This window comes from Xyrauchen texanus, chromosome 32 (assembly GCF_025860055.1).
Source record: "Xyrauchen texanus isolate HMW12.3.18 chromosome 32, RBS_HiC_50CHRs, whole genome shotgun sequence".
NCBI classification, from domain to species: domain Eukaryota; kingdom Metazoa; phylum Chordata; class Actinopteri; order Cypriniformes; family Catostomidae; genus Xyrauchen; species Xyrauchen texanus.
In genome coordinates, this window is record NC_068307.1 from 40,322,784 (window position 1) to 40,394,226 (window position 71,443).

At 39.2% G+C, this 71,443-nt stretch overlaps 1 protein-coding gene and 1 long non-coding RNA gene across 2 annotated transcripts; both read left to right on the top strand.

Moving 5' to 3' along the window:
• Positions 1-8,328: 8,328 nt before the first annotated feature.
• smug1 (single-strand-selective monofunctional uracil-DNA glycosylase 1) lies at positions 8,329-31,112 on the top strand. The gene is made up of 3 exons (XM_052101461.1): positions 8,329-8,386; positions 22,921-23,227; positions 30,102-31,112. The coding sequence occupies exons 1-3, from the start codon at positions 8,361-8,363 to the stop codon at positions 30,627-30,629; spliced, it is 861 nt and encodes a 286-aa protein (XP_051957421.1). The 5' UTR covers positions 8,329-8,360; the 3' UTR covers positions 30,630-31,112.
• Positions 31,113-46,797: 15,685 nt separating this feature from the next.
• LOC127625963 (uncharacterized) lies at positions 46,798-61,991 on the top strand. Its single transcript, XR_007968389.1, has 3 exons — positions 46,798-46,869; positions 52,226-52,322; positions 61,813-61,991. It is a non-coding gene; the product is annotated as an uncharacterized LOC127625963 (long non-coding RNA).
• Positions 61,992-71,443: the final 9,452 nt, after the last annotated feature.

Here is a 71,443-nt window from a genome sequence, read left to right on the forward strand (position 1 = left end):
GTCATCCTTAAAATGTACAGAACAAACGCTTAAGTTAACACTGCCGTGACTGGGACGTCCGCAAAAAATAAACTGCATCCATTTTTCCCTGACGCCTGGATCTTTCGGCAGCTTATTCAGAGGTTTTGTTTGACCACAGCCAGGAACAGCACATCTGTGTGGCATCGTAATTTTCCTGTGCATAAGTAGTCTCTGTCAGAGCTCGCTGTCCATCGACTGAACACTTGTGAGGCGACGGCGATACTGAAATGAGCGTAGTTGTCTTGGCGCTTAAAGCGTAGTTATCTTGTGCTGGAGGCGGTCATATGCAAACGCTGGTACGTCACTTCTAACCGTCACGTCACTTCTAACCATGAATCCAGAACGAGCTGTATTTTGAGCTTGATTAAATAAATGATTCGTTTAGAATGGGGAGGACGTCTTAAAATATTAAACTTGCAGGACGTTTTAATGATACAAAGACCTCTTATATACCAAAAGATCAAGGCAAATTTGGTTTCTCATGTCATGACCCCTTTAAGCACCATTTATCCTTCGAGTCTACATCGATTTGCTATCAGATTACCCAAATTATTTAATTAATACACCAGCAGTTTGAGCACAATATTGGAGATGTACTTGCGTGTAGTTGTGTTTCCTTGCATTCTTTGTGTTGCTTGGTTCTTGGCTTTTGTTCGTTCTGTCCATGTTTTGGACCTCTGTAAGATCGGAGTTATTGTCTGTATTAATGGTGAGGTTGGCTTTGAAGCAAGGCCTTCTAATGGGGGTGTAAACCATAGAGAATGTCAAGCTTTCTCGTTACGTCGAGTCCCGAGCTTCCTTGGACCTCACGTGGCATGGACCTGGACGAGATCCCGAGAAAACCATGCGGGAAAAGTCTGTGCAAAGTCTGAGAGACGACCGAAGAGAAGAGAGGAAGGAAGACTGTGTTGTTCCTGTTTGGAAACATTTGAACGGAAATTGGCCGCATAACCAAAGGTGTCCTGCGACAATCAGAAGTGACTTTTCAGAGTCACGTGGCAGAGTTTCCACTCGGAAAAAATGGTGCCGGTCAAAGTGACCGGCAGAGGTTTCGTTTTACGGACATTTTGATGATATGCCGGTCAAATATATCGCCTCTTAATTAGTCAAGTTGAGGAAAACTGGAGGCAGTCTATGTAACTTAAAAAATGACATAATCAGGCCGTATAGAATGCAACATATTATTATTAGCTTAACTTACAAATAGACGAAAAAAAAAACATGAACGTCCGATTGGCGTCAATCAACGCCAATTGTTTTTTACTGTGGTTTCACACACATTCACTTTTTGAAACATTGAGGCACGGATGTACCTAATACAAATAAATAAAACATCTCCAGTTAACTAGCAGATCATTCATTTAGTCCGTTATTAAATAAGAGATCTAGCGCTAAAATCTGTTGTTTTTGAAATCAAGCTGAGCGCCGTGTCCGCTGCTATCAGTTGCATGGACGACGCCTGCGCGAGTTGCGCAATCTTCACTAGGACGCTGCGTTTCAATCTATCGCCGTTGCGGAGACTCTCTATTAATTCCGGTGAAATCACAAAATAAAATGCACACAAACGTGTCCCTGCTTGATATAGACTGTAACCATGCACTGATGAACTTAGGCTATTCAGTTTTGATGATAGAGAAAAAAACTGCACGAATCGCGCGGATTAGAAGCACTGATCTATCTATAATGAGATGTTCCTGATTCACCATCGTCTGGCCTCTGAAAAAGCTTTTAAAGCTAGTCTGCCTGGGCCTGGCCATATTTGAAACGTCTCACTCAATCGTTCGTTGTTTAGGTCTATATTGCAGCCGTTTTAGGCGTGCGCTTTATTTGAAATGCAGCATGCAATGTTGTTTCATAACTTTCAAACGATAGAGCCTGTTCCTTTATAACATAGCAAGAGATCGGTGTATTTTTGCTTTATACATTTTAGGCTTATTCTCAAATTCAGATTGTGTTAGGGGGACGGGATTATTAGGCAATTTTAATCGGACAATTTGACCGGAGAGATTTAATTTTGTCGGACATTTCATTTTTTTTACCGGCCAATGTCCGGTAATTACCGGACAACGGAAACCCTGTCACATGGTCAACTGGGCTGTCTTTTCTGTCAGTTGATTTATGGTCCTTTGTTTCAGATTCTTACAAATCTCCCGCTCAAAAATAGTGCATATTTAAATACACAAAACATGAAAATCCCTGGTTACAAAATCATACTGGTTAATTAATTGGTTATACAACATGGATGAAACATTACACACATTTTAAAGAGGTATATCAGGCTATAATCATTCATTTGTCAGTTATACAAGTTACCACAGTTCAAAGCAATTTTCAGAATTACCTAGCAAGACTAGGTTTTGTATAATTCGTGAATTTAAATGCATTCTGTTAATTTTAGAAGGCTAAATCTGTAAAGTACTGTGACTGTGTAAAATGTTCCTAGATTAAGATGAAATGTCTTAGTATTCGAGTCGTGCAAATCTGATGGTCTTTTGGAAACCTTTCAAGGAAGAGTCTGCTTTATCACTGTGTGGAAGTTCAGAAGGTCGTGCTGAGGAATTTTCTGACCAATGACCATTTTTGCTTTAAATTAGGTTGTTTAGAGTGTCTTGACCATTTTATTGTCCAAAGACAGGCCTTCAGTAGGAAGTTGAGGCTAGATCTGTTACTTTATGATGCTGAGGAATTCCAGGATTAAAAGGGTAAATCCTAGATTCAAATCATGTTGTTTAAATTCTTCTGCATGTATAATCCAGTACAAGTGATATAAACGTTTTAGTAAAAGTGGACACGACCGCTTCAAACGTTTTAGTGTAGCTTTGTGACAGTGAATTGAAATGACTCCACAGAATTCTTCTGGACTGGTTTGGTTCCAATCTTTCAGACAGCCTAGCACTAGTTCAAATAACTGCAAAAAGGTAATTTTGTTGATGGTGGCCATGTTTTTCTAAATATGCCAGTGTCCTCATAAATTTTAACATAAAAAAGTCGCAGCATGCAAAATTTCATGTCGATCAGACTTTTTAGATTTGTAATAATTATAGCGCCATCAAGTGGTAGAGATGTACGATCCTGCCAAGTTTGGGATCTGTGCAACTTATGGTCTCTGACGCCTAGACACTTTTAAGGCAGAAAAAGAATCACAAATAATAAATATAGCTGCAAGCGGCAATCATCTGGGTCCAAGCACAAGTGATGAAATAACCAAAATAATCATAATTGACAGAAATTATCTAGTGGAAGCCAAATAATACAAATTGACTATATAAAAGCTGCTGAAAGCTGTTGTCAATGGCAGCCATGTTTTTCAAAATATGTGACTGTCCTCATAGATCTTGATGACACTTTGGACAAATAAAGATCATGCAAAATTTCAAGGTGATCAGACAATTTGTTCCATAGTTAGAGCTATTGAGGCAGAGGTGCGCAATTTTTGTGTGTGTCCTCAGAATGACCTCGAACATACATGTACCAAATTTGGTGATATGTCATTCCATTCAAGAGTTATAACAATTTTAGTAAAAGTGGCATAATGTTTGATGATGAATCAATTTAAAAATACCTTTGATAAACTTTCATATTGGGACATATGAAATCTATCTGCTGTATCTGTATCTATCTGCACTAGTTTGGTTGCAATCAGGCGAATGGCCTAGGACGAGTTCATTTAGAATTTTTTTCAAACAATCCAAAATAGCAGGAAAACAAAGGGGCAGAGCAAAAATGTGTAGGTCGCAAAACCCTTCGTCATGACACAAGGAATCACAGGAAGAAAGAATTTGTTTCTAGCCCTTACGGTTTGCTCTGCCTGATCAGTTTTATGGCTGAATAATAATAATAACTCAAGCTGCAAGCAGCAATTGACAGGGTTCAAGCGGTTTAAGGCCGTCTAAGCACATGCGTAAAAAGGTATTATGTTTTATTTAGCAAGCATGTAACCACCTAGATCATAGATGGAAAAGACAATTTAGAGCCAAAACAGACAATTTACTATGGATATATATGGCTTTTAAAGCTTTTTAACAATTATAGCACCACCTATTGTCTAATCTCCATAAAGGTTTGTATGCTTCTGTAGAATCATATGTTATATGTTTATAAGTTTTTACTTCGTTTAGGATATATAGTCTTTTGAGTATATTTTGCCATGCCCATTTTCTAATGAAACTGTTATAGCTATCCAAATTTTTGGATAACTATTGACCTAGAGAGTCCAGAGAATTGTACTGCATTAGATTTATTGAGTTTGAGCTAAAAACCTAGGACTATTTCGCAAAAGTATTTTTTTTTTCACATAATCGTGAATATTTAATGAACGATTTGAAGGGCCACGCCCATTTTCTAATGAACCTGTTATAGCTATCCAAAGGGTAAAGTTCCCAATGTTTTGATTACTATTGACCTAGAGAGTCCAGAGAATTGTACTGCATTAGATTTATTGAGTTTGAGCTAAAAATCTAGGACTATTTCACAAAAGTAGTTTTCTTTTTTACATAATCGTGAATATTTAATGAATGATTTGACTGACAGCAGTGCTTCTTGAGGCAAGGTTGTTCAGAATGAGGAGATCTAACATATGATATGCATATTGTGTCTATATGTGAAAGTCAGCATGATTTCTGAGGCTTAAAACTTGTTAGCGCCACTCTGTGTCCGATTTCTTTCAAATTTCTCACAGACCTCTAGGGTTAAAACAAGCCCACCGAGTTTTGTGCCGATCGGCCTCCGTTAGCCTTGTCTAATAGGTACTCAAAATTCATTGGCCATGTTTTTTGAGATAAGCCAATGGCCAACACTGCATGCCGATTTTCAACTCAACGGTTGCGTAGTTACAGCCAATTTCATATTTTTTTTGATATTATAGCACCACCATGTGGCAAAACCACGGCAACTTTTCTGGATTGCCAAAGATTGACCTCTTACATAAGCATGCCAAGTTTGGTGAAGATATCTCGTAGGGTTTTAGTGCTAAGCACTTGAACCCCTAATAATAATACAAATCTTAACAATTACAATAGGGTTTCAGCGCTAAGTGCTCAAACCCCTAATAAAAATCGTAACAATTACAATAGGGTTTCAGCATTATGCACTTGAACTCCTAATAATAAAAATCGTAACAATTACAATAGGGTTTCAGCGCTAAGCGCTTGAACCCCTAATAATAAGCTTAAATAGTAGATCAGTAGGTTGGCTCTTTCAAGCCAACCTAATAAGCTTAAATACTACAACAATATGTTGGCTTTCTCAAGCCAACAGAATAATAACAATAAGTTTAAATAGTATAACTATTAAGCTGGTCAGAATTAGATTTCGATATGAGTGAGGTTGCCAGATTTCTATATGTGAAACCCCCCAATCAGATTTTGACACTTGTACAGATTGAAAATATTCTGACAGGGTGACGCTTTAGTCAAGCAACCTGGCAAACTTGAGCGTGAGAGCTCTCTCTACACTGCGAAAAGACACCAGTTTTCTGAAAGCAATGAGGTATGTCGGAGTTTAGCGATGGGTTGATTTTTTTTTCCTAGTGTTCACATGAAAGTTAAACAACTGAAGGTAATGAAAGTTTTCAAAAGTTTTGCACACTTTCAAAACTGTCCAAGAGAACAGTAAAAGGAAATCTTTTGTCTTGAAAGAAAAAGAGCACAGAATGTCAGATAATGCTATGAAAAGTGTACAGTTACAACGTGTACATGTTTTTAACTCATATAATTTCAGGGTTTTGCCCATGAAACGCTTTTTAGTGTAGAACAATTGTTTTTTTCTTTTTTGTGACAGTGAGCGAGCCATGAAAAACATTTACATGATCATAATGGGGATTCTTTTCACAAGATTCATCATAAAATACAATTACATACACAGGGTAACGTGCATATTATGGCCACCATGTGTCTTAAAGGTCAATGAAGTGATGCTCATTTTTGTCCAGATCTATTAAATGAAAAATACAAAATTACAATTCACAAAAACTATTTACTTGAATACATCTTTCAATTTCTGAGTTTAAAATCATATGGATATTTTTTCTGGGGCTTAAAGTAAAAGATGTCATGTGGTGTCCGAGTTTCATTAAAAGCTGAAATTCCTGAAGAAAGAAATGCTGGCATGACTAGCACAGAATAATCTTTTATTGTTATTTCTTTAAAAAGTATGCAGTGAAAAAAATTGTGTTTTAAAATATGATAAAAACAAAACAAAAACAACAACAACAAAAACGCTTTTGTCCAACATTTGTTTCGTTCGTCTGTTATGTTGACTATAAAAACCATAAAACAGAGCAGAAACTTTTAGCCCCTCAAGACTGAGTGTGAAGTTTTAAAAAACATATGATTTTTATTTTTACATTTTTATGAAAAGGCACATTTTGATCGTCATGTGGTGTAACCCTGAGAAAACATGATATTTTTGACTCAAAAATTCATAATATTTATATTTAAAATTATAATTATAATAATTGTTTGAAAACTTTTTGGAAATTCGTTATTAAGTTCTTTATACTATCATGTATTCAAGGTGCAAGAAGTATTATTATACTTTTAGCTTGATCGTTTACCACATGACAATTTTAAAGTTACATTTTCTTTTTTTGAAAATTTTATAAGGTTTTTAAAAAATGTATGAAACGAAATTGGACACAAAGATCACATTTCTGAGAACTTGACTCATGTACATGTTTGAACTAGATTTTTAAAAGATTTCTCATTTTAACACTAAGAAAACGCTGGAGTTTACTTAGTATGGACTGTTTTTCTTTGGTCCCTCTATCAATAGTTTGTCTCAGTCTGCATTTGTTGAGTTTGAGAACCTCATGAGGGAAGAGAAACAAATGACAACTACACCGTGTCAGTTCCTTCTCTTGTCATTTATTGTTCAAGCACATCTTTATATTTAATTCAGTAAAGCAGTATAAGCCAATAGAATTTAGCAAGAATAGTTTCTTCACCATATATGGGTTGACCTAGTTTAACATAGTGGGCTACACAATAGCAGAATAGTTTCTTCCATGAAAGAGATACAAGTAAGAAAGAGAATAACAAGTTGTTCAGCAGAATGAACATTTTGTTCAGCAGTTAGCCTTGACAAAAGTACAATGTCTCATAATCTTATCTCTCACAATCACCTTGAACAAACTTATTTGTCAATGACCTAATAGTATTATTAAAAAAAAAAAAAAAACTTTGACAACACCATCCCCCTTGAATTTTTATTTATTTATTTATTTTTATCATCCACTGTACGTGTAATATTTATTTAGAATTTAATTTAGTTATGACATCCATGTAAAACATTTTATATTGAGGTACACATCATTACATTTAAAATGGGAGATAATTTTATTTTTTAACTCAAAATAGGGCCCTGAACCTCGATACAAATATAAAGCCCTGCAGAGGATAGTGAGGACAGCTGAGAAGATCATTGGGGTCTCTCTTCCCTCCATCAAAGACATTTACAAAAAACACTGTATCCGCAAAGCAACCAGCATTGTGGACGACCCCACACACCCCTCACACAAACTCTTTACCCTCCTCCCCTCTGGCAAGAGGTACCGAAGCATTCGGGCCCTCACGGCCAGACTGTGTAACAGCTTCTTCCCCCAAGCCATCAGACTCCTCAATACTCAGAGACTGGTTTGACACACACGTGTCCTGAGTTGCACTTTAATTACTGTCACTTTATATCTGTCTGCTACCTCAATAACTGCTATGTGCATAGAACATTATCTCATAGTATGTTATGTTTACATTTTTAGAAACTGTCATCTTTTGCACTACTGAGTACTGGTCGGCGCTGCACAGTCTATTGTCCTGTTCATTGTCAGAAATTTGTTGTACTGTCCTGTACTTTTTGCACATGTTTGCACGTGCACTTTATATAGGTATATGTAGGTTTTTTTATATAGGTATTTTATTTCGTTGTGTTGTCTCATGTGGTCCTGTGTTGGTCCTTTGTTGTTTTTATGTAGCACCATGGTCCTGGAGGAACGTTGTCTCGTTTTGCTGTGTACTGTACTAACTGTATATGGTTGAAACGACAATAAAAACCACTTGACTTGACTTGACAAGTACTTTTATGGAACTTGGAATTTTATATAATTGATTAAAAACAAATAATGCCTTATTAATGGATCAAATATGTATAGTTGTTCAAATAAAATGTTTTATTATTTAGGTATGTAAATAAATTATGCCTAAACAGTGTATTTAAAATGTATGCTTTCTGTAAATGCTTGTGACAGAAATGTGGACGTTTCGGTAGAATCACCCCACTAAAAACTACAGATCCCAAAATGCAACGCAATCCGGTCGCTCTTTTGTTGACGGAAACCATCTGGAAGCATGCAATCGCAACCCGAAAATGAGAGGTAAACCACAAATAAATTATAAAATAATTTCTTATTAGCACTACTATAAAATGTTTGTTTGTTATTTTGCACCAATGTAACATTCTTCGTTTTGGATTCGATGTATTGCGTTTTCAGTGCTGCATCCAGGCCAGCATATTGACTGAGAGAAGGTAAAGGAATAGCTAAAGACGTCGTTGAATTATGCATATTCTTTTTTTTTTTTTTTTGCGTATTCAGGTGGAATAAAAAACAAATAAGTATATTTTACAGATGATACATGTTTTTATGTTCTCTTTAACTTATGTTATATCCGAAAAACGTACGAGTAGTTAGACATTGAAGTGGGACAGAATTTGGCTTCACAAAGACCATGTATAGCTGACGAATTCCATTGCAGTTGAGTACTATTGCTTGACGGTTTGAGATGTTTTCTCATAGTACTCTTGTAGTAGCCCCCTTACAAAAATGAGCTACTTTAAAACGGTAGTTTGCTGCCTGCAGTATTCCTATAATATGTGTAGCAAAAAGTGAAGTTTTTTGTGTGTATGGACTGCACAATAAAACATGCTTTATTAAATGGCAAATACAGGAGAGCTATGTTTCAGTAAACCATACTTGCAGTCAGCTGCCGTTCTGTGCAGTCTATTTCCCTTTCATATAATTGCAGTTAACAACCGTTCAAATATTTATCATGCACCAGAGAAACTAACGCGCAGACATCTTGAAAGTGTTGTATTTTAACTTGCGATCTAGCGTAGATATCACGGTTGGTGATGTTAAAGCGAAATTAGCTAGTGGAGTGGATTTACAGGTTATAGATTGGTCAATAGTTATTAGTGTTTTAAAGTGTTGTTGGATGCCATAACAACAGGAAGCAGAAACAGGAGATTTTAAAACGAGAAATTCATACATAAATATACAAGACTTTCACACTGTGGACGTACAGTGATATGCCTCTGTGCTCACGAAACTGCAAGAGACAAACCAAAGTGGAACTCAGACTACTAATTTAATGTCTTAATTGGCGTGACATGGCGTAACTGTCAAGATCATAAAACCCAATATAACTATATTTGACACTTATTCCCCATTTTAAAAAAAATATATTAAAAAATATTAACTGATAAACATTGTATTTAATCATAAGATTGAAGTGGTCTTTACACTTTTAGAGTAATAAGACTTACAGATTTAAAGTAATTAACATTAATGCAAGGATGGAGTGAAAATAAATAATATCACGGAGGAAAATAAGGATGGTGTGAAAGGAAATATATTAAATGGAGAGATCAAGTTTAAGAACCTAAAATTTAACACAGATGGGAACTGCTTAAATAAGTAATTATATAATATTAAATGATGATGATTCTTTCTGTTTGACAGAAATGTAATATGCTATGATCCTGCCCCACAAAGGCAAAAGGCAAAATAGAGTTATGAATGAAACAGGTCTCTTATGATCTGTCCGGTGATAAAGAAGTTTGTCTTGTTTGCTGAAATACAGAGTAACCATTGTGTGAAAATGCAGTAACTACAAAATCCACAATAATTCAAGCCTTTTTTCTCTGTTTCAATGTTAGTTAATGAGTATGGCCTTGTAGGGTAGTAAAGGGTATTGCTATTTTTTTACAAGTTAAACTATATGTGTAAAGTAATTTAGGGAATACAGGAATTTGGATGGATTGATGGATGGATGGATGGAAAGCAATGCCATGTAAGCACCAAAGGTTATTTTCATGGCAAACAGAGTAGGCTAGTTAAAAGCGCATTGACAAACAATAAACAACAAACTATCACAGCACTGTAAAATTATTATATAAAAGAGGTGTAAGACATGAGGATCACCTCTCACCAGTTATCAACAGGGAAAACAGAAGCACATGTCCTGCAAAACCCTGTATCCAGCTATGAATCATGATTATGTACAGTACTATGAGCAAATACTGGTTGCGGAATCAATGGGACCCAGCGCAACAGAGTGTGGCACAGGATAATGTGTGCGCTTGAGCGGTAGAAAGAAATACGGGACTCCCGGAAAATATAAATATCTAAATAACATGTTCCTCAAATGTATTTAATGTATTTATGGTACAGAGTGTTATTCATGCTATTTGTCTATTGCGCATGACCAACAAAATGTTTTTACAGGCGCAGGGTTGTTGGCTAATTCATACAAACGATTCCTTGTGCTCCATGTAGTGGAAAGTGCAATGGATGTTATTTTATTTATTAAAATAAAAAAAAATAAAAAACTTTAAATCAACCAAAGGTCAATCAGATATTTGGCAATGTAAGCGTGATAACAAATTTTTTTTTCTTCTCTCTCACTCTTTACAGTTTTTTCTTCCAGGTGGGAATTGTAAAAATATAAATAAAAAGCTTGATTCCAGAGCAGGACAGAATCTTAGGGGACCGGGACTGCAAAATTTGTGCAGACCACTACCTGCGGGCTTGCGGGTGGGAGCGAAATAGAAAACACTACACATTTCCTGTGCTGTTTTGTGATTGGTTGGACAGTCTGCAGCCCACCCTTAATGTTTGCAACACACAGCCCACCCCCATATTGCTTTTAACCAATGCACAAATTGGGGAATTTTGTTATTTTATTTTTTATTTAAAACCATGTTTCCAAAATGTTTGATTGGGTGGGCAAGACACACTTTTGGGTGGGCTCAGCCCACCCCTGCCCATGCCTACATCTGGCCCCGCCTCTGACCATGTTCTCATGCCATTTACCCATCGAGCTATTGTAAAGTGAGTAAATGTTTTTAGTGTTAATGTTTTAGAAGTTCTTATTCGCTCAGAGGTGAAAAAAAAATGCGTTCTATACAGCCGAGTAACAGTATACAGATTGCGAACATTCAGACACCCGCCACATCGCTGTGAGAGGTGTAAAGAAGTGCATTTCAATACGAGGACACTACATGTAAAACCTAAACTAATTAGAATGACATTAAAATACTTTATGCCTCATTCTAGGAGTAGAATTTACACTAGATCAGTAAAAGAAGCACTTTTAAGCACTTGATAATGATTTAAAGTAACATATATCCTGCAGTAGAACATTTTTAATTTAACACACTATACTCTGCCGTAATATGTGCCTGTTACACTCTGTTATGGTAATTTATGATGACACTGATACTGCTGCAAAGATGTTTTAATGTTAGTGTTAATGTGCAGAATAAAGACAAAAGAATGATGATAGGCTTACTTTGGGCAGATGTGTAAATGGCTTTAGCTGCAGATGGCACATGAGTTAATGGGAACTTGAGAGTATTTGTGTAGATTTGATTTTATTCCTTTTGTAAATGAATTAAACAAAACAAAATAATCGCTGACATGGTCTTGGGAAATGTCTCTACATGAACTGTTGTACAGATGTAGGTAAATTTGCACCAGCTCGCTAATAACTCTACACTACTGTGTGTTCTTTTTTTTGACTGAAAGAACAACATAAATAAAATGAGCTCCAGGTTATACCTAACAATGACATGGACCAATTGCAGTAAGAAGGTGTTAACCAGTCGGTTAGAAGTTTTCCTAAAAGTTTGCCCTGGCGAGCTGTTACAAACTATCGAAATGAAGGCAAAGCTCTGTCTTTTTGGCCAGATTTTGTTCTAATTGACTTCACTCCCTTTCGTTCTTCAATTTCGTATGAAGTATATTTGGCCTTTAAACCGGGTTGGGAGAAGGGATGCCACTTTATTTATACACAACACACACATGTTAAAGTGTACTTTTTATATTAGATTCCATTTACAAAAATTTTTATCACATTTAAGCCTTTTAAAAATGTGGGGTTTTTTTTTATTAAAATTTTTTGTTGACTCATAAACATATAACAAAGAAAAAACACAACATATATACATTAAGTCAACATTTAAAATTTAATCCCCACTATTACCCCTCCTGTGGTCACAAATAGAATACACACAGATAGTTTTTATTTAAAACTAAACCTCTCTCTCCACAGCCCCTCCCCTTGTGTCCCCCAAAAACACCAAATACCTCCCCCACTTCCTATCAAACAAATCTCGAACCCCCAGCTCTCTGATCGACATCTCAAAAGCCTCCACCCTCCCCATCTCCGCACACCACCACTAAAAAATGAGGGAGCCCCATCTGACTTCCATCCACTTAAAATAATCTGCCTGCCAATCATAATACTAGTCAGGACCCAATTTGTTATGTGTTTGTCCCCCAAATTTATGAAAATTATGGGCAAAACAAAATTCGAGTGCCCAAAACATCATATATGAAACTGAACCTTTAACCAAAAACTCTTAGATCTAAACACAGCCCCAAAAATAATTTGTTGTGTCTCCATCTTCTGATTGGCATCGCCAGCAGGTGGGTGTCTTTAAGACCAAGCCTATACAATCTAGAGGGTGTCCATTAGAATCTATGTAAAATGTTGAACTGCATAAGGTGAACCCTTGCATCTCTAGATGCAAACTTGATGTTTTTTAGAATCCTAGCCCACACTCCCTCCTTCAATACCAAGTTTAAATCTTTCATCCCATAATCTCTTAAGAGAAGTTGAAGTTCTGTCCCCCAGACTCTGAATTAGCAGGGAGTAATATACTTATGACTCATGACCTTTTCCAAAAGCAGTTATCACATCTCCCAGAGTATCTGCCGCTCTAGGGGGGTGTTACTCCCAAAAACAATACAGAGCAGGTGCAGCTGTAAATACTTATAGAATTGAGATCTGGGAATCCCAAAATCTCAATACTCCACTCTCATATAGGTGTAGCATATTTAGGGGTTTCAATTCAAGTTTGCTAACTGGTTAGTTTAGCGGTGTTGTGTTATGCTATTAGCTTAGCTGTACTGTGATTACAATATGGCGTCGGCAGGTTGCGCATGTGTGGTAAATTGCCACGTAAGGGTCCCTTTGGACTTCCCGTGAACTTTCGTTGCCATAAGAACCAACACCAGTGATTGGTGATCTGGGTCAACACTAATGAAAACAGTTTCATCGATGCATATGAACGTCAGTGCTTTCCACAATGCACAAATAAACAGTAATCAGTTAAAGTGGCCAAATTCTCACACCAATATATGTAACGAAATTGGTATGACAAATGTACACTGCACGGGTTAAAGTGTACATGTGTTAAAGTGTTATTTGTAAGGGAAACAGTATGTGTGAGCTAGGAATTAAATTAAAAGGTCCTATTTCTACATTACCATGCAAGGAAATTTATAATGGAATCAGTCACATTGGACAACCGTTATAATTTAGACTAGGTTATTTGTCTAAATAAAATTCTCCTCCATTAAAATCGTAATACAACGTCTCGTTGTATCAGCTCACAATTTCTACTGTAGGGAATTAGCTTTAATAAGAGAATTATGATTAATTCTCTTATTGGAGTATTATTATTCTCATGGCTTATTGACAATAATATTACACATATAGGTATTACTTTGAAGCAAAATCTTTTAGAAAGAGGGATGAGATTATTTATCGAAATGTACTTCAGTCAAAATATCATTAAAAGGGAAACATGCATAATGAATCATAACTCGTTATAAATAATTATGAACATTTGGATCAGTTAATAGAATTAACTTGAGGTAGCTGAATTAATATTACAATGAATTGATCTGTTTGTCTAGCGAACACTCAGTATTGATCATCTATCAATTCTCAGTAAGGATATTTTTTGTGGCGACACAAAAATAACCGGAACAGAATAGGGGAAATGCAGTTAAGAAAAGAGTCATTTTTGACCATCTGAGAGGTATCTATCAGTGTCTTCATTTAAAAGCACCTTTTGTTACAAAGGGGTTTACCTCTTATACTTAAGCTAAGTTCAGTTAGTTACTGATACGATACTTGCAATTGCCTTGTGTGTTGAGAGTGCACCCGGATGCAGTCGCAAGAGAAAGGCTTGATGGTTCCTTGAGTCGATGGTGTTGAAGTTGCAACCAGTTTCTTCCGTGTTGAATGAAGAAATTAGGATGAATTGTGGTGTTCATTGACTTTATGGTCGAGGTAGTTGCACATGGCTTGAGGTGTTGAGGCCTGCCGGCCAGCGACCTCGGACCACATGGTCCCGGTCCCACACGAACAGCAGCAGAGAGAAGAGAGTCAGAGGAAAGAGAGAAAGAGTAAGAGGCGGGATGTGTATTTTAACTTCTGCTGGAGGTCTGGCTTGACCAATGAGAAAGGTGCAATTTCCAATCGAGAAATGTTCCTTTGTTTGGAAGCTGACTCATTTGCATGATTGGGGTTCGTTTAAGCCCCTTTATGCTCTGTTTAATATAGCAATTATACAATGCATGCTGTCATAATTATATATACTATTGTGCAAGATGCCACACAAGGATTCATTTGGAAGGAAACATGATAATAAATAATTTTACATTAGCTGGTAGTCCTGTCATAAGTCATGCATACAACAGTATACAGTACAAAAACAGTAATGATTCTATACACTATGTCCTGGGGATTTACATGTGAATTTATAGACAGTTTGTCTATAATTTAATGAAGAAATGTCTGTTGTTCTGGGCTTTGAGCCCATTTCTTATGGGAGAAAGATTTCTCTGGCATGCAGCTAACCTCCCCTGCTTAGTATGTCAATGTCCACTAGTTGCTGGACCTTGTAAAGACAGTGTAAAGGCTTGATAATGATCAGTGGGGGAGCAGACATAATGAAGTCAGCTTGGGCCTATTTGGACCTTTGCTTGTTACAGTCTTGAGACATCTGTTGGCTTATTCTTAAAATAATGAATAATTGTGTGTCTGATTGGTCCAGATGCTACATACAGTGAGGAAAATAAGTATTTGAACACCCTGCTATTTTGCAAGTTCTCCCACTTAGAAATCATGGAGGGGTCTGAAATTGTCATCGTAGGTGCATGTCCACTGTGAGAGACATAATCTAAAAAAAAATCCAGAAATCACAATGTATGATTTTTTAACTATTTATTTGTATGATACAGCTGCAAATAAGTATTTGAACACCTGAGAAAATCAATGTTAATATGGTACAGTAGCCTTTGTTTGCAATTACAGAGGTCAAACGTTTCCTGTAGTTTTTCACCAGGTTTGCACACACTGCAGGAGGGATTTTGGCTCACTCCTCCACACAGATCTTCTCTAGATCAGTCAGGTTTCTGGGCTGTCGCTGAGAAACACGGAGTTTGAGCTCCCTCCAAAGATTCTCTATTGGGTTTAGGTCTGGAGACTGGCTAGGCCACGCCAGAACCTTGATATGCTTCTTACAGAGCCACTCCTTGGTTATCCTGGCTGTGTGCTTCGGGTCATTGTCATGTTGGAAGACCCAGCCTCGACCCATCTTCAATGCTCTAACTGAGGGAAGGAGGTTGTTCCCCAAAATTTCGCAATACATGGCCCCGGTCATCCTCTCCTTAATACAGTGCAGTCGCCCTGTCCCATGTGCAGAAAAACACCACCAAAGCATGATGCTACCACCCTCATGCTTCACAGTAGGGATGGTGTTCTTGGGATGGTACTCATCATTCTTCTTCCTCCAAACACGGTTAGTGGAATTATGACCAAAAAGTTCTATTTCGGTCTCATCTGACCACATGACTTTCTCCCATGACTCCTCTGGATCATCCAAATGGTCATTGGCAAACTTAAGACGGGCCTTGACATGTGCAGGTTTAAGCAGGGGAACCTTCCGTGCCATGCATGATTTCAAACCATGACGTCTTAGTGTATTACCAACAGTAACCTTGGAAACGGTGGTCCCAGCTCTTTTCAGGTCATTGACCAGCTCCTCCCCTGTAGTTCTGGGCTGATTTCTCACCTTTCTTAGGATCATTGAGACCACACGAGGTGAGATCTTGCATGGAGCCCCAGTCCGAGGGAGATTGACAGTCATGTTTAGCTTCTTCCATTTTCTAATGATTGCTCCAACAGTGGACCTTTTTTCACCAAGCTGCTTGGCAATTTCCCGTAGCCCTTTCCAGCCTTGTGGAGGTGTACAATTTTGTCTCTAGTGTCTTTGGACAGCTCTTTGGTCTTGGTCATGTTAGTAGTTGTATTCTTACTGATTGTATGGGGTGGACAGGTGTCTTTATGCACCTAATGACCTCAAATAGGTGCATCTAATTTAGGATAATAAATGGAGTGGAGGTGGACATTTTAAAGGCAGACTAACAGGTCTTTGAGGGTCAGAATTCTAGCTGATAGACAGGTGTTCAAATACTTATTTGCAGCTGTATCATACAAAGAAATAGTTAAAAAATCATACATTGTGATTTCTGGATTTTTTTTTTTTAGATTATGTCTCTCACAGTGGACATGCACCTACGATGACAATTTTAGACCCCTCCATGTTTTCTAAGTGGGAGAACTTGCAAAATAGCAGGGTGTTCAAATACTTATTTTCCTCACTGTAGGTCACAGAGTGTAGTAACCCCCCTCACAATCCAGTCTGACAAGCAGAAAGGGGACTTATTAATACATAATTTAGGGTTCAGTCATATGCTTGAGGCAACATTTAAATAAATGTCCAAATTAAACCCTCTGGACACTTTTGTCTATACCGAGTGCAAATACGAGGTGTGCAACTTATCCTCTCCGGTTGTGTGTAACTTATCCTCAGTGTGTAACTTATCCTCTCCGGTTAGTTTGATAGAAAGGCTTTGCAATGGTGAAATAGGGGTAAGAACCTCCTGTTCAATAAAAACCAGGGAGGGGCTCTCTCTGGTGGAAGCGACCAATGAACCAAATGCCTGAGACCAAATGCATAATATTAAAATTATTAGCCCACCGAGCATAGCCCACCTTTGTCTATCGGCCTATGTAACTTATTGTAATGTAATCTGCGATGTTTACCATTCAAATGAAAGACATTTGCTATCCTATCAAATTGAAATAAGAGAGGGGGACATCTACAGGGAGAGATTGTAGCAGGTAATTAAATTTTGGAATACAATTCATTTTAATAACATTAACCTTGTCAATCATAGATAAATGTAATGAAGCCCATCTGTCCACATCGCTCGAAAACATTTTTATTAAGGGGTCAAAATTAACTCTAAATCAGACTATTTTGCTGGGAATAAAATGCCCAAATACTAAATGCCCTGTTCAGGCCACTGGAAGGCGCTCGGCTGGAAAGCCGCTACTGGGCAGTACGCTGTTAGAGCCAAAGCTGTGGATTTACATGTGATGTGAGTGGTGGTGGCGTAGTGGGCTAAAGCACATAACTGTTAATCAGAAGGTCACTGGTTCGATCCCCACAGCCACCACCATTGTGTCCTTGAGCAAGGCACTTAACTCCAGGTTGCATTGGGGGGATTGTCCCTGTAATAAGTGCACTATTATTCGCTTTGGATAAAAGCATCTGCCAAATGCATAAATATAAACGTAGACAAATAAAAATTTTAACCTGAGAACTTAGAAAAGGAATTAATAATTCTGTTGAGGCAAGGCATACATCTAGTAGGGCCAGAGATATCCGTATAAAGCAAAAGCTTATGCGCTATACCTCCCGGCACCACCCCTGGAAAATCCTCCTCCTTTCTTATCGCAGCTGCTAATGGTTCCAGGGCCAGACAGAACAATAAGGGGGAAAGAGGGCAACCCTGCCGGGTGCCCCTATCCAGAGTAACATCATCTTAAATTAATCCATTTGTTTGTACTGCCACTACTGGGTGTCTATAAAGTAACTTAATCCATCCAATAAAATTTTTCCCGAACCCGTATATTTCCAAAATATTAAAACGATAACCACATTCTACCTTATCAAATGCCTTTTCTGCAACAAGTGAGATGTCAATGACTGTAGTCTGATCATTCGCCACTGACCACATGATATTGATGAAACGCCTAATGTTATCAGAAGAGCTGAGGCCCTGAATAAACCCCACCTGATTTATATGTATAAGAGATGTCAAAAATTCTGGCTGACCGATTAAGTTTTGACAATATTTTTATGTCTAGCTGGATCAGGGAAATAAGATGGTAACTTTTACAATCGCTTGGATCTTTGTCCTTTTTTAAGAATCGACTGATCCTGGCATAATGCTTGGCAGAAGCTTTCCTTTCTTTAATGATTCCATATACAGTCAGGTCCATAAATATTGGGACATCGACACAATTCTAATCTTTTTGGCTCTATACACCACCACAATGGATTTGAAATGAAACGAACAAGATGTGCTTTAACTGCAGACTTTCAGCTTTAATTTGAGGGTATTTACATCCAAATCAGGTGAACGGTGTAGGAATTACAACAGTTTGTATATGTGCCTCCCACTTTTTAAGGGACCAAATGTAATAGGACAGATTAACAATAATGAATCAAACTTTCCCTTTTTAATACTTGGTTGCAAATCCTTTGCAGTCAATTACAGCCCGAAGTCTGCAATGCGTAGACATCACCAGACGCTGGGTTTCATCCCTGGTGATGCTCTGCCAGGCCTCTATTGCAACTGTCTTCAGTTCCTGCTTGTTCTTGGGGCATTTTCCCTTCAGTTTTGTCTTCAGCAAGTGAAATGCTTGCTCAATCGGATTTAGGTCAGGTGATTGACTTGGCCATTGCATAACATTCCACTTCTTTCCCTTAAAAAACTCTTTGGTTGCTTTCGCAGTATGCTTCGGGTCATTGTCCATCTGTACTGTGAAGCGCCTTTTAAAGAATAAGCCTAATGGTTCCACAAAGTTCCTAATATCTTCATCCATAAACGAAGACGTGAAACTATAACAATCAAGATACAATTCTTCAAAAGCATTATTAATATCAATGGCCGAGGTAAATATTTCAGCACCAGCGGATTTCATAGAGGGAATGGTAGAAAAAGACTCTCTGCTTTATGTATCTAGCCAAAAGCTTCCCTGCTTTGTCCCCAGGCTCAAACAATGAATGTCTTGTCCTCAATAGCCAAAACCACCTTCTGCAACAAAATAGTATTATATCTGTATTTCAATTGGGTCAATTCTCTGAGGCCATCAGTGGACATTTGGCACTTCAGCTCTGCTTCGGCACTTAGAATATTTCCTTCAAGTTCTCATGCTTTGGATTTTTTGATGATTGAGTCATATTGTATGATCTGCCCCTTAAGCGCCTCCCAATCCATGCCCACAGAGGATACTGAGGACCAGTTGGTCTCCATATAAACAGTAATTTCAGCCTTTTACATTTGTTGAAATTCAGGATTTTGCAAATGGGATATATTTAGTGCCAAATATATGATTTATTTTTCTCTGTATGTGGCAACATCTCTAAACTCACCAGGGCATGATCTGAGATTAAGATGTTTTTTCAATTGAGCAATCAACAACAGATGAAATGAGGGACTTCTAGAATACATTTTATGGACTGATGAAAAAAAATGTATAATCCCTACCAGATGGGTTCAAAAGTCTCCAAATATCTATAAGGCCAAGATTTTTACACATCCTGTGAATTGTCAGTGTTGCTCTTGGGGGCTTGCACACTTTGGCTTCACTATGATCAAGAACTGAGTCCATCAAAAGATTAAAGCCTTCTCCCAATTTTATATCATGAGGGGTGCCAGCGGCTTGCAGCATCCTGTCAAGATCTATAAAAAAAAGCCCTGATCATTAGCGTTAGGTGCGTAAATATTAGCCTAAATCAACCTTTGCCCCTGAATTTCTGCTAAAACAATAATGACTCTTCCTAATTTATCTTTAATCTGTTTGAGATTGTAGATGTTTACTTATCAATGTAATAACTCCCCTGCTCTTACTCGAGCCAGCACTAAAGAAAACATGCCCACCCCATATCTTCACAAATTTTTCAGCTTCCTGCAGGGAACCAGCCAGTAAGTGGAATAAACACAAAAATGAGTAGATTCATCCACTAGCTGTCCCAAAGAAATGATATTATACAAACAAACTCCAGCCACTAGGTAGAACCAGCACAAAAAAGGCACCCAGCTTCCTTGGACTGTCAATTGTGTGTTCAGTGAGTCAGGCCCACTAGGCAACAATATGAAAATCACCAAATGGCTTACTCCATTGTCTTTATGAATAACAATTCTTGCTGTGGGCATGTAAATTCTCTACAGACATCCTTAGAATCTATTCTCAGTTTGGCTGGAAACATCAGAACAAAAGCGACCTTTTGTTGATATAAGAGACACTGAATCATTCACGTTTCTCTCGTCAAATTTACAAAGTCTGGAAATAAGAAAATGTTGTGGTTCTTCCAAGAAACCTTTCCATTACTCCTCACCTCACGTAAAGCGAGATCTTTATCGGATGATCTCAGAAATGTGGCCAGAATTGATCGGGGCCTGTCTCCCTCTGCGGATCTATGAGCCGGAACCCTGTGAGCTCGCTCAATTTCCATCTTATGGCCTGTTATATTGAGCAAACTCGGAAAGAGCCCGTCTAGGAATTTTACCATATCTCAACCATCCTCATGCGCAGGAATTCTAACAAATCGGATGTAGTTTTGTCGATTATGATTCTCAAAATCCTCCAGTTTTTCCCAAACGTGCTGCAAATCCACCTTGGCCGCTAGTGGATTACCAGATAATTTGCTCTCTTATGACTCCAGATAATCAATCCGTTTCTCAACATCCCCCAATCTTGTAACCAACTCAGTGTATTTCGTCTCCATATCGGTAATCGATCTACGTATTACCGCAAGATCCTCCAAGTCTGCCACGACCTTCATCAGCATTGCTGACATACTCGACAGTTGACGCTGGATTTTTCCTGCCGCACCATCCAAACTGAGTCCCATGTCTGCGTTCCTGTCTGGGGTATCAGCTTGAGCATGTAAGTGTCTTTTAAAATATCCAGTGCCTGAGGATTTTGAATTCTTTGATATATTATCTTCATAGAACAGTTAAGAATCAGGGTGTATTTAATCTCACCGGTTTATGACACAAATAGTAATAAAACAAAAGATTGCGCAGAGCTCGCCGTTTACATGTCCAAACCTTGCATTGTGCCATGCCAACAGTAGTGGTTTTAACCACCATGCAATTGGAAGGTAGGAAAGCTCTGCAAAAAACGCTTGAGGGGTGACGTGATGTTTTGGGGACATGTGCGAATACGCTGTTGTCAGCGCCCTAGAGCGGTTCACGATAGAGGTCCACCAGGTTCAGGTCATTTTTTTTTCAAGTAGGACTGTGGCTTCGGGTTTGTAATTTTTGGAAAAATATACAGGACTTCTGAGGTTGCAAAGTGGTGACTGTTACAGTGTTAACATTATTCCAGATTATTTTGCATCAAGCAAAGTTTCAGCACTGGATAAACAGCAATGTTTTTTACCCTTATGCTCTTGTGTGCTGAGGGGCTGCCATGACTTATATGTTTACGAATATTGCCTCCAATGCTTACATAAAATACATCCTTTTGCAACATGGTGAACATTACACTGCAGCATTAGAATATAAGCTCCAGGTGAAATTAAAGTTAATATTTAAATAAATAGAAAAATATTACTAGTCATTAAAGTAATAATAATACTAATGTATCATACTGTATTGTAATGAAAAACTGGATAACAATGAATAATTGTTGGGTTATAATAATAAATAACAACTGAATTCCAAAATGTTAGTGAGTGAAGTAGTAGGTTTTGCACGCCCTGTTCACATAAAAGAAAATGTATTTTGTAAAAATATATGTTGGTAAATATTGCTTTTTGTATCACAATGTTTAGTGAAAACATGTATTAATTATCTTGAACTAGAATTTTATTTCATTAAACATTTTGAATGTACTGATAGGATGAATTAAAAAATTATGATTTTAAAATAAATTTTCTGTAATTTTTTAAGCAAAATGTTCTAAATGGGACCCAGGGTTGGTTGGTTGGTTGCTTGGGGCCACCCCTGGGTGACAAATTAATTTAAAAAAGTACAATGTAATTTTTAATGTAATGAACCTGCATGTGAAATAATACAAACTGTCACTGTTACGAGCTGTCACTTTAACAAATTAACATATTGAACCTAAAAATGTATGCAGAATTGCACGTATAACAATAAAATGCTTGTATCATGAAAAAGTGCAGTATGTCATAGTGTCCGAATGTGATCTTCCAGATCCAATTTACATTTTAATGCAGTAAAGGGGTGGTTTAGACTCACCACCAACTCTTGGTGAAAAATACTTTCTGTGCTCACACACATAATCCATTTTGATCACCTCTTTCAGTAGCTTCAATGCAAACCGGAGATTAAGAGACAAAACACGGAAGCGCGGAATGCTGAAAAGGTGCAGGGCTGCATAAGGTGAATAGTGTGGTACAAATGCAGGCCAGAGTATTACATCTATAGGCTCATTACAGGTTACTTGTAATAAAGCAGGATTGCAGATCAGTTCTGTACAACAACAGCTGCACTGTAAAATTATCTAGCCTCGTTACTGTACAACATACAGTTGATGGCCTCAAGAATTGTTGTTTTAAGCTATGTCTTAGAATTTCCGATCTGATAAAGGATATTAGAACAAGCCTGCAATTGTTCTAAGTTTGTCAAAACTGATTATGATATACATGAATGTATATGTAGCCATCCAACGGTCCACATAAATGAGACAATTTTGAATTTCTTTTTACATCTCTCATTTGTAGGTTGGAAAATGAAGCTGTATCACAGAGAGTAGATTTACAGGGAAAAGATGCCACTGCTCTACCCGGCCCGGCTGCTGATAACTGTTTAAATGGCTCTACAGTTGTTTCCAGATTCCTGCAGGCTGAGCTGGAACTGAATGCACGGTTACGGATGCTGTCCTTTGGAAAACCAGTGCGATACACTTATAATCCACTTGAGTATGCCTGGGACACACATCAATGTTATGTGGAGAAGTACTGTCAAGGAGGACAGAGTGTTCTCTTTCTCGGCATGAACCCAGGGCCTTTTGGCATGGCACAAACAGGGGTAAGACGATTTTCATGCTGATTCCACATGATCTATTTTGGTTGTCATGATAGGTGCTATGTGAGAATAAATTCAGTTAAGACAGTGGTTTACAATTGTTTTTTGTCACACCCCTCTTTGAAACTAAAAAACTTTGGCACCCACAATTATGTGATTGATGGATCTTTCTTTGCTGGATCATGGATAATGTAGTTCTGCAGCCAGGAAATTGTGCTGTTAACAATTTTTAAACAAATAAAAAAAAAAACTTTTTATTGTTAATTTCTGTAAATAACATTAAGTCGTCAGTATAACAGTAAATATTAAGTTGAGGTAACACACAAATGTAAGTTCTGCTGAGAGCCTTAACAAAGGTTATACAAATTACATTAACTTTTATTTGTTTGATCACTAAACATTATATGTTAGCTAAAAACTTTTGCCACAGCATTTATATATTAGGAATACACCAACCTTTCATTTATACTTTTCATCAGGGTCAGTTCATAATCACTGATTGACTCTTTAAAAGGTAAATGTATCTCAAAGGAAATTACCTCTAAAAGAGAGAACAGGCTCTATTTTTGTGTCTGCACTAGGCACAGCACTAAGCATATCCAATTTTTTTGAGAATGCTAATTCTTACTGCAATTTTTGTGCAGGTGGACATGGGTGGGAGTATTTGCGCTATCTGTGGGTGTATGAGCACAAACTGTGGGTGTATAGAATGTTAATAAAGTGGCACTTTAAGGAATTTTGCCCCTTAAATATAATTAGTTGGTTTCTGACACTTCACCAGAACCTGTTGATCTAGAACAAATGGATGAGTGGGCTTTTCTGTGGGCATAGATAGAGAAAGAGAGACATCACCATTTATGCCATTTAATATTTTAATCAGGGAATCCACATATTCCTCAATCACCACCTCTGTGTAACGTATCTCAAGACACAATATCAGTATTTCAAATGGGGAGAGTTTAACAACAGAGGATGGTAACATTCTGAGTTCAGTTAACACAGCCGGTAGAACATCAACCTATGTTCTTCCAGTTTCACTGCAGGCTTTGTTTAAGCATTCTTTTAATGTTCGAATTGTCCGTTCAACCACGCTTGCCGACTGTGGGTGATACGGTATGTCGAAATGCCAATTTATGTTCAGTTCCTTTGCAAGTAGTTGCGTAACTTCAGACGCGAACGGAGTGCCATTGTCACTTTCGCTAACGATTGGAATGCCGAATCTCTGTATTATTTCTTTTGCTATAATTTTTACCACTGTTTTAGCACTCTCCCTCACACATGGGAAAGCTTCTGTCAATTTGGAAAAGCGATCCACTATTACAACCAATAATTTGTTTTTCCTGCACGGTGGCATGTGTGTAAAATCAATCCTGGATGTGGTAATGAGTCATGTTTTGTAGGCTTGTGTCTGTTATTCTGTGTGCATGTTAGACACGAGGGATCCAGGATCAAATTTACTTCATTTCGTACCCCATTTATGCAATAGGTTTGATTGCTCGACTGGATAACTTGTTCTTTTGAAACGTGTGAGATACAGTGATAATGTCAACAAAGTACTACTATTGCGGTCTTGGGCAGAGCCAAAACACCCTTGTTTATAGCTTAACAAATTATTCTGGTCCAGTTTCACTTCATTCGAGGCCCAATGTTGAAGATCAGATTCAGATGGATTTGCCTGTAACAATTTAATGTCAGTGTCTTTTACCAGTGTTGATTTGCATCATAGAAAATCTTCAGCTTGATTCAGATCAGGGCTTACCAGTTTGCTACATCATCTAATCAGCTAATCTATTTCCTTTGCCTCTTCCAGTTCCCCAGTCATTTGTCCTGCCACTTTTATTATAGCCAATTTTGCAGGTAACTGTGCTGCTCTCAATAATTCTGCAACCAGGATATGCTGTGATATGGGTTTGCCTTCAGCTGTCTTGAAGTCTCTTCCCACATTCGGGCAAAGTCATAAGCATACTTTTGAGTCTGTGTATATATTGATTGATTTGCCTTTAGCCAATTAGCATGCTCTGATCAAAGCAAACAACTCAGCAGCTTGTTGCAGATTTATATGGGAGTGAATAAGTTTCAATAATTCAATCCAGGAGTTCTGTTACAGCATAACCACACCAGTATAGGGAAACATTTGGCTTGGAACAGAACCAGTCAATGCACCAATGGTCCCCCTCCTCCAGCGCGGATGATGAAACATCCAGCCTGGCAGGAAGTACATGTGTTAAGGCTATCGAGACAGTCATGTGAATCGTTAGAAAATTCACCTTTGGTTAGCAATTTGTGGAACGATAACGTTGGACCGTGTACAGCGGAAGTCAGTTTAATTGTCAGATTAGCAGTAGCCAATAATATGGCTTCATATCCCGATCGATGTTGGGCTATCATGTGTTGTGTAGTAATGTTATGCATAATGGCTCCTACCTGGTGAGAGGTGTGCACAACCAATGGATGTGAGAGAACAATACGTTCTGCATCTTTTACCATCAACACTGCAGCAGCAACTGCCTACAAACTGCTCGCAAACATGTAGGGAGGCCTTTGGCGACTGCATCTGGAGTGGTGGTGGTGTAGTGGACTAAAGCACATAACTGTTAATCAGAAGGTCGCTGGTTCGATCCCCACAGCCACCACCATTTTGTCCTTGAGAAAGGAACTTAACTCCAGGTTGCTCTGGGGGGATTGTCCCTGTAATAAGTGCACTGTAAGTCGCTTTGGATAAAAGCGTCTGCCAAATGTATAAATGTAAAATGTAAATGCATCTAGAGTTTTTGACAAGTACGCCACTGGTCTATATGTTCCACCATGGGACTGAGCGAGGATCGCTGCTGCTGTGCGTGCTGCCTCGTGCACGTACAGATGAAAGGGTTCACCATAATTCGGTAAGCCTAGGGCTGGTGGAGAGCTGAGGCTGTTACGTAGATGTTTGAAAGCCATGTCCATTTCAATAGTCCACTTTATAGGTTTCTCGGCTCCCGAGAATTTGGCTTCTCTCAGCATTTTGTCGTATAATGAGCCATGTGGCACCCATGCTCGACAATAATTTACTAAACCCAGAAAACTTTGCATTTGAGTCTTTGTTATCGGGTGTTGAAATGTGATAATTGTCTTAACTCTGTCTGTGGAGAGACGAACTGTTCCTTTCTGCAGCTCATGACCCAGATAGTCAACTTTCAGTTTCACCCATTGCGGCTTTTATTTGGATGCCTCGAAACCAGTCTTTGCTAACACATTTCACACAATGGTTGGAGTGGCTGTGCATGACTCGACGTCGGGGCCGGAAACCCAGATGTCATCAGCATATTGCAATAGACAGGTTCATGGTGGCAGCTTGGTGTCCTTCAGAGTAGCGTGCACTACAGCAGAGAACACAGCAAGTGAGTCTCTAAATCACTGGGCATTCTGGTAGTATACTGTTGGCCTTCATACATGAATGCGAATAGGGGCCGCGTAACAGGTGCGACTGGCACACTTCCTCTTTTTCCTTAGACAGAGGATACTGTTTGCCGTATACTGGCAAGTTAGAACAGAGTTTGACAACATTTGGTCATACGTCAATGAGGCCCGCCTCGTCTTTGTGGGTGGCCCACAGTGCCGGGTTGATGTTGGGCAGTTTTTGTTTAGCAGCAAAAGTGTTATCGGATGTTGAGCTGCAAATTTCTCCACACTGTCCTGTATACACAGAGTAACAATATACTTAGGGAACCAGCAATTGTAGTGTGTTAGAATCAAAGGTTATTTTGCCCCAATTTTATGCATCCACGGCCCAGTAGGCAGAAAGGAGAGTCAGGCAAAATATCAAAATCATGCATTTTAAACAAAGTGGGGTTGTCTGGAGAGGTTACTGGTAACCAATAGCCTCACTCATAAAACCATCAATGAATGCGCCATCTCTGGGATATGGATCGAGGTGTGTTGTTCCTTCTGACCATCTGGCCAGATAACTTCTGTACGGTTCGGTATTATAACCTTGATTATTATGAAACATCAATTGCTTTAGTGTTTCATTAGGTAACGGCCGATTTATTTCTTGTCCCATAATGTCACCACAGTATGAGAACTTTTATACGTAAAATAGGTTAGTACAAATTTAATCTGGGCTGAGAAAAGGACGGCAGACCAACAGCTATATACTTTATACCTAGAGAAATTTGACTTTGAGATTGAATTCTCCTTCCTATTTATCTTTAAAATAGGGTTCCCTTGACTGTAGTCGCATTTTGAGGTATAAAGCCTCCTTGTTTGTCTTTCAAAATAAGGATCCCCGACTATAGTCAAACCTGAGATTAAGATTCTCCTTCTTATTTATCTCACAAAACAAGGTTCCCTCAACTACAGGCACTTTTGAGGTATATAGTCTCCTTCTTATTTGTCTTTCGGAATACTGTATACAAATCATTGACTGTAGTTGTAACTGTCAAATTCTATATTAAATTTTGCATGTAATATTTCAACAGACAGGGATTCTCAAAATTGTATATAATTTTGTTTTACCTGTCTGGAAATATCCCGGACGAGCCCCCAAGAACTGTAAGGATTTTAGGAGTGCACCTTAAATATCAATTCAGGTCTGCAGTCGCTGTTCTCGATCCGGATCCTCATGAGGGGAGAATGACACACACACTAGAGTATATCATATCATTCTCCGATGTTTATTGTTCAACACATCACATATTGTTCAGCAAAGTAACTCTTCCTCTAGGCTAACCAATAAAATCATTCTTTACTTTATCTGGACATGACATACATATTTGATATGAGATACATGATGGCTTAGGACAGAGCATACAGATACAAGAAACACATTTCTAAGAATGGCAGTTTGTCGACACACCCTGATACGAAACAGGAAACAGCTTGCAACACATCAACTGTCCTGCAGAACAGGAAGAACACAGTTGTACTTACTAAGAAGTTGTTGAGAGGCCTTATTATTTTACAGGGACAAAGCACAATTTGCTATTTTCTTGAAAAAAGGGGCATTATGTGAAGATTTTTGAGAACAATGTCTAATCTCAAGTGTAAAATCAGCACAGGCGACAATACAGTCACAAAGGAGGGGTTTCATTGCATATAACCCATTTACACTTCCAAATTCTTATAACCACAGAAGAACTTCAGAATTAAATTGCACTTGGGCCAGTCCATTAGCCATTTGTGCACATGATTTCGCCAACCTAATTGCGCCTAGACTTAAAATATAAAAAATGAATGGCCACGCCCACTGACTTTGCGAGAATAATATAGAAAAGCAGCCAATAATTGCCCAACGTAGATGTGAACTCCTTCAATACTGTTTAAAATACATCCCAGGGTGATACCTAAAGAAGTTGTTTGAGAAAATGTCAAGAGTACATGTCTGCAAATTCTATGCAAAGGGTGACTAATTTGAAGATGCTAAAATATAGCACAGTTTTGATTTATTTTGGCTATTATTTAGTCACAACATATTATAATAAAAAAAAATTATAATAAAGACTGAGTGTATCAACACTTTTGATCGGTAGTGTGTGTATATGTATGTATGTGTGTGTATATGTATGTATGTGTATATATATATATATGTATGTGTGTGTATATATATATATATATATATATATATATGTATGTATATATATATATATATATGTATATATATATATATATATATATATATATATATATATATATATATACACATAGTACTGTGCAAATGTTTTAGGCACTTGTGAAAAATTTTGCATAGTGAGGATGTCTTCAAAAACAATGACATAAATAGTTTTCATTTATCACTTAATGTCATACAAAGTCCAGTAAACATAAAAAAGCTAAATCAATATTCGGTGTGACCACCTTTGCCTTTAAAACAGCACCAATTCTCATAGGTACACCTGAACACAGTTTTTCTTGGTTGTTGGCAGATAGAATGTTCCAAGCTTCTTTTGAGAATTCACCACAGTTCTTCTATCTATTTAGGATGTCTCAATTGCTTCTGTCTCTTTATGTAATCTCAGACTAACACTATGTTCAGTGGGGGGCTTTGTGGGGGGCATGTCATCTGTTGCAGGGCTCCCTGTTCTTCTATTCTAATCTTTTCTATTTGCAAAAGTAATGTTTGAGAGTCTAACATTCATATATCCTATTGACACACTAAAGCTATATAAATAGATTTGTCTTAAGACAAATGCTTTTGTGAAACATCATATATACATATATTCATCTTTTTTATTATTATATTATAATTATTTAATTATAATTTGTCTGCCTTGTTTAGTTACAATATGTTTTCTGACATTTTTGGAATTAAGTTGTGAAGCGTTGTTCACAAAACTCATCCTTGTCATAAAAAATAAAAATAAAGAAAACTTGGTTAGGGTGAAGAAAAGTATTGAAACTACTTTTTAATGAATTTTCACTCAACCAACAAAACAAAACTAGTAATCTGAACGTTTGTTAAGTTTTATTTTTTTACAGGTCTTTAAATTTAAATTAAAGTTATTGTTAAAATCTATTTGCCTATGGAGAGAATGAATGGGACTTTAATTTCTAGAACCTCGACTGTTGCGTTCTATACACCTTAACATGGTTGGTGTTTGGGTAAAAAAATATAATTGACTCAGCCCTTACTGTTTTGTGTATAGCAGAAAGCCAGTTGTTGAGAAGTTGCAGTCTGTAGTATTATCTAAAACAATACACAGGAGGTAATTCAGTTGACAGTCATGGATGACATCATCTAATATCAGCAAATGATTACAAAAAATTACCATGGTAGCTTTAGTTTCTGCCAAAATACCATAGTTATCACAGTTTTTATTAGTACAAAATTTTTTTTTTAGCATTTTTGTTTAAAGCATGTATTAAAAAACAATTAAATCTCTCTATTGTTTGTATTAACAAGGTTCCATTTGGTGAGGTGAAAGCAGTTCGTAACTGGTTGAAGATCACGGGACAGGTTGGGCATCCAGCTGAAGAGCACCCCAAACGACGAATCACAGGTCTCGACTGTACTCATAGTGAAGTGAGTGGAGCCCGTTTCTGGGGCTTTTTCCAAGAGCTCTGTGGGGAACCTCACAACTTCTTTTGCCACTGTTTTGTGCATAACTTGTGCCCACTCATCTTCATGAGTGAGTCAGGCAAGAACCTCACCCCACCTGAACTACCTGCTATGGAGCGTGATGCGCTTCTGTCCTGCTGTGATAGTGCACTGTGTCAGGTAGTCACTGCATTGGGTGTCTCCATGGTGATCGGTGTGGGCAAAGTTTCTGAGCAACGGGCTCGACGTGCCCTCTCTGAAGCAGGTATCATGGTAAGAGTTGAAGGTATCATGCATCCATCTCCTAGAAACCCAATGGCAAATAAGGGTTGGGCAAGCATAATCAGGACCAAACTAGAGAAGCTGGGTGTTTTGAATTTGCTTACCAGATGATTAGTATGCATTTAAAATTTACCCAGCACTGTTTTAGTCTCAGACTTAATGAAGACATCGATGGAGTCAACAGATGTTTTGCCTACTAATGGGATACTTTATTAACTAAATATTTTTAATGTTTTTATAATTTTGTGTAAATTTTAGAAGTGTAATATTTCTTGTAATGTTGCTTACAAAATATTAGTAGATTCTTTGTTTTGTAGGCCATTTTGTTCGTGTAAATGTCCTCATATATTATCCTGCGGTGTCATTTGTGGACCTGAAAAAACAAAAAAATATCAAAAAGGGGGGGGGGGGGGTATCCATTTCAACTTAATTAAATCTGCTCTGTAAGTCTTAATTACAGCATGCGGGCCAAACCACAATGAGTTTTGGAGGTTCATCTGGTTTTGCCCTAGAGTGGAGTGTAATTTTATTCTTGGTGGTTGAATGTTTGGATGGTTGCAATAAATTCTACTTCATGGTTGCCAAACTATAAAATGGTGTGTTTGTCTATTAACCAAAGGGCTTCATATTTTAAGTAGTGGCAAATCCAAGGGTGTGGAACTGCCACTGACCCAACACTTCACCCAGCACACCCAAATAAAATGACACATTTTTATTTATTGACGCTTAATTGTAGGGGTGCACTGATATGAAGATGGACATTTTTAACATCAATTACTGAATTTAATAATCGATTCTAATGTCTATAATACCCCAATGATATAGCCAGAAACTAGGCTCTGGGTGTGCCAAACAAAAACAGGATGTGCAAGAACTGAAGCACAATAAAGTGGCATGTACATGTACCATGGACAACCATTGTGTTTATGACTTTTTAGCTTGAAATAATTTTTAAGCCATTTGTTACATCATAATGACTAAACAAATGAATGCCAATTTTACCAAAGGATTATAGGCTTGTTAATGTATACAAATATTAGGCTTAGAATATAGTCTTGAAATTTGAACTGCAGTCATGATTCAGTTTGATTTAGGAATGATTCATAATTATTTTACAAATATGATACACAAATGTAAATGGAGGAACAATTTGCACTATTCGGGAACATACTGTTGGCCTAGATAATAGGTCATACGAAAATACACCTAGTTGTACATTCACTGGCTCTAAAATAAAAACCAATTGTATAAGAAATAAATGTGTTATGCATTGTGCAGAACACAAGAACATGAAGCAGTAAGAAGATTCCAAATCTTTACTGAACATTTTTTGCAATTAGGGAGTACAAGGAGCTTTGATTTATGTGTGACTGCAAATTTAAACAGAAATATGGGTGCAAGCAGCAATTATGTGGCCAAGCCCCGAAATGGCAAGAACTGCACCATACTAGGCAGAACACATAAGTGTACATAGATTGAATATGACATTGTAGCGGAATGATGTACATTATTGTATATTAATAAACATGCTAAATTATCGTTAAGTTGTTAAGTAAATCAATGATACATAGTATTAACTAATTCAGCGTAAAGTGAACCCTGCGAAGGGTGAAATATAAATGAAACAGCAAGGCAAATTCTTATAATTCAAATAATCTTGACTGCCCTAGCTGCAATGGGGTGTCAAGATTATGAGTCCTAAAGGAGCTGAGGTGTGAACAAGGGGTCTGAGATCACATTAACTCTTTCCCCGCCAGCATTTTAAAAAAAAAGTTGCCAGCCACCGCCAGGGTTTTTGACGATTTTCCCTAAACTTTAATGGCCCGCAGAATGTTTTCTTCCATGAATATATGAAGATGCTATATATCACAATAAAGATCTGAGCCTCTGCTTTTAGGCAAAAAAAACTGATTTTATTTTATCTTCATTTGTTCTTTTTTTATTGCGACTTGAACAGAGGTAGGTTTTGTCAAAAAACAACATTTCAGACAAAAAGCTGAGAAAAAGGCATGTTCATGTCTGATATTTTGAGCTTCTCATACTCCACTTCATGTTTGAGACGATCGCAGTCTGTTTCTTTGATCAAAGAGTTGCGTACTCTTTCAAAACATGCGCAGGGGTCTTCCTTACCGTATAACACCTAAAACACGGAAACCCGGAAAATTCCGTGTTTGGCGGGGAAGCGTTTTTTCATAAAACACGGAAAATTCCGTGTTTGGCGGGGAAAGAGTTAATATGAAGAGGACCAAAAAAAAACTGGGTCCACTTTTAAGTCCACTTACATTGTGAACACCAAAAGCACTGAGGCCATATGCGGCTGGTTCCCTTTCTGGTTCACTTTAACCGAACTGGGTTTGTTTCACTTAAAGCGTACTATATGTGATTTCACCCTCAATCAACAGTTCGGACTCAGTTCACTGCAATTCAATCAACAGTTCATATGTCATAGTTCACTTTGCAAGTCAACGAGCAGTTCATAAGGCAGTTCAAAATACATAAGTTCATAAGACATAAGAGCGGTTAAGGCTCTGGGTTACTGAACAGAATGTTGGGGGTTCATGCCCCAGCACCGCCAAGATGCAACTATTGGGCCCTTGACCCCATCTGCTCCAGGGACGGCGTTTCATGGCTGACAATGCACTCTGATTGATATGTGAAAAAAAAACTATTTCACTGTATATATGCAAAAAACAATTTTTATGTATAATGTGTGACCATAATAAAAGCTTCTAATTCTTCTAAAGTTCACAATGAAGACAAACAGTTCATGATTCGGTGAGTCAATGATTCAGCAAGCAATTAAAAAATCAGTTCACAATGCAGTCAAGCTGTTCATAACCTGTTCACTTCACCATACAAATGAGCAGTTCATCATTTGCTTGAGAAAAGCCAAAATGATGCAACTTAAACCATAAAAAACTAAATAAAAAGCGAAAAATTTGTCTTGTTCAGTCAGTTACTTTGTACACTCAGCTGCCTTCATCTGTTGTTTGATCAATTGTGACTTTCCTTAATACAGTCCAGTGAGACAGCAGTTGTGCTTTCAAAACTAGTACAGTGAACCATTGTTTAGAAAAGGAATTTAAATGTCCATCCCATTTTTTTTCTCCTTGCCAATCAAGGGACTCCACAACAAGTGGCTCCTCTAAACATCAGGTGACTCATTAAAGATCAGGTCTTTAAACATCTTTACACTCCCTCCCCAATAAAAAACATTTATGTGATTGTCTTATTGTCAATATCTGAAAATCCAAGGAATTCCTCATCATCACTGTCCTCTTTGAATAAGTCAATTAAGGTCCTTTCATCATGGTTCTCAGTGGGTGCATCACTGAGTGGAGAGAATCGATTGGAAACCCTAACAGGAACAGTGGTGTTGCTTTGCTGAGCGAGTATACCGCCAAAATGTCAACCAAATGCCCTGCTGTGGGGGCTCTTCAGCTGGAACTAAAGTGTGTGTGTTGCTCACTGTACTACCCGCATCCGAGTATTTACCGGCTTCTCTTTCTCACTGGCCTCCACTAGCATTCGGATGCGTGTCTCTAACTCATTATTAAACTTCTCCGTCAGCCTGACTAATTGCTTACATTTATCACATGTAAACCCCTCACTGCTTATGGAAGAAGCTATAGTAAATATGTGGCATGCAATGCGGGAAGAAATTACATGAGTGGATGCCATGACTTACTGCAATTGTTTGTTGTTATGGTTGTTCTTGAGTGCCGAGGGTTTGAGATCGATGTGGTTCCTAATCAGCAGATGTTTGTGATTGATGCAATAATCTGTGCAAAACACAGTGGAGATAACGAATGCACACATGTGAAATGTAGACAAGCAGGACAAAAAAGAAAAAATGGGTGCACGTGGTAAAATACACACAGCTGAAACAGTAGAAAAGTGGAAAAACCGAAGCACTCTGTTAAATGGCAAAGAATAAAATGATGAACGTATAAGAATAAGAATTAGCAATGCTAAGGAGGCTAGCAAGATACAAACACTCGTGCAGCAACCGGAACAGGAGTCTATTTTAAAACGTGCTATTTTCATGTTGATATAATGTTATACGATTAAACATTTAAACTGAAATATTACTTGCTTTGATGAAGATAAACAATGATCATATTCATATATTTTCAATGAATTAATTTTACACTTACAGTGCTTTTCTGACACTATACTCAAAGCGCTTTTAAATAAAGAACAGCGGACTCAATCACCTCAATCACTATCAGTTTATTTCAATATCATTTAAAGTATTTTATCTACTATTAATGTTTATATTGTACTACACTTATCAATTTAAGAGGTGATACTCATGATATGGCTGATACAAGTTCAATGGAAGACTTTATTATTATTATATTATATTGTACAGCCTCAGTTGATAATGCAAGTGAACCGTAATACTAAGTAAAGTCTATGCAATGCAGCAATACAACAATAAGACAGTCGCAGAGTATAACATAGAATAACACAGAGGATTCAGCCTCTGTGAAAATTGGTGTGTGTCTACTTTGAACACTCATGACAAAAAGTTGATATTGATCAAAATAGATATTGGTCAATACACACAAAATGGATGACGCCTGACCAAATTGTTGGCTTATATCTTCGCAACGCTTTGACATGAGTGTTGAAAGTAGACACATACCAATTTTTGTGAGAATAGGTTATACGGCCTTGGAGGAGTTTGAAAAAGTAGCTTTTTTTAGAAAATTAGAATAGGGGAAACATTTTATAAAATGCCATAAAACAAAGATATACCTTTTGTAGGTCTTGGTGCGTGGAATTCGAATATTTTTTTTGAGATTATTCAACTCTGTTGTGGAGTTATAATGTAAATATCCGATTTTTATAAAACTTTGTACACCTCCTCATTCTAACACTGTCTACAAATATTTCAAGTTTCATAATGGTCGGCCATTAATATTTGATGATATTAGTTGCTGAAATTTGATTGGCTGCTGGCAGGCATGTTGTTTTTATTTGTCTGATTGATATTGTTGGATATGTTAGCCTTTTGGCCCCTACAAGATGCATACCAATTTTAAACTTTATTGATCATAAGATTGCATAGTTATTAGCATTTTTTAGTTGTAAGCACCTATGGTATATTTTCAATGAATATTTACAAACATATCAGTAAAGAAACTGATGCATGGGATGGTCAGATTAATATCATAAGTACAGCCAAAGATCAGATGTATGTCGCATGGTCAGCCAACATGTAGGTCAAGAAAGAGATGCTCTTTGTTTACACATAGATGACTATTGTATACATATGAGTGACTAATGAGGAGAAATCAGATGTGCAAGCACATACATTTAAATGACTATTGAGTAGAAATTAAATGTGCAAGCACATACATATGAATGAATATTGAGGAGAAATTAGATGTACAAAACATGTTTTTTAAAAACAAAGCATGTACTGAATTTTCACCAATAAGTCAGATGGCCTACGAAAATAATGATGGTGAGATATGATGTAAGAAACAAGCTCATTGGCTAGAAGTAACCAAGTTGAATGATTTATAGTTTCAAGGTAGATAACAGAAGTGTATAAAGCTTGAGGTTTGGAACTAGGAAGAGGGAATGCACAGCTGGCCTTCTCAGGTTTATTGGTTGCTTCAATAAACTTTTACCTCTGACATCTGGAACCTCTGACTCCGAGAGTTCTTCGACTTGTATCCACGACATAACTTGGCGACCACAAAGGGACGCAAAAAGAGCCCGAGAAGGGGAATCCACTGAGGGTCTGTCTCCATAGACAGCACAAAAATCACTGAGGTAAGCTTTTTTTTTTTTTGTGAATTCTGAGGAGGATTTGACCTAGGATGTGGTAACTCTGAGGCTTTGCCCATCTGAATCCAAAATTCTAATTGATAATTGGCTAAAGCAAAGGAGTGGGGTCCTGATGTCGGGGGACCGCGCTTGGGATAAAATTGTACAGAAGTACGTTGTGCATGTGACAAGGCAGGCAAGGAATAAGGATCTAAATGCAGCTTTATTAAACTGGAAAATTAACTCGGAGCAAAAGGAAAAGCAAAACACTGTGAACCAAGCACAGAACATGAAAGCTAAACATTCAAGAACTGACACAGGAAACGGGGAAACCAAGGGCTTAAATACACAAGGGAACGAGGAACACCTGGGGAAACAATCATGGAATGAGAAATAATCAGGGAGAACCAATCAAGGAATAAAACTAACAGGAAAAGGGAACTAAACAAGAATTTCAACATAAAAGTAAAAAAAAAAAAAAAAAAAAGACAACAGGGAATATGACAGTGCAGAAGCAGCACATTTAACCAGAAGTGGGATTTTAAAAATCATACAGAAGCATGTATTACCAGAAGCAGAGTTGAAATAGTACAGAAGCAGTACGTCACCCAGGAGTTGGGTGTGTGTTTGTAGTATGTAGTAGAGTAAGCCCGGGCTGAGTAGAATGTAGAGATCTATTGGAAAAAAAAAACATTCTGTTTGGATATGTGTTGGTTATGTTGAGATATGTGTGTAATTGACTGCATTGTTTGTCTATATGAGTTGTAGGCTTTAACTGTGATTCTTTTGTGTTGATGCATGCTGTCATTAATTCTGGTGTGTTGTGCTGCATATGAGAGTATATGTTAAGTGTACTTCTACAGAGAAACAGGTGTAGTAAAGAAAAAAATGGATAATGAAAAAACTGAAACAGAAGTTAGAAGAATCAGCCCAAGAGTAAGAAATGTTCCAAGATACTGGCTTTGTCGAATATTCAGACATCAAATTGACTGCAGAATTTGTGATCCAAATAAAGAAAAACAATTATTGATAAAAAAAAAAAAGTAAGCAGACAACTGTTTCCCTGTCTATTCTCCATCTGTCTCTCTCTCTCACTCTCACTCGCAGGCTGACAGGCTTGACCGTGACTGAGGGGAGGGGGTGGGGGACGGAGTCGGAGTTCAGACGAGTAAAAGGGCAATTGTGATAATAAAATACAGATAAAGCATCTTATCTTTCTACAGTTCTTCAGCTTAAATATTCCTCCCCACCAATAGCTGGTGTGTGGTGGGCGTTCTGGTGCACTATGGCTGCCGTCACATCATCCCTATGCTATGTAAAGCGCTTTGAGTGCCTGGAAAAGATCTATATAAATGTAAGGAATTATTATTATTATTAGGGCCCAAGCCTTGAAAAGGCAAGGCCCTATTGTTTTCGTTAGAATTATTATTATTAGGGCCCAAGCCTTGAAAAGGCAAGCCTTGAAACTTTGCACACTGATCAGAACCCGCGGCCATTAGGGCCAGGCTGAAGCTGGTACCCGGGCGTGGCAGGGGGGCTCGACAGCGCCCCCTGGAACAGGGTCCAAAATCTTTGTCCATAAATCAAACACGCTTGCATGTAATAATATGAAACTCGGTACACATATAGATCTCATCGTTTCATATATCCTTCATACTTTTACTTTTTACCTCAGGCCAACTGGAAATCATCTATTTAGGGTTTTTTGGAAAACGCATGCAATGGAATGTGAAATACTCCTCCTAGAGAATTCCACCAATCGCCACGAAACTTCGGTCAGCATGAAGTCAAGACATTGAGGATGAAAAATTGACAGCGGATTTTTGATATCTCGAACGGTTTGGCCGTGGCGAGGAAACGAAATTATGCCGCGAAAAGTGAAACAGGAAGTGTGTTATAACTTCTGCATACATTTATTGATCTCGATGAAACCGCAGCAGTGTGATCGCTGGAAGAAGCCGATCGCATGGATGTGACTATTGTGAGTCAAAGTTATAGCGCCACCAACTGGCAGAAGGAAGTGTGTCACTTTCAAAATGCTTTAAAATCACCCTCTTATTGTTACACGATTTACATAAAACTTTATGTGTATAATGTAAACAAACGGCAGATGTAGAGGTGTGAAAGGATTATTGATATCTTAAATACTGTTGTCGTGGCAGCGCTTCAAACTTGAATATTCTTTTTTGATGCCTGGTGCAGGGGCTCAGTAGCGCCACCTTTGGACAAAAGTGGGGTATTGGTTTCATACTTCGACCTAGAGTAAAAAAACTCAGGAATTATATTGTTCTCATCGAGCCGGACAACTTTCTAATTTACAGTCATTAGCTCAGACCAACAGAAAGTCAGATATTTTGGTTTGAATGTGGAACACATTGCAAAGGAAACTTTGAAGCTCCAAAAACCCCATAAAGGTAGCATATAAAGGGAGCAAATAGCAAGGAAGTGTGTTACAACTTCTGCATACATTAACTGATTTCGATGAAACTTCAGCAGTGTGTCACATGGATGTGACTATTGTGAGTCAAAGTTATAGCGCCACCAACTGGCAGAAGGAAGTGTGTCACTTTCAAAAAGCTTTGAAATCACCTTCTTATGTCTCAAGTGAACAAACAGACCAACAGAAAGTCAGATATTTTGGTTTGAATGTGGAACACATTGCAAATGAACTTTGAAGCTCCAAAAAGCACACAAAGGAAGCATAAAAGCAAGGAAGTGTGTTATAACTTTTGCATACATTAACTGATCTCGATGAAACTTCAGCAGTGTGTCACACGGATGTGACTACTGTGAGTCAAAGTTATAGCGCCACCAACTGGCAGAAGGAAGTGTGTCACTTTCAAAATGCTTTGAAATCACCCCTTATGTCTCAATTGAACAAACAGTTGATAAAGAAATCGGGTATCAATATATTGAATTATGAATTATTGCAGTGATCAACTGTGATGTCCGGTTAAGATGAAAATAAACTATCGCTCTGTCTAAGCGATTATCTTTCTGAAACACGTCACAAAAACTTACAGAAACGGATAACACAAACATGATGTTGGAAATATACACTTATCAGAATAGTTATATTAAACTTGTCTATTTCAGTTAAAGCCATTTAAGTTATAAAGCTGTCTCATATGTAATTTCTCCTTTAATTCTATAATATAACCACTAGGTGGAGGTCTAAGCCTATTTTCTGTATTCTCGTTGTTTTAACGTATGAAGAAGACTTACATGTTGTTGAGAACGCAGTAAAGTGTGACGCATATTTCGTTCTGTGAGTTTTATGAGTACTCCGAGTCTTTATTAAAACCAACACATGAAACATATGTCTAAAGAAAGTAGAGATGGGCTGATCGATCCGAACGTATCAAAACTTCCGAGAATGATGATCAAATTTCAAAATGCTTTGAAATCACACTCTTATATTGTAAACCTGTGATAAAACATCGATGCTTGTGTTTTACATTTTTAAGAAAACAACAAAAATGGCAGCAAACAGCCGCTTTTATAATTATTGTTTTGCGATCTTTGCGATTGTTTTTCTTTCTGATTAGTTTTCTGATAAAACTATCTTTTGTTGTTGAAATGACGTTGTTCCAACGGGAGCGCGAAGTGGAGGGCGGGTCCACCTACTTCATGTAGCCAATCAGATGAGCTAATCGCTAACTCTCGATTTACACTTATCTGATTGGTTTAAAAACACGCCAGTCACCAGAACACATCTTTAACATAATTTGGCTCACACCCGTTCTCGTTGCTGCAATGGTACTTTTAACGCACACATACATGTTAAATAATAAATAAATGAACAAATGAATAAATAAATGTATAAATAAACCATGATTACTTAAGGTTACAAATACACACACACACACACACACACACACACACACACACTCCATCATTGCAATCTTGACATCGCAGCCTGTTCATTATAGCCGCAATAAAATATAATAATAAAATAGTAAACCTAACATATATAAATTACTCTGTTTAAATTAGGGCTGGGCGATAAAACGATCTCGATATGGCATCGCGATAATATTTATTTAGACTACGATGATAAACTTTCGACATGTTTACTCGATATGGATAGACCTAACAGCCTATTACAAAGCAGAAATAAACGGACAACAGCCAGTCAGAATGCAGATTTTGGCTTGTGTGTCTAAGTACACGTCCATTTGCTAGCAGAGCACAGTTTGAGCTACCGGCAGTGAAGAAAGTGAATGTAAAGAAAAAATGAGTGGAAACGACGAACTCGAACTATCTTGCAAAGCTGAGGAAATTGTTAACAAAAAAGGCAACAAGACGTCAATTATATGGAAGTGGTTTGGATATCTGAAAAGCGACGACGCGCAAATAAAAACGGTCTGCGAAATATGCCGTCGGTCGGTGAAGACGGGAAACACAACAAATAAAACCTTTTCGTCACCTGAAAAGGTACCATCCCAGCGACCACACCGAGAGTATGAAAATGCGGGCCCATGTTAATGTTACTCCGTCCAAAAGTTTTGCAGACTAGTCTTTCTGGCAAAAAACCTATAATAGGGTAATTAGGGTTACATGAGCAGTACCTAAAAGGTGTAGCATAGTGACAGGTTTACAATGTTTACATTTTGCACTTTTTACTCAGATTGCTACCTCTAAAACATTTGATATATATAAAACCAGTACACAATTAATATTTTATTTATCTGACAGTTAAGTACTTAAATCTGCCAGGGACTTTGTGGTTCACTTGTTTACATTTGTTGTCTTGGTTGTACCTCTGCAAACATTTTGAAATGTTTGTTGCCCTGCCAAAGACATTTGATGTGATAGTACTGTAGTCACAGCTTTTAGTTTTATATTTTATAATAAGTTACAAGGCAAGCTAACTTGCATTGTTTTGTCAAGGCAGATAAAGCATGTTTGCTAAAAGTAAAATGTTAACATTTAGATTTAAAGTTTATCAATATTCTTTTATAACAAAATATATTCTCAACCAATCCATGTTTGCACAGTTAAATGTTTGCATTGTTATTTATTTATGTTAATAAACTATATAGTTCAACTATTGAACCTTCTGGTTTCTTCAGGCATCATTATCAGTATACTTTTCAAATGGGCAGCATTATTAAATTATATATCGTAACAAATATCGATCAATATGGAAAAAAATATCATGATAATATATTTTGCCATATCGCCCAGCCCTAGTTTAAATAGTCAGTAGTACAATTTGTATCAGGGAACCAGCACCTTATCGTGGTGGAGAGGTTTGTGTGCCCTTATGATCCTGAGGGTTGTGTTGTCTGGAGCCATGTGCTCCTGGTAGGGTCTCCCAAGGCAAAGTGGTCTCAGGTGAGGGGCCAGACTAAGAATGGTTCAAAATGACTCATGGATAAAACGGCAAGAGGAGGAGTTACCCTGCCCGGAGGAAGCCCGGGGCCCCTGTCTGGAGCCAGGCCTAGATGGAGGGCTCGTCGGCGAGCGCCTGGTGGCCGGGCTTGTCACGGAGCCCGGCCGGGCACAGCCCGAAGAAGCAACGTGGAACCCCCCTCTACATCCCTTGGGCCCACCACCCATTGGAGGAACCGCAGGAGTCGGGTGCGCTGCCATATGGGCGGCAGTGAAGGCCGTGGGCCTCGACAGACCAGACCCGGGCAGCAAAGGCTTGCTCTGGGGACGTGGAATGTCACCTCACTGGGGGGGAAGGAGCCGGAACTAGTGAGGGAGGTGGAGCGTTACCAGTTGGATCTGGTGGGGCTTACATCGACGCACAGTTTTGGCTCTGGATCCGTACTCCTGGATAGGGGATGGACTCTATTCTTCTCTGGAGTTTCCCAGGGTGTGAGGCGACGGGCGGTGTGGGGATACTCACGAGTCCCCGGCTGACGCCACTACGTTGGAGTTTACCCGGTGGGCGAGAGGGTCGCCTCCCTATGCCTACGGGTTGTGGGGGGGAAACTCTGACTGTTGTCTGTGCATATGCACCGAACAGCAGTTCAGAGTATTCGGCCTTCTTGGAGACACTGAATGGAGTCCTGAATAGGGCCCCAGTAGGGGACTCCATAGTGATGCTGGGTGACTTCAACGCTACACGTGGGAAATGACAGGGACACCTGGAAAGGCGTGATTGGGAGGAGCGGCCTCCCTGATCTGAACTCAAGTGGATGTTTGTTATTAGATTTCTGTGCTAGTCATGGATTATCTATAACAAACACCATGTTCAAACATAAGGATGCTCATAAGTGTAGCGTGGTACCAGAGCACCCTAGGCCGAAGGTCGATGATCGATTTTGTAATCGTGTCGTCGGATCTGAGGCCATATGTTTTGGACACTCGGGTAAAGAGAGGGGCAGAGCTGTCAACCGATCACCATCTGGTGGTGAGTTGGGTCAGGGGTGGGGAAAGACTCTGGACAGACCTGGGAAGCCCAAGCGAGTAGTGCTGGGTGAACTGGGAACGTTTGGAGGAGGTCCCTGTCCACGAGATCTTCAACTCACACCTCCGGCGGAGCTTTTCAGGCATCCCTGCGGAGGTTGGGGACATTGAACCGGAGTGGGCAATGTTCAAAGCTTCCATTGCCGAGCCGCGGTGGAGAGCTGCAGCCTCAAGGTTTTAGGTGCCGCAAGGGGTGGTAACCCTCGAACACCGTGGTGGATACTGGTGGTCAGGGAAGCCGTCCGACTGAAGAAAGAGGCCTTCCGGGATTTGTTGTCCCGGAGGTCTCCGGAGGCAGTTGCAAGGTACCGACAGGCCCGAAGGGCTGCGGCCTCGGCCGTGAGGGAGGCAAAGCAGTGGGTGTGGGAAAAGTTCGGAGAAGCCATGGAGAAGGACTTTCGGTCCGCACCAAAGTGCTTCTGGAAAACCGTCCGCCACCTTAGGAGGGGAAGCGGGGAACCATTCAAGCTGTATACAGCAAAGATGGGACGCTGTTGACCTCAACCGAGGAGGTTATTGGGCGATGGAAGGAACACTTTGAAGAACTCCTAAATCCCAACACGCCCTCTATGGTAGAGGCAGAGCCAGAGGATGATGGGGGATCAGATTCTATTTCCCTGGGGAGGTCACTGAGGTAGTCAAACAACTCCGCAGTGGCAAAGCCCCGGGATTGATGAGATCCGACCAGAAATGCTGAAGCCTCTGGATGTGGAGGGGGTGTCATGGATGACACGCCTCTTCAACATTAGCGTGGAAATCTGGGACAGTGCCTAAGGAGTGGCAGAACGGGGTGGTGGTTCCCTCTTCAAAAGGGGGATCAGAGAGTGTGTGCCAACTACAGGGGTATCACACTTCTCAGCCTCCCTGGTAAAGTTTACTCCAAGGTGTTGGAGAGGAGGGTTCGGCCGATTGTCGAACCTCAGATTGAAGAGGAACAATGCGGTTTTAGGTCCTGGCCGTGGAACGACGGACCAGATCTTTACTCTGCAAGGATCTTGGAGGGGGCCTGGGAGTATGCCCATCCGGTCTACATGTGTTTTGTGGATCTGGAGAAGGCGTATGACCGGGTCCCCGGAGAGACTGTGGGAGGTGCTGCTGGAGTACGGGGTGGGGGGTCCTTCTTAGGGCGATCCAATCCCTGTACGTCCAAAGCGAGGGCTGTGTCCGGGTCCTCGGCACAAAGTCGAGTTCATTCCATGTGGGGTTGGTCTCCGCCAAGGCTGCGCTTTATCACCAATCCTGTTTGTGATATTCATGGACAGGATATCGAGGCGTAGTCGGGTGGGGAAGGTGTGCGGTTCGGTGGGCTGGGGATCTCATCACTGCTTTTTGCAGATGATGTTGTCTTCATGTCATCATCGGTCCGTGACCTTCAGCTCTCACTGGATCAGCTGGCAGTCGAGTGTGAAGCAGCTGGGATGAGGATTAGCACCTCTAAATCTGAGGCCATGGTTCTCAGCAGGAAACCGATGGAGTGCGTACTCCAGGTAGGGAATGAGGTTTTGCCCCAAGTGAAGGAGTTCAAGTACCTCGGGGTCTTGTTCACGAGTGAGGGGACAATGGAGCGGGAGGTTGGCCGGAGAATCGGGGCAGCAGGGGTGGTATTGCACTCGCTCTATCGCACCGTTGTCACGAAAAGAGAGCTGAGCCGAAAGGCAAAGCTCTCGATCTACCGGTCAATTTTTGTTCCTACCCTCACCTATGGTCATGAAGGTTGGGTCATGATCGAAAGAACTAGGTCGCGACTACAAGCGGCCGAAATGGGCTTCCTCAGAAGGGTGGCGGGCTTCTCCCTTAGAGATAGGGTGAGGAGCTCAGTCATCCGTGAGGAGCTCGGAGTAGAGCCGCTGCTCCTTTGCGTTGAAAGGAGTCAGTTGAGGTGGTTTGGGCATCTGGTAAGGATGCCCCCTGGCCGCCTCCCTAGGGAGGTGTTTCAGGCACGTCCAGCTGGGAGGAGGCCTCGGGAAGACCCAGGACTAGGTGGAGAGATTACATCTCCACACTGGCCTGGGAACGCCTGGGTCAGCCCAGTCAGAGCTGGTTAATGTGGCTCGGGATAGGGAAGTTTGGGGCCCCCTGCTGGAGCAGCTGCCCCCGCGACCCGACTTCGGATAAGCGGTTGAAGATGGATGGATGGATGGACAATTCGTATCATTCACAGTAAGCACCGCTCCACTGTGATGTTTCCAAGCATATTTTTGCGCATGTAAAGAGGATGATTTTCTACGTCGGTATTGGAGCGTGAGTAAAGTACAAAGCCTATAATAAAGAATAGTTTAGCATCCAAATACATCGCAAATGTAAAAACATTTTGATTCTAAAGAGAGAGTTTTTTTATTCGTGTTCTGTACTGAATATCATTCAATTTCAAGGATTTGTTGTGGAATGTTTTGAGAGTATCATCAAATAAGAATAATTCTCTCGTTTTAGTGATTCCCTAGTTATTTTTTTGAATTTTTTTCATTGTTCTAATCAGGTAAGGCAAGTAATATTCTCTGTGTCTTTATATAAATAAACCAAAACAAAAAACTTTGAGAACCGCTGCTTTATGGCACGTTTTGGATTGTGGTCAGCACAGAAAACAGCGCACGATTCTTGAATGGTTTGAAAGTTATATTGAAATGCTTACAAAGGAATGGATAAGAGGAATCAACATTTTTATTTAAAAACAAGTCATCTGAAACCTGACATCAAGTAAGGTGAGGAACAACGAATTTCACACAATTGGAAAATGCTTTTTATTTGAATGAGTGAACGTGGCTCTTAAAAGAGCCATTGTTGCTGCCCTTAAAGGGGTCATGACATGAGAAACCAAATTTGCCTTGATCTTTTGGTATATAAGAGGTCTTTGTATCATTAAAACGTCCTGCAAGTTTAATATTTTAAGACGTCCTCCCCATTCTAAACGAATCATTTATTTAATCAAGCTCAAAATACAGCTCGTTCTGGATTCATGGTTAGAAGTGACGTGTCGGTTAGAAGTGACGTAACAGCGTTTGCATATGACCGCCTCCAGCACAACATAACTACGCTATAAGCGCCAAGACAACTACGCTCATTTCAGTATCGCCGTGCGCCTCACAAGTGTTCAGTCGATGGACAGCGAGCTCTGACAGAGACTACTTGTGCACAGGAAAATTACGATGCCACACAGATGTGCTGTTCCTGGCTGTGGTCAAACAAAACCTCTGAATAAGCTGCCGAAAGATCCAGACGTCAGGGAAAAATGGATGCAGTTTATTTTTTGCGGACTGACCCAGTCACGGCAGTGTTAACTTAAGCGTTTGTTCTGTACATTTTAAGGATGACTGTTTTGAGAACAAATCTCAATATGATGCTGGCTTTGCCAGAAAACTGTTGCTCAAAGATAAGTCCGTGCCGACTATTCTGGGAACAACGACGACGCAAACTGTAAGTAATCTATTTTAAACTTTAAACTACTTTTTAAAGCGCAATTTCATTCATTATGAATAATCACAGTGTTTTTACTTAGTTTACTTGCATATTGTTCTGGCTGGGGCGTCAATAATTGATACATAGGCACTGACGTTAGCCAATCATAACAGTGGGCGTTAACACTGAAGTCTTAAATGGAAAACGCCCCCAAAACAGACTGTTTGAATCAGAGGATGAGAAACAGGGTGGGAAAAGGTCATAAATCACTAGATTTTAAAAGTTTTTCTTAAAAAAAAATATATTAATACTATAATTGCACCTAAGGGAACATAATAATACAATAAAAAAAACCATGTCATGACCCCTTTAAAAGGACATTTGCTGCTTCATCTTCTGAGTTCCACCTGCAGAGCTTCTCGGAGGTTGCTCGGCAGAAGCTGGTTTTCCTCTGGTCTCAGGTGGACTCCGTCTCTGCACAGATGGAACAAGCCAATGTTTCTGTGGTGAATGCAGCGCATTTGCCTCTCTGCCAAGAAGCCAGACATGGCGCCGTTGATCCACCGCCGGCTTCGTTCAATGCCATAGCCAGTCCTGCCAGTCTGTCCTCTCCAGTTTAGATGGGGTAAAATGCCAGAAAACACCAGCCTGGTTCTGGGAAACATTTGTAAGACTTCGTCAGGTCACTCTTTATTTCCCGAAGAAAATCGAGGCGGTTGCGGCCCACCCGACACAAACTGTTCCCTCCCAGGTGAATAATGAGAATATCTGGAGCTGTAGCTTTGGCCCTGAGAGAGCGCAGAGCTGGAAACAGCTGCTCCCAGAGTCTGCCTCCTCTGCCGTCCCAGGTGATCTCACACTGAAGACCGAGGTTTCCGTCCAGGTGCTGCTCACAGAAGTGAGTATGCAGTCTGCGGATGATGGAACTGCCGACGATCCAAACACATGAAGCCATCTCAAAGACGAGTGAGGGAATGTGATTTACAACCGTTATTTATGAGTGTTGCACGTTTGGTTCCTAAAGGTGTTACAGGCCCCACCCATTTCCAGATTCAATAATCGGCTCGTTCTTACATAGTAGAGCACGTTCGCACATGCGCAGTCTTCAAAAACGGTGCTTTAAATCTCTTGACAAACTAAAAAACATAAATAACATTTGGATGTATTCTAAACAAAAGACACAGGTTGTACTGAATGTCAGCTTGTTTATTTGGCTCAAGATAAGGATTTATTAAGTCCACATGTCATGCAAACAAGAAATGCTTCTAACTAGGTCGACAGCTTTCGTTGCGAATGTTCGTTGGAGCTCTACAGCACACATCTTCTCGACAGTCAAAGCGAGGTTACGTTATTGCCCATCGTGCACAGCAACCCTAAAGGCACGGGGGTGGCGGTGCCACCGGCTTGGGCCCGTCATCGCTGCTTGCAGCTATATTTATTATTATTAGGGCCCAAGCACAAAGTGCGTAGGACCCTATTGTTTTCGTTAGGATTATTATTATTATTAGGGCCCAAGCACAAAGTGCGTAGGACCCTATTGTTTTCGTTAGGATTATTATTATTATTATTAGGGCCCAAGCACAAAGTGCGTAGGACCCTATTGTTTTCGTTAGGATTATTATTATTATTATTATTATTATTACTATTATTTTTTTTTTACGACTTACGGGCACTTTTGGGGCTCTTAACATGCTCAAAAACTCTTGAAACTTTGCACACGGGTCAGAACCTCGCGGTCTTTAGGGCCGGGCTGAAGCTGGTACCGGGCGTGGCAGGGGGCTCGACAGCGCCCCTGGAACAGGGTCCGAAAACTTGGTTTATAACTCAAACACGCTTGCATGTAATAATATGAAACTGGGTACACATATAGATCTCATCGTTTCATATATCCTTCATACTTCTACTTTTTACCCCAGACCAACAGGAAACCGCTCTATTTAGGGTTGTTTGAAAAGCGACGCAATGGAATTTGGAATACTCCTCCCAGAGAATTCCACCAATCGCCACCAAACTCGGTCAGCATGATGTCAAGACATTGAGCATGAAAAATTGCCGGCAGATTTTTGATATCTCTAACGGTTTGGCCGTGGCGAGAAACGAAATGATGGCGAGAACGAGAAACAGTCAGTGTTATAACTTCTGCATACATTAATTGATCTCGATGAAACTTCAGCGGTGTGTTCGCTGTAAGAGGCCGATCGCATGGATGTGACTATTGTGAGTCAAAGTTATAGCGCCACCAACTGGCAGAAGGAAGTGTGTCACTTTCAAAATGCTTTAAAATCACCCACTTATTGTTACACGATTTACTTCAAACTTTATGTGTATAATGTAAACACCGGCAGATGTAGACGTGTGAAAGGATTATTGATATCTTAAATACTGTTGTTGTGGCAGCTCTTCAAACTTGAATTTTCTTTTTTGATGCCTGGTGCAGGGGCTCAGTAGCGCCACCTTCAGACAAAAGTGGGGTATTGGTTTCATACTTTGACCTAGAGTCAGATATTTTGGTTTGAATGTGGAACACATTGCAAATGAACTTTGAAGCTCCAAAAAGCACACAAAGGAAGCATAAAAGCAAGGAAGTGTGTTATAACTTTTGCATATATTAACTGATCTCGATGAAACTTCAGCAGTGTGTCACATGGATGTGACTACTGTGAGTCAAAGTTATAGCGCCACCAACTGGCAGAAGGAAGTGTGTCACTTTCAAAATGCTTTGTAATCACCCCTTATGTCTCAATTGAACAAACAGTTGATAAAGAAATCGGGTATCAATATATTGAATTATGAATTATTGCAGTGATCAACTTTAATGTCTGGTTAAGATGAAAATAAACTATTGCTCTGTCTAAGCCATTATCTTTCTGAAACACGTCACAAAAACTTACAGAAACTGATAACACAAACATGATGTTGGAAATATACACTTATCAGAATAGTTATATTAAACTTTAGTCTATTTCAGTTAAAGCCATTTCAGTTATAAAGCTGTCTCCTGTAATTTCTCCTTTAATTCTATAATATAACCACTAGGTGGAGTTCTAAGCCTATTTTCTGTATTCTCGTTGTTTTAACGTATGAAGAAGACTTGTACATGTTGTTGAGAACGCAGTAAAGTGTGACGCATATTTCGTTCTGTGAGTTTTATGAGTACTCCGAGTCTTTATTAAAACCAACACATGAAACATATGTCTAAAGAAAGTAGGGATGGGCTGATCGATCCGAACGTATCAAAACGTCCGAGAATGATGATCAAATTTCAAAATACTTTGAAATCACACTCTTATTTTTATTGTAAACCTGTGATAAAACATATATGCTTGTGTTTTACATTTTTAAGAAAACAAAAAATAATGGCAGCAAACAACCACTTTTATAATTATTGTTTTGCGATCTTTGCGATTGATTTTCTTTCTGATTAATTTTCTGATAAATCTACCATTTGTTGTTGAAATGACGTAGTTCCAACGGGAGTGCGAAGTGGAGGGCGGGTCCACCTTCTTCATGTAGCCAATCAGATGAGCTAATAGCTAACTCTCGATTTACTCTTATCTGATTGGTTTAAAAACACGCCAGTCACCAGAACACATCTTTAACATAATTTGGCTCAGACCTGTTCTCGTTGCTGCAATGGTACTTTTAATAATGCACACATGCATGTTAAATAATAAATAAATAAAAGAACAAATGAATAAATAAATGAATAAATAAACCATGATTACTTAAGGTTACAAATACACACACACACACACACTCCATCATTGCAATCTTGACATCGCAGCCTGTTCATTATATCCGCAATAAAATGTAATAATAAAATAGTAAACCTAACATATAAAAATTACTCTGTTTAAATTAGGGCTGGGCGATAAAACGATCTCGATATGGCATCGCGATAATATTTATTTAGACTACGATGATAAACTTTTGACATGTTTACTCGATATGGATAGACCTAACAGCCTATTACAAAGCAGAAATAAACGGACAACAGCCAGTCAGAACGCAGATTTTGGCTTGTGCGTCTAAGTACACGCCCATTTGCTAGCAGAGCACTGTTTGAGCTACCGGCAGTGAAGAAAGTGAGTGTAAAGAAAAAATGAGTGGAAACGACGAACTCGAACTATCTTCCAAAGCTGAGGAAATTGTTGACAAAAAAGGTAACAAGACGTCAATTATATGGAAGTGGTTTGGATATCTGAAAAGCGACGACGCGCAAATAAAGGCGGTCTGCGAAATATGCCGTCGGTCGGTGATAACCAAGACGGGAAACACAAATAAAACCTTTTCGGTCACCTGAATAGGTACCATCCCAGCGACCACACCGAGAGTATGAAAATGCGGGCCCATGTTAATGTTACTCCGTCCAAAAGTTTTGCAGACTAGTCTTTCTGGCAAAAAACCTATAATAGGGTAATTAGGGTTACATGAGCACTACCTAAAAGGTGTAGCATAGTGACTGGTTTACAATGTTTACATTTTGCACTTTTTACTCAGATTGCTACCTCTAAAACATTTGAGATATTTAAAACCAGTACACAATTAATATTTTATTTATCTGACAGTTAAGTACTTAAATCTGCCAGGGACTTTGTGGTTCACTTGTTTACATTTGTTGTCTTGGTTGTACCTCTGCAAACATTTTGAAATGTTTGCTGCCCTGCCAAAGAAATTTGATGTGATAGTACTGTAGTCACAGCTTTTACTTTGATATTTTATAATCAGTTACAAGGCAAGCTAACTTGCATTGTTTTGTCAAGGCAGATAAAGCATGTTTGCTAAAAGTAAAATGTTAACATTTATATTTAAAGTTTATCAATATTCTTTTATAACAAAATATATTCTCAACCAATCCATGTTTGCACAGTTAAATGTTTGCATTGTTATTTATTTATGTTAATAAACTATATAGTTCAACTATTGAACCTTCTGGTTTCTTCAGGCATCATTATCAGTATTCTTTTCAAACGGGCAGCATTATTAAATTATATATCGTAACAAATATCGATATCGATCAATATGGAAAAAATATCGTGATAATATATTTTGCCATATCGCCCAGCCCTAGTTTAAATAGTCAGTAGTACAATTCAGTATCATTCACAGTAAGCACCGCTCCACTGTGATGTTTCCAAGCATATTTTTTAGCATGTAAAGCGGATGATTTTCTACGTCGGTATTGGAGCGTGAGCAAAGTACAAAGCCTATAATAAAGAATAGTTTAGCATCCAAATACATCGCAAATGTAAAAACATTTTGATTGTAAAGAGAGCGTTTTTTTATTCGGTGTTCTGTTCTGAATATCATTCAATTTCAAGGATTTGTTGTGGAATGTTTTGAGAGTATCATCAAATAAGAATAATTCTCTCGTTTTAGTGATTCCCTAGTTATTTTTTTTATAATTCTAATCAGGTAAGGCAAGTAATATTCTCTGTGTCTTTATATAAATAAACCAAAACAAAAAGTTTGAGCACCGCTGCTTTATGGCACGTTTTGGATTGTGGTCAGCACAGAAAACAGCGCACGATTCTTAAATGGTTTGAAAGTTATATTGAAATGCTTACAAAGGAATGGATAAGAGGAATCGACATTTTTATTTAAAAACAAGTCATCTGAAACCTGACATCAAGTAAGGTGAGGAACAACGAATTTCACACACTTGGAAAATGCTTTTTATTTGAATGAGTGAATGTGGCTCTTAAAAGAGCCATTGTTGCTGCCCTTAAAAGGACATTTGTTGCTTCATCTTCTGAGTTCCACCTGCAGAGCTTCTCGGAGGTTGCTCGGCAGAAGCTGGTTTCCCTCTGGTCTCAGGTGGACTCCGTCTCTGCACAGATGGAACAAGCCGATGTTTCTGTGGTGAATGCAGCGCATCTGCCTCTCTGCCAAGAAGCCAGACATGGCGCCGTTGATCCACCGCCGGCTTCGTTCAATGCCATAGCCAGTCCTGCCAGTCTGTCCTCTCCAATTTAGACGGGGTAAAATGCCAGAAAACACCAGCCTGGTTCTGGGAAACATTTGTAAGACTTCGGTCAGGTCACTCTTTATTTCCGAAGAAAATCGAGGCGGTTGCGGCCCACCCGACACAAACTGTTCCCTCCCAGGTGAATAATGAGAATATCTGGAGCTGGAGCTTTGGCCCTGAGAGAGCGCAGAGCTGGAAACAGCTGCTCCCAGAGTCTGCCTCCTCTGCCGTCCCAGGTGATCTCACACTGAAGACCGAGGTTTCCGTCCAGGTGCTGCTCACAGAAGCGAGTATGCAGTGTGCGGATGATGGAACTGCCGACGATCCAAACACGTGAAGCCATCTCAAAGACGAGTGAGGGAATGTGATTTACAACCGGTATTTATGAGTGTTGCACGTTTGGTTCCTAAAGGTGTTACAGGCCCCACCCATTTCCAGATTCAATAATCGGCTCGTTCTTACATAGTAGAGCACGCTCACGACATGCGCAGTCTTCAAAAACGGTGCTTTATTTATTTATGTACCGTACAAAAACGGTACATAAATAACATTTGTATGTGTTCTAAACAAAAGACACAGGTTGTACTGAATGTCAGCTTGTGTATTTGGCTCAAGATAAGGATTTATTAAGTCCACATGTCATGCAAACAAGAAATGCTTCTAACTAGGTCGAGAGCTGTCGCTATGAATGTTCGTTGGAGCTCTACAGCACACATCTTCTTCTCGACAGTCAAAGCGAGGTTACGTTATTGCCCATCGTGCACAGCAACCCTAAAGGCACGGGCGGCGGTGCCACCGCTTGGGCTCGTCATCGCTGCTCGCAGCTTTAATTAGGGCCCAAGCACAAAGTGCGTAGGACCCTATTGTTTTCGTTAGGATTATTAGGGCCCAAGCACAAAGTGCGTAGGACCCTATTGTTTTCGTTAGGATTATTAGGGCCCAAGCACAAAGTGCGTAGGACCCTATTGTTTTCAAGTTAGGATTATTATTATTATTATTATTATTATTATTATTATTATTATTTTTTTTTTTTTTACGACTTCACGGGCACTTTTGGGGCTCTTAACATGCTCAAAAACTCTTGAAACTTTGCACACGGGTCAGAACCTGCGGTCATTAGGGCCGGCCTGAAGCTGGTACCCGGGCGTGGCAGGGGCTTGACAGCGCCCCTGGAACAGGGGCCGAAAACTTGGTCTATAACTCAAACACGCTTGCATGTAATAATATGAAACTCGGTACACATATAGATCTCATCATTTCATATATCCTTCATACTTTTACTTTTTACCCCAGACCAACAGGAAACCGTCTATTTAGGGTTGTTTGAAAACGCACGCAATGGAATTTGGAATACTCCTCCCAGAGAACTCCACCAATCGCCACCAAACTCGGTCAGCATGATGTCAAGACATTGACCATGAAAAATTGCCGGCAGATTTTTGATATCTCCAACGGTTTGGCCGTGGCGAGGAAACGAAATGATGGCGAGAAATGAGAAACAGTCAGAGTGTTATAACTTCTGCATACATTAATTGATCTCGATGAAACTTCAGCGGTGTGTTCGCTGTAAGAGGCCGATCGCATGGATGTGACTATTGTGAGTCAAAGTTATAGCGCCACCAACTGGCAGAAGGAAGTGTGTCACTTTCAAAATGCTTTAAAATCACCCACTTATTGTTACACGATTTACTTCAAACTTTAGGTGTATAATGTAAACACCGGCAGATGTAGACGTGTGAAAGAATTATTGATATCTTAAATACTGCTGTCGCGGCAGCTCTTCAAACTTGAATTTTCTTTTTGATGCCTGGTGCAGGGGCTCAGTAGCGCCACCTTCAGACAAAAGTGGGGTATTGGTTTCATACTTTGACCTAGAGTCAGATATTTTGGTTTGAATGTGGAACACATTGCACAAGAACTTTGAAGCTCAAAAAGCACATAAATGAAGCTTAAACAGCAAGGAAGTGTGTTATAAGTTCTGCATACATTACTTGATCTCGATGAAACTTAAGCAGTTTCTTCACTTGAAGAGGCCGGTCGCGTGGATGTGACTATTGTGAGTCAAAGTTATAGCGCCACCAACTGGCAGAAGGAAGTGTGTCACTTTCAAAATGCTTTGAAATCACCCCTTATGTCTCAATTGAACAAACAGTTGATAAAGAAATCGGTATCAATATATTGAATTATTAATTATTTCACTGATCAACTGTGATGTCCGGTTAAGATGAAAATAAACTATTACTCTGTCTAAGCGATTATCTTTCTGAAACACGCCACAAAAACTTACAGAAACGGATAACACAAACATGACGTTGGAAATATACACTTATCAGAATAGTTATATTAAACTTGTCTATTTCAGTTATAAAGCTGTCTCATATGTAATTTCTCCTTTAATTCTATAATATAACCACTAGATGGAGGTCTAAGCACATTTTCTGTATTCTCGTTGTTTTAACGTAAGAAGAACACTTGTACGTGTTGACTGTTGAGAACGGTGTTTGGAGATTTTAAAAGACGCTGACCAGACGGAAAAACAAGACATACTGCATCATTAGTGCTCAATATTTTAACGAGGGCCACTCGTGACGCTGTACACGGTGTAAGCATCAGCTTGAGGACTCTTCAAAATGTATATAGGTCTCAGTTCTGGATGGAGTTATTTGCAGACCTTAGAGATGCTGGATACTTCAACGGGAGTCGTGAGCGTCATTGCTTTGGTGATACAATAAAAAAATACTCTACAAAAAAAAAAAAAAAAAAAAAAACAGGGTTTCCACGGGGTCTTAAAAAGTCTAAAATTTCAAAATCACAATTTAAGGCCTTAAAAGTCTTAAATTTGCTGAAGTATTGTGTTCTAGGTCTTAAATAATTTTTAACAGGTCTTAATTTTCCTACGTCCATGTAAATCTCATTTAAATGCTCCCTGCAGCTTTGGAATGTTTCTTTTTTACTCCGTGCTGTTGTAGTTTCTTATTTCGCTAGTCCAAATATAATTCGCTGTATTATGACTACAAAATAGACCAACATGCAACAGCCAGCTTTGAGCTTTCGTGTTATTGGCGCGAGTCTCTCGGATACAACAGAAAGACGTTAAACGGATTTTATTCAGCTATGAGGAAGTGCAAGTTTAGCGATACTTGGCTTGAAAAATCTGAATTTCGTGCTTGGTTAAAGCCAGTTGCAAATAACGCATTTGAAGCCTACTGCTTATGCAAGAAAGCTATTAAATTGGGAATGTTGGGTGTACGGGCTGGAGTCTCATTCAAAAAGTGAAAAATATCTAACTGCTGTCAAGGGTCTCCAGCAAACTACAGCCATCAGCCATTACGCGCTTTGGAATAGCGGATGATGACTAATTTCCAAAATCACGGGACCGTTCGTGCTGATGTTCGACGAAAGTCTTGATCGCACCACCAAAACGAAACAGCTGGACCTGCACGTACGCTTTTCGCCTGCTGCTGAATGGGTCGAGACTGCAATAAATAAAAATAAAAAGGAATAGGCTACAATGAATGATCTATGGCAGGGCTAGTATAATGGTGGCCCCCAGATCATCTTTATCTGGCCCTCCAACAGTTTTTTTTATTTTTAAAACCCTCACAATCTGATATCAAAGTGCCCTCTCAGCAAAGGTTTAGCTGCTCATAGGCAACCGCATTCATCGGTGAGTTTAACAACGCTCATTGTGGGTACAACACCATTCATCGGTGAGTTTAACAACGCTCAACTGCAGGTAAAGCAGCACACAGAGGTGAGTTCAACCAAAACAACGCTAAACTGCATGTGGCTAATGTTTACACTCAGGGTACATTACGGCATGTTTTCCATAACGCTACGACGTTCTCAATATAATTCATAATCACACGCTTATAATGAACAACGCGCTATGGTTATTGTGTTATTAAAAACTGTGTACGCAGGTGTTACAGTTAACATGGTAACACTAAGTTACACCTGGTTTACTTGTATGTTACTGATTAAGAAGTAATGTAAAAAAAACAGTTATAACTGCATGAAGATGAATGGTAACACAATACTGGCAAAATACTGTTTACATCTTGCAAATGCATATGATTCAAGACTAGAATTCCCCCAGAACGGAGGGAGGGGCGGGTGACCAAACCTCATTATCATTTAAAGTCATATGCACTGAAACGGCGTGCTGAAAACGGAGCTGTTTTTCAGCAGTTAAAATTAGTGTTTTCTTAAAATACTAATGAGAATTTTTAATAAAAGTATATTACAAAGTTTTCATTTGTACCCTAAAGATTCATATTAACTTGTACAAAAATGGCATTATATGACCCCTTTAAGGTTACAAATACACACACACACACACACACACACACACTCCATCATTGCAATCTTGACATTGCAGCCTGTTCATTATAGCCGCAATAAAATATAATAATAAAATAGTAAACCTACCATATAAAAATTACTCTGTTTAAATAGTCAGTAGTACAATTCAGTATCATTCACAGTAAGCACCGCCCACTGTGATGTTTCCAAGCATATTTTTACGCATGTAAAGAGGATGATTTTCTACGCCGGTATTGCAGCGTGAGTAAAGTACAAAGCCTATAATAACTGGCAGAAGGCAGTAAGAGAAACAGGAAGTCTGTTATAACTTCTGCATACATTAATTGATCTCGACGTAAACTTCAGCAGTGTGTTCGCTGTAAGAGGCCGATCGCATGGATGTTGCTATTGTGAGTCAGTTATAGCGCCACCAACTGGCAGAAGGAAGTGTGTCACTTTCAAAATGCTTTTAAATCACCCCTTATGTCTCAAGTGAACAAACAGACCAACAGAAAGTCAGATATTTTGGTTTGAATGTGGATTTTTGGAATTTGCACACATCTTCTCGACGGTCGAGCGAGCTTACGTTATTGCCCGTCGTGCGCTGGGCGACCCTAAAGGCCCAGGGTGGCGGTGCCACCGGCTTGGGCTCGCCATCGCTGCTCGCAGCTTTAATTATTATTATTATTATTAGGGCCCAAGCACAAAGTGCGTAGGACCCTATTGTTTTCAAGTAGGATTATTATTATTATTATTATTATTATTATTATTATTATTATTATTATTAGGGCCCAAGCCTTGAAAAGGCAAGGCCCTATTGTTTTCAAGTTAGAATTATTATTATTATTATTATTATTTTTTTTTTTACGACTATTGGGGCACTTTTGGGGCTCTTAACGTGCTCAAAAACTCTTGAAACTTTGCACACGGGTCAGAACCCGCGGCCATTAGGGCCGGGCTGAAGCTGGTACCCGGGTGTGGCAGGGGGGCTCGACAGCGCCCCCTGGAACATGGTCTGAAAACGTGGTCCATAAATCAAACACGCTTGCATGTAATAATATGAAACTTGGTACACATATAGATCTCATCGTTTCATATATCCTTCATACTTTTACTTTTTACCCCAGACCAACAGGAAACCGTCTATTTAGGGTTGTTTGAAAAACGCACGCAATGGAATTTGGAATACTCCTCCCAGAGAATTCCACCAATCGCCACCAAACTCGGTCAGCATGATGTCAAGACATTGAGCATGAAAAATTGCCGGCAGATTCTTGATATCTCTAACGGTTTGGCCGTGGCGAGGAAACGAAATGATGGCGAGAAATGAGAAACAGTCAGAGTGTTATAACTTCTGCATACATTAATTGATCTCGATGAAACTTCAGCGGTGTGTTCGCTGTAAGAGGCCGATCGCATGGATGTGACTATTGTGAGTCAAAGTTATAGCGCCACCAACTGGCAGAAGGAAGTGTGTCACTTTCAAAATACTTTAAAATCACCCACTTATTGTTACACGATTTACTTCAAACTTTATGTGTACAATGTAAACACCCGGCAGATGTAGACGTGTGAAAGGATTATTGATATCTTAAATACTGTTGTTGTGGCAGCTCCTCAAACTTGAATTTTCTTTTTGATGCCTGGTGCAGGGGCTCAGTAGCGCCACCTTCAGACAAAAGTGGGGTATTGGTTTCATACTTTGACCTAGAGTCAGATATTTTGGTTTGAATGTGGAACACATTGCAAATGAACTTTGAAGCTCCAAAAAGCACACAAAGGAAGCATAAAAGCAAGGAAGTGTGTTATAACTTTTGCATATATTAACTGATCTCGATGAAACTTCAGCAGTGTGTCACATGGATGTGACTACTGTGAGTCAAAGTTATAGCGCCACCAACTGGCAGAAGGAAGTGTGTCACTTTCAAAATGCTTTGAAATCACCCCTTATGTCTCAATTGAACAAACAGTTGATAAAGAAATCGGGTATCAATATATTGAATTATGAATTATTGCAGTGATCAACTTCAATGTCCGGTTAAGATGAAAATAAACTATTGCTCTGTCTAAGCCATTATCTTTCTGAAACACGCCACAAAAACTTACAGAAACTGATAACACAAACATGATGTTGGAAATATACACTTATCAGAATAGTTATATTAAACTTTAGTCTATTTCAGTTAAAGCCATTTCAGTTATAAAGCTGTCTCCTGTAATTTCTCCTTTAATTCTATAATATAACCACTAGGTGGAGTTCTAAGCCTATTTTCTGTATTCTCGTTGTTTTAACGTATGAAGAAGACTTGTACATGTTGTTGAGAACGCAGTGAAGTGTGACGCATATTTCGTTCTGTGAGTTTTATGAGTACTCCGAGTCTTTATTAAAACCAACACATGAAACATATGTCTAAAGAAAGTAGGGATGGGTTGATCGATCCGAACGTATCAAAACGTCCGAGAATGATGATCAAATTTCAAATTGCTTTGAAATCACACTCTTATTTTTATTGTAAACCTGTGATAAAACATATATGCTTGTGTTTTACATTTTTAAGAAAACAAAAAAAATGGCAGCAAACAACCACTTTTATAATTATTGTTTTGCGATCTTTGCGATTGATTTTCTTTCTGATTAATTTTCTGATAAATCTACCATTTGTTGTTGAAATGACGTAGTTCCAACGGGAGCGCGAAGTGGAGGGCGGGTCCACCTTCTTCATGTAGCCAATCAGATGAGCTAATCGCTAACTCTCGATTTACTCTTATCTGATTGGTTTAAAACACGCCAGTCACCAGAACACGTCTTTAACATAATTTGGCTCAGACCCGTTCTCGTTGCTGCAATGGTACTTTTAATAATGCACACATGCATGTTAAATAATAAATAAATAAAAGAACAAATGAATAAATAAATTAATAAATAAACCATGATTACTTAAGGTTACAAATACACACACACACACACACACTCCATCATTGCAATCTTGACATCGCAGCCTGTTCATTATATCCGCAATAAAATATAATAATAAAATAGTAAACCTAACATATAAAAATTACTCTGTTTAAATTAGGGCTGGGCGATAAAACGATCTCGATATGGCATCGCGATAATATTTATTTAGACTACGATGATAAACTTTTGACATGTTTACTCGATATGGATAGACCTAACAGCCTATTACAAAGCAGAAATAAACGGACAACAGCCAGTCAGAACGCAGATTTTGGCTTGTGCGTCTAAGTACACGCCGCATTTGCTAGCAGAGCACTGTTTGAGCTACCGGCAGTGAAGAAAGTGAGTGTAAAGAAAAAATGAGTGGAAACGACTGAACTCGAACTATCTTCCAAAGCTGAGGAAATTGTTGACAAAAAAGGTAACAAGACGTCAATTATATGGAAGTGGTTTGGATATCTGAAAAGCGACGACGCGCAAATAAAGACGGTCTGCGAAATATGCCGTCGGTCGGTGATAACCAAGACGGAAACACAAATAAAACCTTTTCGGTCACCTGAAAAGGTACCATCCCAGCGACCACACCGAGAGTATGAAAATGCGGGCCCATGTTAATGTTACTCCGTCCAAAAGTTTTGCAGACTAGTCTTTCTGGCAAAAAACCTATAATAGGGTAATTAGGGTTACATGAGCACTACCTGAAAGGTGTAGCATACTGACTGCTTTACAATGTTTACATTTTGCACTTTTTACTCAGATTGCTACCTCTAAAACATTTGAGATATTTAAAACCAGTACACAATTAATATTTTATTTATCTGACAGTTAAGTACTTAAATCTGCCAGGGACTTTGTGGTTCACTTGTTTACATTTGTTGTCTTGGTTGTACCTCTGCAAACATTTTGAAATGTTTGCTGCCCTGCCAAAGAAATTTGATGTGATAGTACTGTAGTCACAGCTTTTAGTTTGATATTTTATAATCAGTTACAAGGCAAGCTAACTTGCATTGTTTTGTCAAGGCAGATAAAGCATGTTTGCTAAAAGTAAAATGTTAACATTTAGATTTAAAGTTTATCAATATTCTTTTATAACAAAATATATTCTCAACCAATCCATGTTTGCACAGTTAAATGTTTGCATTGTTATTTATTTATGTTAATAAACTATATAGTTCAACTATTGAACCTTCTAGTTTCTTCAGGCATCATTATCAGTATACTTTTCAAACGGGCAGCATTATTAAATTATATATCGTAACAAATATCGATATCGATCAATATGGAAAAAATATCGTGATAATATATTTTGCCATATCGCCCAGCCCTAGTTTAAATAGTCAGTAGTACAATTCAGTATCATTCACAGTAAGCACCGCTCCACTGTGATGTTTCCAAGCATATTTTTAGCATGTAAAGCGGATGATTTTCTACGTCGGTATTGGAGCGTGAGTAAAGTACAAAGCCTATAATAAAGAATAGTTTAGCATCCAAATACATCGCAAATGTAAAAACATTTTGATTGTAAAGAGAGCGTTTTTTTTATTCGGTGTTCTGTTCTGAATATCATTCAATTTCAAGGATTTGTTGTGGAATGTTTTGAGAGTATCATCAAATAAGAATAATTCTCTCGTTTTAGTGATTCCCTAGTTATTTTTTTTATAATTCTAATCCGGTAAGGCAAGTAATATTCTCTGTGTCTTTATATAAATAAACCAAAACAAAAAAGTTTGAGCACCGCTGCTTTATGGCACGTTTTGGATTGTGGTCAGCACAGAAAACAGCGCATCGATTCTTAAATGGTTTGAAAGTTATATTGAAATGCTTACAAAGGAATGGATAAGAGGAATCGACATTTTTATTTAAAAACAAGTCATCTGAAACCTGACATCAAGTAAGGTGAGGAACAACGAATTTCACACACTTGGAAAATGCTTTTTATTTGAATGAGTGAATGTGGCTCTTAAAAGAGCCATTGTTGCTGCCCTTAAAAGGACATTTGTTGCTTCATCTTCTGAGTTCCACCTGCATAGCTTCTCGGAGGTTGCTCGGCAGAAGCTGGTTTCCCTCTGGTCTCAGGTGGACTCCGTCTCTGCACAGATGGAACAAGCCGATGTTTCTGTGGTGAATGCAGCGCATCTGCCTCTCTGCCAAGAAGCCAGACATGGCGCCGTTGATCCACCGCGGCTTCGTTCAATGCCATAGCCAGTCCTGCCAGTCTGTCCTCTCCAATTTAGACGGGGTAAAATGCCAGAAAACACCAGCCTGGTTCTGGGAAACATTTGTAAGACTTCGGTCAGGTCACTCTTTATTTCCCGAAGAAAATCGAGGCGGTTGCGCCCACCCGACACAAACTGTTCCCTCCCAGGTGAATAATGAGAATATCTGGAGCTGTAGCTTTGGCCCTGAGAGAGCGCAGAGCTGGAAACAGCTGCTCCCAGAGTCTGCCTCCTCTGCCGTCCCAGGTGATCTCACACTGAAGACCGAGGTTTCCGTCCAGGCGCTGCTCACAGAAGCGAGTATGCAGTGTGCGGATGATGGAACTGCCGACGATCCAAACACGTGAAGCCATCTCAAAGACGAGTGAGGGAATGTGATTTACAACCGGTATTTATGAGTGTTGCACGTTTGGTTCCTAAAGGTGTTACAGGCCCCACCCATTTCCAGATTCAATAATCGGCTCGTTCTTACATAGTAGAGCACGTTCGCACATGCGCAGTCTTCAAAAACGGTGCTTTATTTATTTATTTACCGTACAAAAACGGTACATAAATAACATTTGTATGTGTTCTAAACAAAAGACACAGGTTGTACTGAATGTCAGCTTGTTTACTTGGCTCAAGATAAGGATTTATTAAGTCCACATGTCATGCAAACAAGAAATGCTTCTAACTAGGTCGAGAGCTGTCGTTGCGAATGTTCGTTGGAGCTCTACAGCACACATCTTCTTCTCGACAGTCAAAGCGAGGTTACGTTATTGCCCATCGTGCACAGCAACCCTAAAGGCACGGGGGTGGCGGTGCCACCGGCTTGGGCCCGTCATCGCTGCTCGCAGCTTTAATTAGGGCCCAAGCCTTGAAAAGGCAAGGCCCTGTTGTTTTCGTTAGGATGACTATGATTATTATTTTTTTTACGACTATTGGGGCACTTTTGGGGCTCTTAACGTGCTCGAAAACTCTTGAACCTTTGCACACGGGTCAGAACCCGCGGCCATTAGGGCCAGGCTGAAGCTGGTACCGGGGCGTGGCAGGGGGGCTCGACGGCGCCCCCTGGAACGGGGTCCGAAAACTTGGTCCATAAATCAAACACGCTTGCATGTAATAATATGAAACTTGGTACACATATAGATCTCATCGTTTCATATATCCTTCATACTTTTACTTTTTACCTCAGCCCAACAGGAAATCGTCTATTTAGGGTTGTTTGGAAAAGGCATGCAATGGAATTTGAAATACTCCTCCTAGAGAATTCCACCAATCGCCACGAAACTCGGTCAGCATGAAGTCAAGACATTGAGGATGAAAAATTGCCGGCGGATTTTTGATATCTCGAACAGTTTGGCCGTGGCGAGGAAACGAAATGATGGCGTGAAAAGAGAAACAGGAAGTGTGTTATAACTTCTGCATACATTAATTGATCTCGATGAAACTTCAGCAGTTTGTTCGCTGTAAGAGCCCGATCGCATGGATGTGACTATTGTGAGTCAAAGTTATAGCGCCACCAACTGGCAGAAGGAAGTGTGTCACTTTCAAAATGCTTTGAAATCACCCTCTTATTTTTACCCGATGTACTTAAAACTTTTGGTGTGTAATGTAAACACACGGCAGATGTAGACATGTGAAAGGATTATTGATATCTTGGATACTGTTGCAGCGGCAATGCTTCAAACTCGAATATTCTTTTTGATGATTTTTAGACTCTTAGCATACTTGAAATTGCATGAAACTCGACAGACACATCACATTTATTAGCCAGTAGACATGTGCAAAGTTTCAGAAACGGGCGTGGTGCAGGGGCTCAGTAGCGCCACCTTTTGACAAAAGTGAGGGGTTGGTTTTATACTTTAACCCACAGTCACAAAACTCAGTAATTATATTGTTCTCATCGAGCCGGACAACTTTCTAATTTACAGTCATTAGCTCAGACCAACAGAAAGTCAGATATTTTGGTTTGAATGTGGATTTTTGGAGAATTTTCTCTGCCTCTCCCACTGACCCTACGTCTCTCTGTGTCTGGGGGAGGGGGCTGATTTTGCTGATGAGTGAAATGCTTTTATTTTTGTTTTTCAAGGTTTTGGGGCCCTTAATGTGCTCAAAAACTCTTGAAACTTTGCACACGGGTCGGAACCCGCGGCCATCAGGGCCGGGCCGAAGATGGTACCCGGGCGTGGCAGGGGGGCTCGACAGCGCACCCTGGAATGGGATTCAAACACTTGTCCGTATATCAAACATGCTTGCATGTAATAATATGAAACTCGGTACACTTGTAGATCACATCGGGCCGTGCTCTAAGTTTTACGCCAGCCCAACAGGAAGTCGGCTATTATGGGTTGTTTGGAAACACATGCTCTGGAATTATATATATTTCTCCTAGAGAATGAATCCAATCGCCACCAAACTCGGTCGGCATGAAGTCAAGACATTGAGGATGCTACATTCCGGACGGATTTTTGATATCTCGAACGGTTTGGCCGTGGCGTGGAAATTGATTTAGGACTAAAAATGGACACATGAAGTGTATTATAACTTAGTTAGTTCTATCTACAGTTACAAAATTCGGCGTGTATATTGTTCTCGTCAAGCCGAACAACTTTCTAATATACAGTCATTAGCTCCGACCAACAGAAAGTCAGATATTGTGGTTTGAATGTGGATTTCTTGGAATTCCTGACAGACAGAGTGACCCCTCCCATTCTGTGTTTTTTCTCTCTGTGTCTCTCTCTCTGACAGACAGAATGGCCTGCCATTTTTTTTGTGTGTGTGTGTGTGGGGAGGGGAGGGAATTTGTCTGTTGGAACTTTGAAGCTCCAAAAATCACATAAATGCAACATAACAGTAACCCATAACACTCCAGTGGTTTAATCCATACTTTCAGAAGGGATATTATAGGTGTGGGTGTGAAAAAGATAAATAGTATATATTGTATGTAGTATATATAGTATTTTTATATTTTTTACTATAAATTGTCCACCCTGCTCAGGAGGGGTGATATGCTTAAGTAAATCACCAAAAAAAAAAAAAAAACAACTGAAACGGAACTCTTAAGAGAGAAGAGCGCTTGTGAAAGTGAAAGTAGAGATTTATAGTAAAAAAATGACTTAATTATTGATCTGTTTCACACCACTTCTCATTTACTTACATTGAAAGGACCAACAGAGCTGAGATATTTGTAACCCAGATGATCCAGGCTACCAGTAGAAGAGTTGAGAGATGTGTAAAAGATGGGAAAATTAAGAAAATGCCGAATAAGAGAGAACAATGAGTGCTTTAGAAGAGAAAGTGTTTCATCCACTTATGGATCGTGCTGCATTGACTGACACTCCAATGAGCCAATGGTAGCAGCGCACTGAGACTGTGCGGGCCACACTGCTGTTGTCAAAAAAACATTGGGAGAGAGCGAGCGAGTCTGATCGAAGCAGATACTCCTCATTAAAAAGTAGATATTGAGGAAAAGAAACTTGAATGCAATCAAAAGATTACATTTGAGTGAAAGTGATAACTTTGAAGAGCTGGCCTGAAGTCGAGAATAAAAACCGATGTAGATACACGGAGCCAAAAAGCACCGCAAATTATCTTCTTGCAAAATAAGATGTGAAATTCTTGCCTTGGTGAGTTGTTTTTTTGTTTATTGACTTGACATTTTACAAGAAACTGTTGCAGACGCAGCGGCAAATCAGTAGTGTGACATTAGAGTTCATATAGGCCGCTTGTGCATAGTGTGTGAGCTAGTGTTAATTTGCACGTTGGGCTAAAGCTAATCACATGTGAAGATGCAAACGAGTCGATGAAAAGTGACAATGTTGTGTGTAAGTGTCAAGATATTGAGTTAATGCGTTGTTTGAAGTGTATACATGATATTTGTTGATGAAATTGTTTGAATGGAAGATTAATTATTGTTCTGCCTTTTGTTTTTGCAAGGCTGTTTTTTTTTTTGTTGTATGTTTGTTTCTTCCGAGAAATTGTGATCAACATCCTGGATACGTGCAACGCATATGAGCGTATATAAAAGGCGAGCCACCCACGGAGACCATTTGATTGAACTTTGATCTTGAACTCATCGAAACTGGTATGAGAAACCTTTTCGTTTTCGGACAAATTGGACCGAGACTTTGTTTTTGCATATTTTTCCTCGAGCTTTGAACGGAGAGACATCGATTCTGAACTGAACGATTCTAAAGAGTCAAAAACTCTTTTGATCCGAGTCATTTGACTCTGAACTGACACTAACTGAATCAATTCAGTGGATTTTGAACATTTGATTCATTTGGCTGAAAAGACTTACATTTTAAATTGAAAGAGTGATTTGAGTTATTAAGTTGCAATATGTTGTTTTAAGAACATTGTTTATTGTTTCTAAAAATGTTATTGGGTCATAACCAATCTGAGTCTGAGTTTTCCAAGTTTCATTTTATTATTTCATTTTCATACAAAGTATATGACAACTGTTGTCAATTGAGTTGATTTGTTTGAGTTAATGAGTCCAACTTCCTGGAATTTCAAAAAAGAGATTTGATTGTAAGCATTATCATACATTGTATGTTGTCAAATTACAGTATTGAGATTTACATGCTCCAGACAAATTGCAATTAGGAATTTCTTCAACGAATACAAGATTCCAACCAGTAAAAAAAAGCTCTTGGTTTTCACCTACCTGCTGTGTTGTTTCCCTCTCTCCAGTAGCTGCTCCTTATCTTCTGATCAGTTGGCCCATATCGAATTATATTGAACCTTATACAAGTGTGACACACAAGACCTGGCACGTGTGCCTCGTTACATATTCTTGCATACTTTGTGGTTGATATGTGCCCTCGATGCGCACTTTTGCAGAGCCCACACTGATGCAAGCTCTACAGCACACATCTTCTCGACAGTCAAAGCGAGGTTATGTTATTGCCCATCGTGCACAGCGACCCTAAAGGCACGGGGGTGGCGGTGCCACCGGCTTGGGCCCGCCATCGCTGCTTGCAGCTATATTTATTATTATTATTATTATTATTATTTTTTTTACGACTATTGGGGCACTTTTGGGGCTCTTAACGTGCTCAAAAACTCTTGAAACTTTGCACACTGGTCAGAACCCGCGGCCATTAGGGCCGGGCTGAAGCTGGTACCCGGGCGTGGCAGGGGGGCTCGACAGCGCCCCCTGAAACAGGGTCCGAAAACTTGGTCCATAAATCAAACACGCTTGCATGTAATAATATGAAACTCGGTACACATATAGATCTCATCGTTTCATATATCCTTCATACTTTTACTTTTTACCTCAGCCCAACAGGAAATCGTCTATTTAGGGTTCTTTGGAAAACACATGCAATGGAATGTGAAATACTCACTAGAGAATTCCACCAATCGCCACGAAACTCGGTCAGCATGAAGTCAAGACATTGAGGATGAAAAATTGACAGCGGATTTTTGATATCTCGAACGGTTTGGCCGTGGCGAGGAAACAAAATTATGGCGCGAAAAGTGAAACAGGAAATGTGTTATAACTTCTGCATACATTAATTGATCTCGATGAAACCGCAGCAGTGTGATCGCTGGAAGAGGCCGATCGCATGGATGTGACTATTGTGAGTCAAAGTTATAGCGCCACCAACTGGCAGAAGGAAGTGTGTCACTTTCAAAATGCTTTGAAATCACACTCTTATTTTTACCCGATTTACTTAAAACTTTATGTGTATAATGTAAACACAAGACAGATGTAGACGTGTGAAAGGATTATTGATATCTTAAATACTGTGGTCGTGGCAGCGCTTCAAAGTTGAACATTCTTTTTGATGCGTGGTGCAGGGGCTCAGTAGCGCCACCTGTTGACAAAAGTGGGGTATTGGTTTTATACTTCGACCTAGAGTCACAAAACTCAGGAATTATATTGTTCTCATCGAGCCGGACAACTTTCTAATTTACAGTCATTAGCTCAGACCAACAGAAAGTCAGATATTTTTGTTTGTATGTGGAACACATTGCAAAGGAAACTTTGAAGCTCCAAAAAACCCATAAAGGTAGCATATAAAGGGAGCAAATAGCAAGGAAGTGTGTTATAACTTCTGCATACATTAACTGATCTCGATGAAACTTCAGTAGTGTATCACATGGATGTGACTATTGTGAGTCAAAGTTATAGCGCCACCAACTGGCAGAAGGAAGTGTGTCACTTTCAAAATGCTTTTCAATCACCCTCTTATGTCTCAAGTGAACAAACAGACCAACAGAAAGTCAGATATTTTGGTTTGAATGTGGAACACATTGCAAATGAACTTTGAAGCTCCAAAAAGCACACAAAGGAAGCATAAAAGCAAGGAAGTGTGTTATAACTTTTGCATACATCAACTGATCTCGATGAAACTTCAGCAGTGTGTCACATGGATGTGACTACTGTGAGTCAAAGTTATAGCGCCACCAACTGGCAGAAGGAAGTGTGTCACTTTCAAAATGCTTTGAAATCACCCCCTTATGTCTCAATTGAACAAACAGTTGATAAAGAAATCGGGTATCAATATATTGAATTATGAATTATTTCAGTGATCAACTGTGATGTCCGGTTAAGATGAAAATAAACTATCGCTCTGTCTAAGCGATTATCTTTCTGAAACACGTCACAAAAACTTACAGAAACGGATAACACAAACATGATGTTGGAAATATACACTTATCAGAATAGTTATATTAAACTTTAGTCTATTTCAGTTAAAGCCATTTAAGTTATAAAGCTGTCTCATGTAATTTCTCCTTTAATTCTATAATATAACCACTAGGTGGAGTTCTAAGCCTATTTTCTGTATTCTCGTTGTTTTAACGTATGAAGAAGACTTACATGTTGTTGAGAACGCAGTAAAGTGTGACGCATATTTCGTTCTGTGAGTTTTATGAGTACTCGAGTCTTTCTTAAAACCAACACATGAAACATATGTCTAAAGAAAGTAGGGATGGGCTGATCGATCGCGAACGTATCAAAACTTCCGAGTATGATGTTGTTTTAGGGTTGTCTGACTAGAGCTGTCGCGATAGTCAATATATCGACTTATCGCACGATATATGGAAATGAGCGCGATCATTTTTGGTGCCGCGATATATTGCAACTGATCATTTGTTTTATTATTAAAAATAATAATCAGATTCATTTTTACATTAAAATGAATGTCACCAACATTTTAGTTGATCGCGCTGCCTCTGTCATCTTGTCTGCACTCTGTGTCGGAGGCGGGGCTCAGGCAGCGTGTCCACACACACACACACACACACACACAGAGAGAGAGAGAGAGCGGACACCGTCAGGTGAAGAGAAGGCGTGAACCAACTGCATTTTATAGTGTTCTGTTTCGTGACATCTTCAGCGAGCCAGTTAGGAAGAACGAGTCCAACATGGAATTGATTTCAAAGCCGCAATCTTCAGCTCCGGTGTGGGAACATTTTGGCTTTAAGCCGAACGAGAGAGGAGAGCTAATTGACGTTGCGATTTAAAGTTGCCTTTTCAACTTTGCTCGCATCTTCACGAAGGTTTGTCGGTTGTATACAATGTTTGCCTGTTTGAACATTCAAGCGATTTTACACTATTCAACTCAACAAATGTGAAAACAACTCAAGTACATGTTTGCGTGCAGATTGAGTGACACAGCGATCGAGCCGCGTCGTGTCTAACCAGACATGGGGACTTGTGACTTGGTGACTTGAACTCGAGTCGACTCGAGTCGCTATTTTTATGACTTGTGACTTGACTTGACAAAAAATAAAATACTTAAGACTTGACTCGGACTTGGAAGTTAAAGACTCGGGACTTGACTTGACTTGAGACACGAAGACTTGAATGACTTGAGTGTTAATGACATCATGTTTTCAATTTGAATATAAAATATGTAAATTATTTTAAAAAATAAAGTTGATCCAGCTGGAGCGCAGGCTGAGAATACTCACAACACTATAGGCTATCATCAGCCATGCCCTCTCGTACCTTACGCACACCACGCCTACTTAGATCAGATAAACAACACATCAACATGTCAGCCGAGGGGTAACGTTACCGAGGGTCATCGCTTTCGGCTTCAAAAATTATTATCAAGATGGCAAAAGACGAACAGCGCTTTGCAAGACATGCAACGTTAAGATCATGGACAGCCAGACGACAACCTCCAATTTCGATCCGCCATTTGAAGAGCCATTCTGCCCAGTAAGTGCTTGTCAATTTGTTAATTTTATCTGGTTAGTTGGTAGTTAGCTAATGTAATAATAGCAGGGTTCCCACGGGTCCTTGAAATCCTTGAAAGTTTGTGAATCTGAAAAATAAAATTCAAGGCCCTGGAAAGTTCTTGAAAATAAACATACATAGATACAGGTCCTTGAAAGTGCTTGAATTTATTTTGTGCAAGAAGTTTTCTGGAAAAAAAAAAATCTTGTCCATTAATTTTTTATTTCGCCAACACTTCGTGGCTTATGCTGCATACTAGCCTGCTTGATTTACCTTAGTTAAGCGCATTTACGTTAAGTGTTTCCCGCGCGAGGTACTTTGTTTTGTACGTTGCCATGACGTTCACGCGCGCTGGTACCTCAAGGTGCAATACTTTTTAAAAGAGGTAATGACTAATGGATATACTCTGAGTGTGTGTGTGTGTGTGAGTGAGTGAGTGAGTGTGGGTGTGGGAGTGTGAGAGCGCGAGAGACGAGAGTGAGTGTGTGTGTGTGTGTGAGCGCGAGAGTGAGTGAGTGTGGGTGTGGGAGTGTGGGAGAGAGAGTGAGTGTGGGTGTGAGAGTGAGTGTGTGAGAGAGAGTGTGTGTGTGTGAGAGAGAGAGAGTGTGTGTGTGAGAGAGGGAGTGTGTGTGAGAGAAAGAGGAGAAATGTAACAAAGTTTAATGTAGGTAACTGTGTTTGAGAGAGAGAGAGAGAGAGAGAGAGAGAGAGGGAGGTGTTCTGACAGGAGTCTGTTGGATGTTAAGCTGTTATTTGTTTTATGGACTCAATGTTGAAAATTTAAAACATTTCAAACACTGTTGGCAGAAGTGAAAAATAAATAATTTTATGAAGTTACAATTTTGTTTGATTCCATGATGTATTTTACTGAACATGAGTATTGTAATTTACTGACAGTTACTTATATCTTGTCTTTTCACTTTATTATGATAAGATTCTGCAGGTAAAATTAAAATAATAAGGTGACTTGACTTGGACTTGACATAGCCTGTGACTTGACTTGGACTTGACTTGACATAGCCTGTGACTTGACTTGACTTGACTTGCCCAAGAAAAAAATACTTGGGACTTACTTGAGACTTGAAGGTTAAGACTTGAGACTTACTTGAGACTTGCACATGTGTGACTTGGTCCCATCTCTGTGTCTAACGCTCGCTCGAACGCCTGCTGCTTGCGTCTGAACGGACAATTTCATACAACAAAGTGTAAAAATACATGATATATTGAGGAGTCTGTTATGTCTCAAGTGAACAAACAGTTGAGGAAGAAATCTGGTATAATTATATTAAATTCTGGCATTATTCCAGATGACGTCCTGCTATATTTTTCTCTCGAAACAGCGGAAACAACTTAAACAAAATACTGCGTTATTTGTGCCCATACTGATTTAATACATCATCACAAACTATGAAAGTCGTACTTTTATTTGTGTACACTTAAAATAACAACAAAACCTTGTGCTTTTGTAAAATAAAGAAAATAAACCGGCTGCGCTGTCTCTGTCTTCGCGATAATCTTTCTGAAACACGCCACAAAATTCAAGTGAACAAAATCAGCCATTCACGCAGTCTGTATTTTATCATCTCACAATGAATACAGATGCAACAAGCACGGCACAAAACGAAAATAATGATACTTCTCAGTTCTCAAAAGATTAAGCTGAACTGTGCCTTGAATATCGTAACATGCGATAAA

Bases quoted from the DNA above. Each gene is read 5' to 3' on its own strand.
- smug1 (XM_052101461.1), top strand. From the start codon at position 8,361: ATGCAATCGCAACCCGAAAATGAGAG. The intron at 8,387-22,920 runs GTAAACCACAAA...TCTCATTTGTAG, and splicing joins TCGCAACCCGAAAATGAGAG to GTTGGAAAATGAAGCTGTAT. The intron at 23,228-30,101 runs GTAAGACGATTT...TGTATTAACAAG, and splicing joins TTGGCATGGCACAAACAGGG to GTTCCATTTGGTGAGGTGAA.